Genomic DNA, 72089 nt, shown 5'->3' on the forward strand with positions numbered 1-72089 from the left:
CAAGAGGTTGGTACACAAAATGAGAATGCTTGGTCTGGGGGAAAATGTGTGTAAATGGGTTAGTAACTGGCTTAGTGATAGAAAGCAGAGGGTGGTTATAAATGGTATAGTCTCTAACTGGGTCGCTGTGACCAGTGGGGTACCGCAGGGGTCAGTATTGGGACCTGTTCTCTTCAACATATTCATTAATGATCTGGTAGAAGGTTTACACAGTAAAATATCGATATTTGCAGATGATACAAAACTATGTAAAGCAGTTAATACAAGAGAAGATAGTATTCTGCTACAGATGGATCTGGATAAGTTGGAAACTTGGGCTGAAAGGTGGCAGATGAGGTTTAACAATGATAAATGTAAGGTTATACACATGGGAAGAGGGAATCAATATCACCATTACACACTGAACGGGAAACCACTGGGTAAATCTGACAGGCAGAAGGACTTGGGGATCCTAGTTAATGATAAACTTACCTGGAGCAGCCAGTGCCAGGCAGCAGCTGCCAAGGCAAACAGGATCATGGGGTGCATTAAAAGAGGTCTGGATACACATGATGAGAGCATTATACTGCCTCTGTACAAATCCCTAGTTAGACCGCACATGGAGTACTGTGTCCAGTTTTGGGCACCGGTGCTCAGGAAGGATATAATGGAACTAGAGAGAGTACAAAGGAGGGCAACAAAATTAATAAAGGGGATGGGAGAACTACAATACCCAGATAGATTAGCGAAATTAGGATTATTTAGTCTAGAAAAAAGACGAATGAGGGGCGATCTAATAACCATGTATAAGTATATAAGGGGACAATACAAATATCTCGCTGAGGATCTGTTTATACCAAGGAAGGTGACGGGCACAAGGGGGCATTCTTTGCGTCTGGAGGAGAGAAGGTTTTTCCACCAACATAGAAGAGGATTCTTTACTGTTAGGGCAGTGAGAATCTGGAATTGCTTGCCTGAGGAGGTGGTGATGGCGAACTCAGTCGAGGGGTTCAAGAGAAGCCTGGATGTCTTCCTGGAGCAGAACAATATTGTATCATACAATTATTAGGTTCTGTAGAAGGACGTAGATCTGGGTATTTATTATGATGGAATATAGGCTGAACTGGATGGACAAATGTCTTTTTTCGGCCTTACTAACTATGTATATATATACACATACATACACACACACACAGTACAAACCGAAAGTTTGGACACCTCATTTAAAGAGTTTTCTGAATTTTCGTGACTGTGAAAATTGTACATTCACGCTGAAGGCATCAAAACTATGAATTAACACATGTGGAATTATATACTTAACAAAAAGGTGTGAAACAACTGAAATTAGGTCTTATATTCTAGGTTCTTCAAAGTAGCCACCTTTTGCTTTGATGACTGCTTTGCACACTTTTGGCATTCTCTTGATGAGCTTCAAGAGGTAGTCACTGGGAATGGTTTTCACTTCACAGGTGTGCCCTGTCAGGTTTAATAAGTGGGATTTCTTGCCTTACAAATGGGGTAGGGACCATCAGATGTGTTGTGCAGAAGTCTGGTGGATATACAGCTGATAGTCCTACTGAATAGAGTGTTAGAATTTGTATTATGGCAAGAAAAAAGCAGCTAAGTAAAGAAAAACGAGTGGCCATCATTACTTTAAGAAATGAAGGTCAGTCAGTCCGAAAAATTGGGAAAACTTTGAGAGTGTCCTCAAGTGCAGTGGCAAAAACCATCAAGCGCTACAAAGATGGCTCACATGAGGACCGCCCCAGGAAAGGAAGACCAAGAGTCACCTCGGCTTCCGAGGATAAGTTTATCCAAGTCACCAGCCTCAGAAATCGCAGGTTAACAGCAGCTCAGAGACCAGGTCAATGCCACACAGACTTCTAGCAGCAGACACATCTCTACAACAACTGTTAGGCCTGAGTCACACATGCGAGAAACACGTCCGTGTCTCGCATGTGAACAGCAAGCTCTGGTGCCGGCACTTCGGAGCGGAGCGTGCGGCTCCATGTGTTCCTATGCGGCTGCACGCTCCGCTCCGAAGTGCCGGCGCCAGAGCTTGCTGTTCACATGCGAGACACGGACGTGTTTCTCGCATGTGTGACTCCAGCCTTAAGAGGAGACTTTGTGCAGCAGGCCTTCATGGTAAAATAGCTGCTAGGAAACCACTGCTAAGGACAGGCAACAAGCAGAAGTGACTTCTTTGGGCTAAAGAACACGAGGAATGGACGTTAGACAAGTGGAAATCTGTGCTTTGGTCTGATGAGTTCAAATTTGAGATCTTTGGTTCCCACCACCATGTCTTTGTGCAAAGCAGAAAAGGTGAACGGATGGACTCTACATGCCTGGTTCCCACCGTGAAGCATGGAGGATGAGGTGTGATGTGTTGGGGATTTATTCAAAATTGAACACATACTGAACCAGTATGGCTACCACAGCATCTTGCAGCGGCATGCTTTTCCATCCGGTTTGCGTTTAGTTGGACCATCATTTATTTTTCAACAGGACAATGACCCCAAACACACCTCCAGGCTGTGTATGGGCTATTTGACCAAGAAGGAGAGTGATGGGGTGCTACGCCAGATGACCTGGCCTCCACAGTCACCAGACCTGAACCCAATTGAGATGGTTTGGGGTGAGCTGGACCGCAAAGTGAAGGCAAAAGGGCCAACAAGTGCTAAGCATCTCTGGGAACTCCTTCAAGATTGTTGGAAGACCATTCCCGGTGACTACCTCTTGAAGCCCATCAAGAGAATGCCAAGAGTGTGCAAAGCAGTCATCAAAGCAAAAGGTGGCTACTTTGAAGAACCTAGAATATAAGACATAATTTCAGCTGTTTCACACTTTTTGTCAAGTATATAATTCCACATGTGTTAATTCATAGTTTTGATGCCTTCAGTGTGAATGTACAATTTACATTGTCACAAAAAGATAGAAAAATCTTTAAATGCAAAGTTGTGTCCAAATTTTGGTCTGTACTATAGTGTGTGTGTGTGTGTGTGTGTGTGTGTGTGTGTGTGTGTGTGTGTGTGTGTGTGTGTGTGTGTGTGTGTGTGTGTGTGTGTGTGTGTGTGTGTGTGTGTGTGTGTGTGTGTCTCCCAAATGTGGAAATCCCCTTTAAATGTGACTTTGATTCATTTCTAGTTTGTAGATAAATGATTAAGAGTAGAATACAGAATAAACTCTGGAGATTTGTCATAATTTTATAGGATGTAAGTTCGCCTATCAAGCCTGTTGGTTTATACACTTATCCCTAAATATTAACCAACTGCAAACAATAAGGTGAAATAGGCATACAGAATAGAGTAACCCCATACACAATTAATTTCTTACAAAAATATTACTTCAGTGCAGCATCATTGTTTGTGCCTTTATAAATCGAGCCTTGTTAGCGCCAACTCATTGAATAAACTCTCCGGTAGGCAGAATGGTACCTTTAATTCCAGTAGGTGATGCCTTCCATGTGAAGGTATTAGTCCATGGAGAAATATAGTGAAACATATACAGAGTTACAAATTTACAGAATATAAACAGCAGTATTACAAAGACAATGTCTCAGAAGTCGCAGTTCACAGGAACGCTGTTTAATTACACCTGAGGATTGGAAACAATGCACACCGATGCCACTAGTCCCAGATGATCTTACTGACATAATGAGGCAGGGATTTACAGATGCTCCCCAGAAATACAGATTTCACATCAGATATGACTGGTCCATTGGGCATGTTTGTTAGCCTTCTGTCTCCTCATCGACCTCATCATCCACCTCGTCGTCATCATCATCATCCTGCTTCTTGTCCACTTCTGAAGTATCTGACGATTCGTGTAAAACTACATATTCCCTGCTGCTGAAGCCAAATTTCAGTACATCTTTTTCTTTCAGTTCATAGTACCGCTGTGGCTCAATTCTTTGGTTGTTCAGGTATGTCCCATTTCCAGACCCCAGATCAATAATGTACGGTCTGACCCGTCGACCTGTTGTTCCATCTGCCCGGGTAAACGCCACCATTCTAGAAGAAAAAAAACAAAATGCTGTAAAATTTACACACATCATTCAAGCCCCTATCCATTCACGCCAATGGGACATTATTTAAAAAAAAAAAAAAATCTTATTTGAGTGTTTAGGACACTGCATTTTGAGCCCGAACTTTTATTTTTCCACATATGTAGCTTGCATGGAGGCTGCTTATGTGCAGGAGCAGTTTAAGGGGTTTTGCCCAAAACAAAGTGAATTTTAAGGTTGATTTTAACAAGTTGTAATAATAATAATAATATCCATAATTAGACATGTTTAAGAAGAAAAAAAAAAATGTCCCTGTGCTGAGATCTTATAAATGTGCCCCTGCCGTGTACTGTGTATTAACTGTGTCTTACCGTACAGGAACTCCTGGGCAGGGGAGGAAGCAAAAGAGTATACAGACATTACAGTATAGGGGTCACAGCTGATTCTTTCTGTGAGGCAAAACATTTCCTGCCTGTTTTTAAAAAATGTTTATTATCTCAAAGAAAGAATCAGCTGTAGTCCCTTGCTGTCCTGCCTCTATACTCTTTTGCTTCCAGGAGATGTGGTATGATCAGACCATGTTCCTGCACGGTCAGACACAGCCATTGCAGCCCTAAGACGGGGTTAGTGAATGTGGTGCTCCGATTCTATATTCATAATGCAGACTGCTGACAGGTCACTGATTCGTCACTGACCTGCTCTCTAGTTTGCATAATGAATACCATCACATACTGAATGATTAAAAAAAAAAAAAAAAAAAACACAAAAACAATGCTTCTACAGGCTACAGCATAATAGCATGTGAACCTTGTACTTAATCCCTTTTTTCAGATTTACTTGAGCGAGGGGAAAAAATAAAGTCATTTTGAAAATGGCACCCAGGGCTGCTGTTGCGCCACCATGTTGCTGAAGAAAAAAAAAAAAAAAAAAAAAAAAAAAAAAAAAAATTGTCCTCCACCAAGATGGAGCCGCCCTCGCAGTAGCAGCTCTGAGATCGCCAACAGCTGCTATTGCACATGCGTGGGTGGCACCATCTTAGTGAAGGGTCATTTTTTTCTTTCTTCAGCGAGATGGCGCCACGAGCGCCTACATAACAGCAGCTATCGGATCTCCACAAACCGATAGCTGCTACTGCGCAGGCACCCCGGGCACCATTTTCCTAATGACTTTTTTCCCCCCCTCGCTCAAGTATGTCTGCAAAAGGGATTATTAAGTGCACAGTAACCATGCAATTATGCTGCAGCGCAGATATCATGTCCAGCACCTCCCTACAGAATCGTTTTTTGTTTTTAATTCAGTATGTTACGTATTCATTATGCAAACTAGAGGGCAGGTCAGTGACCTATCACTAGTCTGCATTATGAATATATAATCAGAGCACCACATGCACCAACCCCGCTTTAGGGCACGAGAATCTCATTAACGCAAAACTGAAAATAAAGTTTAACCCCTTAGTGACCGAGCCAAATTTTTGAAATCTGACCAGTGTCACTTTATGTGGTAATAACTCTGCAACGCTTCAACAAATCCCAGTGATTTTGAGATTGTTTTTTCGTGACACATTATACTTTATGATAATGGTAAATTTAGTTCAACATTTTTTGTGTTTATTTATAAAAAATATCGAAATTTGAGAAAAATGTTAAAAAATTAGCAATTTTCTAAATTTGAATGATTATCCCTTTAATCCAGATAGTCATACAACAGCAAACCATTAATAAATAACATTTACCACATGTCTGCTTTACATCAGCACCATTTGTAAAATGTTATTTTATTTTGCTAGCATTTTAGGAGGTTTAAAAATGTAGCAGCAATTTTTCATTTTTTCAAAGAAATTTACAAAATTTATTTTTTTAGGGACTTATCCATGTTTGAAGTGACTTTAGAGGTCCCATATATTGGGAAACCCACAAACGTGATACCATTTTAAAAACAGCACCCCTAAACATATTGAAAACTGCTGTCAGGTAGTGTATTAACCCTTCAGGTGCTTTACAGGAATTAATGCAAAGTGGTATGACAGAAATGAAAATGTGTATTTTTACCACCTAAATGTTGCTAACTTCTAAACAGATTACAACAGCCGTCAGACTCTAAGGCCACTATTTGGTCATGAATTGCCATGGCAAACATCAGGACAACAAAATCATGATCTGAGGGCACCAATTGGGACAAAGAAGAAGCCCCCACACTCTGTTAACCATTTATAATGATGTAGTCACTATTGACAGCAGCATCTAAGGGGTTAAACAGATTTAGATGGTGCAAATACTGATCGTGGCTGGTACAGCAAGTTGTCAGCTATAGTGTACAACCGACAGATGCTGACAACAGATGCTGCGATAAAAACACGCAGTACGGATGCCATACGGATGTCACAAGGATCATTTGATGCGAGAAAAATCGCATCCTCGTACTGCACACGGATCAATGTTTTGGTAACATTTGTGCGATTCTCGTCCGTCAAAAACGGTCCGTTTTTTTATACGTTGTGTGTGTCCCCGGCCTAAAGGAGATCCCCTCTGAGGCGTCTTTTTCTAAACTAAAAGCCCAACTTTTCCAACCTCTCCTCCTATGAGAGGCCTTCCATCCCTTGTAATAACCCAATTACCTGCCTTTGGACTAACTCTAATTTCTGAATGTCATTTTGTAAATGTGGAGCCCAAAACTGGATCCCGTATTCTAGATGTGGCCTCACCAGTGATTTATGAAGGGATAAAAAATACATTGGGATCACAGGATTGTATCTCTCTTTTTATACATCCTGAAATCTTGTTTGCTTTTGCAGCTGCTGCTTGACGTTGAGTACTGCTGCTCAGCTTACTTGTAACGAGAATACCCATGTCCTTTTTCTGTTCCGTTGTCCCGAGTATACTCCCATTTACTGTATATACAGCAATAGGATTACTCCATCTCAGGAGAATTACTCTACATTAAACCTCAGTTGCCAAGTGTTTGCCCATTCAGACATCTTATCCAGATCGTTTTGCAATATTGCAATGTCAAGGTCAGATTTTAATATCCTACATAGTTTGTTGTCATCAGCAAAAACTGACACTCTACTCTTAATCCAAGCAACAAGGTCATTAACAAAAAGGTTAAAGAGAATTTGCCCTTGCACAGATCCCTGCGGTCCCCACTGCTGATTATATCCCACTTACAGAACGTGCCATTTATGATGACTCTTTCTTGTCCTTTAGCCAATTCCTTACCCATCTGCATATAGTTCCCCCATCCAGACTGTGCCTGGAGGATGGCGGTTATATATTACAGCTGTCTTCTGCTGCCTGCCATCCACTGGACTTAGAGGTGCAGACATTAATGGCATAATCTACAGCATAATTGTATGATAGATGCTGGTCAACTCTCCATTCATGGTGGCATGAGATGTTCACTTCTAGGACCCATCTAGTACTGCCATGAATGGAGATGACACACCGATCAATTATGGTGTATTGTTTTAGAGGTGGGAATAGTCCTTCACCCCTTAAAGGGAACATTTCAGATCCTTTTTGTTTTTCTGTTGAGGTAGCCGTATAATAATTGTTTGTTTGCAGGAAGAAATGAAGTTTACACAGGATATATGCTGGGATATGGGAAAAAAAAATCCAAGTGCACTGAATCTGGAAGAAAAATAAACAAACATAGAATCATAGAATGATAGAGTTGGAAGGACCTCCTGGGTCATCTGGTCCAACCCCCTCCTCAAAGCAGGATTCACTAAATCATCCCAGACAGATGTCTGTCCAGCCTCTGTTTGAAGATTTCCCTTGAGGGAGAACTCACCACCTCTCATGGCAGCCTGTTCCACTCATTGATCACCCCATCAAAACGTTTTTTTCCTGATATCTAATCTGTGTCTCCTCCCATTCAGTTTCATCCCATTGCTTCTAGTCTTTCCTTGTGCAAATGAGAATAAAGCTGATCCTTCCACAATGTGACCGCCCTTGAGATAGTTGTAGACAGCTATTAAGTCTCCTCTCAGTCTTCTTTTTTGCAAGCTGAACATTCCCAAATCCTGTAAACGTTCCTCATAGGACATGGTTTGCAGACCGGTCACCATTCTGGTCGCTCTTCTCTGAACTTACTCCAGTTTGTTGATGTCTTTTTTAAAATGTGGTGCCCAAAACTGGACACAGTATTCCAGGTGAGGTCTGACCAAACATATTTGAGTAAAAGTAACTTCTATACAGCACCTCGCTGCATGCAGAAGAACCAGGACTAATTCGGAAAGGCATTTACTTGCTGATACTAATCCAGGTTCAGCAGCTGCAGTCACGCTCCCTAGCAGTGATTAACAGTCCATGTGGAGCTTGAGTCTTCCCAGTTTGCACTCCTCCTGGCACTTCTGTTCTCCTGTCATAGCTCTGAGTGGGCCATTGGCAAAGCTGTGACAGCAGAAGAGAGAGGCAGGGAGGTGTGCAAACTTTGATGACCTAAACAATGCAGGGACCGTCAATCACGTCCAGGGGATATTACTGCAGCTATTGAGCAATTCCTCATCGGACTAGTCTTGGTTCAGTAGCATAGGAAGAGGTGCTATAAATACTCAAATATATGTACCGTATTTTCTAGCGCATAACACGACCTCCAACTTTTCCATTTAAAATATTGAGTTTGGGATATACTGGCCATATAAGTCGGGGGTCATCTTAGATGGCGTGTGCTGAGCTCTGCGGTCGCCGCATATGGTGCGAGGAGCGGTCCAGATGATGGACGAGGTGCCTCACCGGGAAGGTGTAAGTGAATCAAGCCCGCCCTTGTATTACCTCCTTCTCTTTCACCCATCTGCCCCACCCTTCTCTGCCTCTCAAGTCTCGCGGGGATGGAAGTAAAGTGGCTCCTCTTTCACTCATCTGGCCTGCCACCCAGCGTATAAGACGACCACCGAATTTTGAGAAGATTTTCAGGGGCTAAAAAGTCGTCTTATACGCCGGAAAATACAGTAGTTATGCAAGACCGTAAAAGCACTCCTGGAATACATGAATAAGGGACTATCTGGTGATGGGCAGAGTAAAATCTTAGGTGTACCTGATGGCTTCCCTTTCAGTGTAGGTGCAGATGCAGCAATTCAATGGCAAAATGGAAATACAACTACGACCATTTGCGGACAAGGGTTAGTAATGCCAAAATACAAATGCATGCAATTTACTACTATGCAGTGTATAAATCCTGAAGTCTTACAAGCAGCTGTAAACATTAGTGACACTGTGTCCTACTGATATCACATCTATTGCTTAATCACAAAGCTACTAACCCTATAACACAACCAAGAACAATGAAGCTATGTGCACATGTCCGGAATTGCCACAGAAACGTCTGTGGCAATTCAAGAACACGCTGCAGCGGGAAAAATGCATGCGGAATTGGCATGCATTTTCTCGCTAAACACTAGCGTTTTACAAGAGTTTTCAGCTTGCAGAATGCTAGCGTTTTCCAAGAGATCTGTAGCATCGCTTTGGAAAACTGACAGGTTGGTCACACTTGTCAAACATAGTGTTTGACAAGTGTGACCAACTTTTTACTATTGATGCTGCCTTTTTTTTGTTAAAAATAATTAAAAAATCGTGATATTCTCACCTTCCGGCATCCCCCGCAGTCTTCCAGCTCCTCACAAAGCACGCGTTGTCAAAAATGCCTAGCGGCAATGACCCCAGATGACGTAGTGGTCTCAAGACCGCATGTCATCACACGTCGGTGCCGCAAAGCATCTCTGGGAATGGGAGCATCGCGAGGAGCGGGAAGGCTGCCAGGGATGCCGGAAGGTGAGAATATCACGATTATTTATTTATTTTTTAAACAATTATATGGTTCCCATGGCCTGGAGGAGAGTCTCCTCTCCTCCACCCTGGGTACCAACCGCACATGATCCGCTTACTTCCTGCATGGTGGGCATAGCCACATGCGGAAAGTAAGCGGATCAATGCATTCCTATGTGTGCGGAATCCTCGCGATTCCACACAAAGAATGAACATGCTGCGTTTCTTTCCGGAAGGTGATTTCGCCGTAGAAAAAAAATGCAGCATGTGCACAAAAAAAAAAAAAAAAAAAAGGGGAATGCTTTCTAATAATAGGATGCTTAATGTATGTATTTTTTTTTTTTAGGGGAAAAAAAAAAAACGCGAAAATTCCTGAACGTGTGCACATAGCCTGAAACTCAATGAAAAGGTAGCAATTATTATTACCTGTACTGCAAGACTGCATGTTGTTTGGAGCAGGAAGGATGATCTATAGGAATATCAGCAATCCGCCTTTGCCTGCCCAGCAGGTATGCACTCTGTCTGTGGATGTACATGACTGGGAGAGACTCATCATTCTTGAAAGGATATAATCGCCAACGCTTCTTCGGTACGCGAGCTTCAGGCGGCTCACTGTACTTTATTACCACACCTCGGAAGGTATTCGTGTCTTCAAGTAACGCTCCAGAAAGTTCAAAGTTTGGTGCTTCTTTCTTAGTAGTAGTAGTAGTACTGTCAGACTCCATCCCTTGCTCTCCTCCTTCTTGCTCTTCTCTTTGTCTTCTTTCTCTCCTCCTGTCATTATGGAATTCTCTTTCTGCTCTTTGCTCCCGGAAATGGTTTTCCTCCCGCTCCCTTTCTCGGTGTCTGGACATGTTGTTCCGGCTTCTATCAGTTTGGTCTCTATGTCGGTTCCTGTGTGTGGGCTGCCGGTCAGCATGAATTCTGTGCGGGTTCTCGTCTCTTTCCTTTGGAAACATTCATACATATAAGGTACATGATCTGTAATATTTTACAATAAAAGTCTATACTTAAAGGAGAACTTCTTCCATCAAAATGTTTATCCTCTTAATATATAGCAGTCAATATGTCATAACACTGTGTACTTACAATTGCTCATTTTGCCTTTCTACAGTCAATTGGTCTCTTTTCCATAAAAGTTATGATATCAAGCTCTACATAGAAATAGGAAGTCTTTCTTCCCTCCAAATCCCTGGTGGGTGGGTGGGGGGTGAGGGTGTTAGAAGCTGGGCTAGAGGGTTGGTAGTTGAAGAAAGGGATGATTTTTGCAGGGACAAGATACTTCCTGTTTCTAGAGCAGAGAAAAGATGCAAATTTAGTGTGTAGAAGGGTAAAATGAGCAATTGTAAGTACACAGTGTTATATAATATGATGACAGCAATATATTAAGAGGATAAAAACTTTAAGGGAGTGATTTCTTTTTAATAATTGTGAAGTAACATTTTTTCATAAACTGTAAAAGAAAACAAAAGCAAGCATGTGAAACAAAGGGGTTCTCTCACCTAGTCATTTCTGCAGCAATGTAATCTTAATACAGGGGATTCCGAGCAATCTTAATATTACCCGGTACTGAATAGCTGAACATGTATATTGTCTCAATGAGGCTGCCAGACAAGGGGCAACCTCTGCAGCTCACAACCCTGAACAGAGAGATTCTGAGTGGCAACCTAGTAAGGTATATGGACAACCCCTTTATTTCACTGGTTACACAGGAAACGTGAGTGACTTCACTATTTCTAAGCACAATAGTGGTCTGTTCCACAGCGATGCAAGAAATGAGGAGGAAAAAGTACAATCATTGAATTGATCACCTAATTGCTTTCTTCAGGGGGATTCTAACTAATGGTATAAATTTAAGCCTTATGTATGTACAGTGCTGGCCAAAAGTGTGGACAAATCGGTTCATGCAATAGTTTTTCTTGTTCTTATTGGTATGTGCACAGATGTAAGGAAACAACATCACAAAAAGAGCATATATGGAGTTAACAAATCAATTGGAAAACAAACCAAAGTATGAGATAAACCTTAGATCCCTTAACCCCACCCCCCCCTTTTATTGTGATCACGTTACACACCCTCAGCATTCTCTCAAGCAGTTTCACCAGGTAACCACCTGGAATGAGTTTTCAACAGTCTTAAAGGAGTTCCCAGAGGTGCTGAGCTCTTCTTGGCTGCTTTGACTTCACTCTGCGGTCCAATTCATCCTAATCCAGTACAACTGGGTCAAGGTTGGGCGATTGTGGAGGAGATGTCATCTGATGCAGCACTCCGTCCCTCTCCTTGATCACATAGCCCTTAAATAATATGAAGGTGTGTTTTGGGTCACTGTCCTGTTGTAACACAAATCATGGTCTCACTAAGTGAAAGATGGGATGACGATGTTGCAGAGTGCTGTTGTAGCCATGCTGGATAAGTGTGCCTTGAAGTTGGATATCAGTTTAAATTATACACAGACATGAAGTAGTTGACACGTCGCCAACATCAACTGTCCAAAGGAGACTACGAGCAGCAAGTTTTTAGGTTCGAAAAGCTGCAAAAAAAGTCACTACTGAGGACTGCAAAGAAGAGACTTGATTGGGCCAAGGAACATTATAGAAGCACCTAAGAATAACTTATGGTTCTAGAAATGTTCTGGACAGCCGGACTATCATGTCTTAAAGTAATAATGTATTGTCATTTCTGATTATTTAGTTGAGTGGTTCTTGCCATATTCTGGTTTAGAACAGTTGTGGAATCGCATTCAGCACTGTATGGAACAATGTGTACCTACACTTCCTCGACAGAACATACATGATGGTCACAAATGCTTTCGGAAGGCTGATGATTTCACAAAACCTCTTGACATGACATGTCTGTTCATTGGAAGTCATTTTAGGTGACAAACTGGTGAAGCTGCTTGAGAAAATACCAAACGATTGTAAAGAAGTCAGAGTAAAAGGGGAGTAACTGAGGAATCTAAGATTTATTTCACGTTTCCTTTTGACCATGTGTGTTGTGTTTGATGCCTTCAGTTAGAATCTACAATGTCCACATTCTAGTTAGACAAAGGACGACCACTGTACGAATAGGTATGTCCAAACTTAACTGGTACCATAATTCATATCTTGGTTTGATTTTGCCGCAAAAATGGAAACCCTATATGTACCTGTTTTATTTTCACAGGAAAATGAGGAGGACTTTCACTTCTTTGCCTCCTACTCCTTGGAGATCTGCTTCGTTTTATATGTGACCTTTTCCGTTTTCCAGGAGACCTATAGAATAAACAACGAATGTTAAGCATCTAAAAGTAAATCATATTAGTGAAATTTAAAGGAAATGTTAGTAAGATCAACCCCTCAAACCGCATATATTGACATGTAGATCTTTGTTATAAATTGACGGCTTGAAATCGTCACCTGCTGCATATGCCAGTGAAGCATTAAGTGATCTGGAAGTGACAGAGCACGTCACCAGCCTCTGCCTCCTCAGGTTGTTACCTGCCCAGCAGGCAGATTGATCCACAGCTCACCGTCTGTGTGTCATCAAACAAGGCGGGTCAGACAAAGCAATCAAGCTAAAGAGGCAGATGATGTCATCTCTCCTTGCAATGAGACCACATGATAGCAGGGTGGGGATGAACATGCATTCTTTTCTTGCTTTAATTCCTTGGCTGTCCACTGCCAAGTTTACCTTTTGACCAGAGAACAGCTTTAAATTGTACCTATGTTATGCTCACAACTGATCCTCAAATGATCATGAACCCAATGAGTATCATGCTTAGATCCTACTAATTCAAATAAAGGCCATTTTACTGATCATGGTCCAGATGATCCCTCATTCCCAACTATTGACAGTCTAAATGTATCCACCAATCAAATGCTCATTGCTTGCCTGGGCACCTTGCAATATCGCTGATCAGAACTCGTTCTGAGCCAAAGTCTGGGGTTGTAAGAGAACTAGTTCTGTATAACTGCCGTGTGTCATTTTTGCCGTGCCAAGCATGCAGCCGAGTCTAACCATGCCATCAGTGTTTATTGCTATCAGACAAGCATTTAACACTGGAGGGACACCTACAGATGGCTCTAAAAAAAGAGAAGCCGTCAATCGATTCATACTGCCTGCACCGTGGGCAGCAAGAATCAGTCACTGGCTGCCTTACTGCAGCCATATATGTTTTACTCTGAAAAGCACTGGCATTCAGAGAGACATCATGCCAGAAATTTGGAGGGAAACGCCTTCATAAGTCACAACATTTTTGCGCAACTGTGATTGTGTGCAAAAATATTATGACATTTGGTGTTAACACACCAACCTATACCAATATGGGTCCCCTCCCATACAATTCATGAAAAGTTACAGCAAATGTACCCCGATCACTGACTAGATTACATTTTTGAAGGCACTGCACGCTAACTAACACAAAACTCATCAAAGGGGTTTCCTACAAAGTACACTTCAATCAATAGATCTTGGAATAAGTTCCACAATTGGATGTGTTTATATAAAATGCTCCTGTGCTGGGATAATCTTATAAATGTGCCCCTGCTGTGTACTGTGTAATGGCCGTGTCTGATGGTACAAGAACATGGTCTGATCATAACACAGCTCCTGGGCAGGGGAGGACGCAAAAGGGTATACAGACATTACAGCAGCGATCACAGCTTATTCTTTATGTGATAGACACAAAGGTGTTAAAAAGTCAGCTGTGACCCCTGCTGTAATGACTGTACACTCTTTGGCGTCCTCCCCCTCTGCCCAGGAGCTGTGGTATGATCAGACCATGTCCCTGCAGGGTCAGACACAGCCATCAGGGGCACAGTTATACGATTATCTCAGCACAGGAACATTTTATATAAACCCATCCAATTGTGGAGCACCTTATTAATTAAAATGTACTTCGGGCCTGCTAATGAGCGAGGCCGCTGTACGCCAGCTACCCTTCGTTGGTCCAGCTCTCTCCCGGGCGGGCACACAAGCTGCAGCCCCCGCCGCACTCGCTGTGTGGCCCGCAGTGGAACGCACCTGCTCCTTCTCCCGGCCGCCGGGGAGTCCCCACCGCCGCCGTCGGAGCTCGGACTTCGCCGTTTGCGGTGCCGCCTGTTCGGACTCCTTCTCTCCTCCTTTACGGGAACGGCGTCCGGCCTCCTCTTCTTATGCCTCCCCGCTTCCTTCATCGTCCTGGTATCCACTGAGCTTCCCAGAACAGGTGAAGGTAGTTTCGGCTATAACGCCGGAAACTCCAGTGGTTGCTGGGAGTCGAAACTTCCTGTGCACTCGCGTCACTTCCGGTTGGTTGTAAGCATGCGCAGAACACTCGGTGCGCCGCTGCAGTAGATGCCATATATACCAGTGACGTACCGGGACTTCACAAGCCGCACCACGCATGTCTGACCGCAGTGTTCACATGTGCTACTGCGTTTCAATAAAGCTTGATGACAGAGCAGAGTGATGACGTAGAGGGCCGTGCTCTATCCCACCAGTTCTCAGGTACAGCTCCTCGGCTCCGGGCAGTTAGTGACTGTGGGCTGGATCACTGGGGGCAGCCAGTCATGGTGGTCCCTCACCGTGTACAGGGTACACACAGCTGATAACACAATAGGCGACTGCATTCCTGACCCTGCTCCCTTCACAATGACCTATGTACAGACTGGTTACACTTTTCAATACAAGAGCTAGGGAATCTGTCTGTTGTGGCTATATACATGTACTAGATGGTGGCCCGATTCTAACGCATCGGGTATTCTAGAATATGCATGTCCACGTAGTATATTGCCCAGCCATGTAGTATATTGCCCAGTCACGTATTATATTGCCCAGCCACGTAGTATATTGCCCAGTCACGTATTATATTGCCCAGCCACGTAGTATATTGCCCAGTCACGTATTATATTGCCCAGCCACGTATTATATTGCCCAGCCACGTAGTATATTGCCCAGCGACGTAGTGTATTGCTTAGCCACGTAGTATATTGCCCAGTCACGTATTATATTGCCCAGCGACGGAGTACATTGTCCAGCCACATAGTATATAGCAGAGCCACGTAGTATATTGCCCAGCCACGTAGTATATTGCCCAGCCACGTAGTATATTGCCCAGCCACGTAGTATATTGCCCAGTCACGTAGTATATAGCAGAGCCACGTAGTACGGTATATTGCCCAGTCACGTAGTATATTGCCCAGTCACGTAGAATATTGCACAGTCACGTATTGCCCAGTCACATAGTATATAGCAGAGCCACGTAGTACGGTATATTGCCCAGCGACGGAGTACATTGTCCAGCCACATAGTATATAGCAGAGCCACATAGTATATTGCCCAGCCACATAGTATATAGCAGAGCCATGTAGTATATTGCCCAGCCACGTAGTATATTGCCCAGTCACGTATTGCCCAGCCACATAGTATATAGCAGAGCCACGTAGTATATTGCCCAGCCACGTAGTATATTGCCCAGCCACGTAGTATATTGCCCAGCCACGTAGTATGTTGCCCAGCCACGTAGTATGTTGCCCAGCCACGTAGTATATTGCCCAGTCACATAGTATATTGCCCAGCCACGTAGTATGTTGCCCAGCCACGTAGTATGTTGCCCAGCCACGTAGTATATTGCCCAGTCACATAGTATATTGCCCAGCACAGAGCCACGTAGTAGAGACTTAAAAAAAAACAACATATACTCACCTTCCGAAGACCCGTTGGAAGTCCTGCTATACTTACCATCCGCCGCCTTTGCCGCTCCTCGCCACGCTCCCGGGACCGCTCGATTGCCAGCAGCTGCTTCCGGTCCCAGGGCTGGTGTGAGCAGGACCTATGATGACGTCGCGGTCACATGACCGTCACGTCAGGTCCTTGTCACACACCAGCCCTGGGACCGGAAGCTGCCGCTTGCAGTTGGAGCGGTCCCGGGAGCGTGGCGAGGACCAGGAAAGGCGGCGGAGGGTGAGTATAGCAGGTTTTTTTTTTTTATAACATGACCTATTTTTACTATTGATGCTGCATAGGAATAGTTGGGGACACACAGTGTTAATAGCAGCGGTAACGGAGTGCGTTACACCGCGGGCTGTTACCGCTGCCATTAACCCTGTGTGAGCGGTGAGTGGAGGCGATTATGGAGCGGGCGCCGGCCAGTGAGTGCAGGGGAGTAGGGGAGGGACTAATCAGACTGTGGCCGTCGCTGATTGGTCGCGGCAGACATGACAGGCAGCTGCCGAGACCAATCAGCGAACGAATAACCGTGACAGAAGGACAGACAGACGGAAGTGACCCTTAGACAATTATATATAGAGATTGTTTTCTGAAACAACAGGAAGTAGGAGTCGAAAATGGCTCCATTGGCCATTGTGAAAATAGCTAAATTTCTCTTCTTTTTTACTTTTAATACAGAATATGGTATGTAAAAGAAAAACATTGCTAAAAATATGTGAAAAAATACATTGATATTCTATTATTTTCTGGCTGCTGCATTGTAACACAAATAAAGTGATTTGAAGACAGGGTACTCAGCTTATTATAATTGCCTGTAGGAAGTCGTGGGGAGCAGCTTTTCTTCTGAAGAATTATGCTAGCTGCTCCTTTCTCTGCTTGACTGATGCCCCACAGACCAAAATACCTCATCATAAGCCGCGTCCAATAACATCAGCAAGAAAATGGAAGGACATCATTGTCATCCTGTTGCCATCCTGGTGGTCATCCTGTTGCCATCCTGGTGGTCATCCTGTTACCATCCTGGTGGTCATCCTGTTGCCATCCCTGGTGGTCATCCTGTTGCCATCCCTGGTGGTCATCCTGTTACCATCCTGGTGGTCATCATGTTGCCATCCTGGTGGTCATCATGTTGCCATCCTGGTGGTCATCCTGTTCCCATCCTGGTGGTCATCCTGTTCCCATCCTGGTGGTCATCCTGTTACCATCCTGGTGGTCATCCTGTTACCATCCTAGTGGTCATCCTGTTACCATCCTGGTGGTCATCCTGTTACCATCCTGGTGGTCATCATGTTGCCATCCTGGTGGTCATCCTGTTGCCATCCTGGTGGTCATCCTGTTGCCATCCTGGTGGTCATCCTGTTACCATCCTGGTGGTTATCCTGTTGCCATCCTGGTGGTCATCCTGTTGCCATCCTAGTGGTCATCCTGTTATTATCCTGGTGGTCATCATGTTGCCATCCTGGTGGTCATCCTGTTACCATCCTGGTGGTCATCCTGTTGCCATCCTAGTGGTCATCCTGTTACCATCCTGGTGGTCATCCTGTTACCATCCTGGTGGTCATCATGTTACCATCCTGGTGGTCATCATGTTGCCATCCTGGTGGTCATCCTGTTACCATCCTGGTGGTCATCCTGTTACCATCCTGGTGGTCATCATGTTGCCATCCTGGTGGTCATCATGTTGCCATCCTGGTGGTCATCCTGTTACCATCCTGGTGGTCATCCTGTTACCATCCTGGTGGTCATCCTGTTACCATCCTAGTGGTCATCCTGTTACCATCCTAGTGGTCATCCTGTTACCATCCTGGTGGTCATCATGTTGCCATCCTGGTGGTCATCCTGTTGCCATCCTGGTGGTCATCCTGTTACCATCCTGGTGGTTATCCTGTTGCCATCCTAGTGGTCATCCTGTTACCATCCTAGTGGTCATCCTGTTATTATCCTGGTGGTCATCATGTTGCCATCCTGGTGGTCATCCTGTTACCATCCTGGTGGTCATCCTGTTACCATCCTAGTGGTCATCCTGTTACCATCCTGGTGGTCATCATGTTGCCATCCTGGTGGTCATCATGTTGCCATCCTGGTGGTTATCCTGTTACCATCCTGGTGGTTATCCTGTTACCATCCTAGTGGTCATCCTGTTACCATCCTGGTGGTCATCATGCTGCCATCCTGGTGGTCATCCTGTTACCATCTTGGTGGCTTACAGGCTTAAAACCTTTAGGGAGGTTCCAGAATTCTATGTTGCTATGATCTATTGCGGCAGCATTGAACACATCATGTACCAAGAGTAATTGTGGGTGACATGTCATATATACAAAGTCAGGTCCTCTAGAGCTGTTGCTTTTAGCGGGGAAGCCGTCCTCACATGCCGTCATATGTGCTAGCCCTGTGCAATAGTCTGACAGCTCCTGTCCGGCAGATCCGCACACACATACCGGTTGTTTTATTACATAAGAAAGAGCAGTAGGCTGCACCATACTATACAGATTACCATTGCAAAGAAACATGTACCACATGGTTTTCTTTTTTTTTTTTTGTAATGGGTCCATATAGCGGACAGTTGCCTTGGCATTCTTCCTGGCTGTGCACACTGTTTGTAGCATACCTCCTGAGTATACAGTGTGTACCTAGCCTTCATCCCTTAATAAGTATGGCATATGGCATGGGACTTTATCATTAGTAAATGTTATTGGCTCAATGTAACTGTTTGTACGTTATTCGATGAGTTAGATTGTCTTTGTCTACACACGCGTTAGCAGTATAGGTCATTCTACAGTGTTCTCTTATGTTTTTCTTGCAGCCATATGTTTCTATATTATGTAATGGTTTACAACATATACATTTCCATTCTAGAATGCCAGAAGATGCCGCCCTGCTTTCTGTTCAGCAGTCCCTTAGACGGTGCTTCGATGCTGTAGAGCAACAACATAAGGAATGGAACCGTGTGTTATTTGAGTCCGCTCCCTTGGTGAGCTCCTTGAGTAATCTGGCGGAGCAGCTGCAGGCTTGCCAGAAAGTTGTCTTTTCAAAGACTCCCCTCGTTGCCTTTACTGATCTACAAGAACGCCTTCGTTACAAGCTTGAGGCTGCTGTTGACCTAACTCTTGAGAAACTCAATGAGAACATGTAGGTTTTCACTGTGGTTGAAATTGAAGTTTGTATAGTAGATTTTAGATCCCTGTTTATTAATAAACCATCAGTGATACAATTATATGTTAGGAGATTGGCATGCTCCACACAGGTCAGATGCTGGCTGTGCTCCACAGCCATCATCTGCCTTAAACAGCAGTGACCAGAGCTAAGTTCCATCACTGCTGTTATCTCCTTTTCATCCACTTTTCACGTCAGTACATGATAATGTATGGATGTCATTTGAAAATGGAACTCATCCCTCAAAAAAACAATCTCTCGTACTTCTATGATGAAGGCAGATTAAAAAAGTTATGGCCCTTTGAAAAAGGGCAAAAATAAAAACACAAAAACGAAAACTGGCTGTTCAATTGAAGGGCTAGAATAACGATCCCAGACTGTATACTTTGGATGTTCCCGATGGCTTTTTCAGATTTTGATGTCCATTATCAGGGAATGGAAAATGTCATGGAAAACATGGATTGACAGTATTATATTTTCACACATCTGACCTTTTCCCATAAACCTATTGCTAGACTCCTTCATCTACATGTACACTAGTGTTGATGGTGTGGTTGTCTAGTCACATCTGTCTCGTGAACGGCCATGCTCTACTACTAAAATAAGCTCTTTTCTCTTGATTGGCTAAAATTCTGTTATCTTTTTAGTTATAGCCCTTACATCGTCAGGATCTCATGCAGTGTAATCGGAAGATGCACCCAGAATGCTGGCAATCGAGTACCAACAGGAAGTTTGCTCTGTCCTGGTCTTGCTTCAGCTTGGCTATATTCACACTAGGCGTTTTTTCAGCATTGTTTTAAATGCCTATTTTCAGCTGCTTTTTACAGTACCAGCAAAGTCTATGGGATTTCAGAAATCTCATGCACACAGCTTCTTTTTTTGTCTTTTTCTTGTTTATTTGCACAATAGAGCATGTACCTTATTTCAGTGTTTTTTCTACTTTTTTTCAGCCATTGAAAATATTGGGTGGTGAAAAACCGCAGCAAAAATATAGGTATCAGGTTTTGCTGCATTAGTGAAAAAAGCAAGTACAGCAGTATGTGAAACCCATTTATTTTTGTGATGTGATTTTCCCAGGTTTACCATCTTGTCTTGGTCACCTGAGAATAGCAGTTTAAATACATTAGTGATGCTTACAACGTAAACATTGGCTGACCAAGGTGTGAAATTGAACAATACCTGAGTAAGGTACCTTCACACTAAGCGAGGTCGCTAGCGAGATCGCTGCTGAGTCACAAGTTTTGTGACGCAACAGCGACCTCAGTAGCGATCTCGCTATATTTGACACGTACCAGCGATCAGGCCCCTGCTGTGAGATCGCTGGTCGTGTCGGAATGGCCTGGACCTTTTTTGATCGTTGAGGTCCCGCTGGGTAGCACACATCGCTGTGTTTGACACCTTACCAACGACCTTTTTGACGACTCAGACACCGACACATAGGCGTGCATTTGCGTTGCCTTTTCCGCACCCCTCCGCTCCGATTGGTGGTCGCTACTGCATTCTGATTGGCGGTCATGCCTTCAATAGAAGGCGACATAGTAGTGCTTCCATCCTAGGTGTCAGAAGAACCGTTGAAGAATAGATAAATCGAATAGAAGTCGCAGGCCGGAGAACTCTACAACGATCTGCAAACCACCACTCGGTCAGGAACAAAGGACGGAAGGGCTATTGTGTCGCCTCATAAGGCAAGGCCGCCACCAATCAGAACGCAGTAGCGACCACCAATCGGAACTGAATGGGTGCGGAAAAGGCAACGCAAATGCACGCCTGTGTGACTACAACGTCACACAGGACGTCCCTCATCGAGGTCTGAATCATCATAATAGCTGCCATGTGACAGGGTCACAACGACCAACGACATCATTGTACAGGTCGCCGCATCGCTGCTGCGTCGTTGGGAAGATCTCACTGTTTGACATCTCACCAACGACCACATAGCGACGCAGCAACGATCCCTGACAGGTCGTATCGTTGTCGGGATCGCTTTAGCGTCGCTAAGTGTGACGGGGCCTTTAGGTAAATTATTCCAGACCAATTCTCCACCCTACCCCACTGTTACATTTGTATGTGTATTTTTCATGAACATATGTCTTGCATTGTTGACCTGTGTTTATGCTTCTGTGGTGGAAGCAAAGCTGGACTTTGGGATCCTCAAAAAACGCACCAAAAATGCTGCTTCTTTTCTGCAAAGAGTGCAGGTTTTGCTGCAGATAAAAAACCCTAGTGTGAACATAGCCATAGTGTTTCATTATCTACTATTTTCTTTTTTGGGCTTCAGATATTTAAAAACAAAAAAAAACCAGAATGCGCTTTGTCCCTGATTTATAATTGCGTTGGCGCCTGTTTTTCATCTAGTTGTATGTGTGTTGCGCCTTTTTTGTTGTTTGCACTCAATTCAGTATTCAATATTTTGTCATTTTGTAAGTCTATTTTATTTGTTCATGCTTTCTATTTTGTTTCTCACTTTTTGGAAGAGTTTAGTGATTCCAGATGTTTTTGCCTGGTTTATCAACTGCAAAAATTTGGTGCAACTCCATTCCAATTCCCTCCTGGTATATTGTTGAAAGCCCCATCATTTAGGTGCAATTTTGTAGCTTATTTTGCTCAATGTGCAACGTTTGTCATCAAAAAGTCACAAAAACAAGACAGTTAACCCCTTCAAGTCGCGGCCCTTTTTCATTTTTGCGTTTTCGTTTTTCACTTTCCTCCTTCCCTGAGCCATAACTTTTTTATTTTTCCGTCAATATGGTCATGTGAGGGCTTATTTTTTGCGGGACAAGTTGTACTTTTGAACGACACCATTGGTTTTACCATGTCTTTTACTAGAAAACGGGAAAAAAATTCCAAGTGCGGTGAAATTGCAAAAAAAGTGCAATCCCACACTTGTTTTTTATTTGGCTTTTTTGCTAGGTTCACTAAATGCTAAAACTAACCTGCCATTATGATTCTCTAGGTCATTACGAGTTCATAGACACCTAACATGACTAGGTTATTTTTTATCCAAGTGGTGAAAAAAAATTCCAAACTTTGCTTAAAAAAAAAAAAAAAGTGCCATTTTCCGATACCCGTAGCGTCTCCATTTTTCATTATCTGGGGCCGGGTGAGGGCTTATTTTTTGCGTGCCGAGCTGATGTTTTTAATGATACCATTTTTGCGCAGATACGTTATTTTGATCGCCCGTTATTGCATTTTAATGCAATGTCGCGGCGACCTAAAAAACGTAATTCTGGCGTTTTCAGATCGCTGCTATGTAGCTGAAATGCAAGTGTGCTGTGAGCGCCGACCACAGGGGGGCGCTCACAGCAGGCCTGCATCAGTAACCATAGAGGTCTCAAGGACCTCTATGGTTACCTTCCTGATGCATCGCCGACCCCCGATCATGTGACGGGGGTCGGCGATGACGTCATTTCCGGCCGCCCGGCCGGATGCGGTAGTTAAATGCCGCTGTCTGTGTTTGACAGCGGCATTTAACAGGTTAATAGCGGCGGGTGAATAGCGATTTCACCCACCGCTATTGCGCGCACATGTCAGCTGTACAAAACAGCTGACATGTCGCAACTTTGATGTGGGCTCACCGCCGGAGCCCACATCAAAGGGGGATTCACGGCATGCGCAGTACTAGTACGGCGCATGTCGTGAAGGGGTTAAAGGGGTTGTCCATTACATTCAATTAACCCCCTAATGTATCCCCCCGGGGCCCCTAATAAATTGTGTAAATACCTTGCGTTGCCGTTTTTGCCTGTGAGTGGCTCTATTCCGGCAGCTGAGTCCGGGTCACGTGACCCCCCAGGCTGCAGCTGCCGCTTATTTCCGCCGACGTCACGTCAATTTCCAGAGTCTGGAAATTGACGTGACGTCAGGAGCAGGTGTGACCAGCCCCCACAGACAGCAGTCACTCATCAAGAGTGATTGGGCTGTGGGCGGGGCTGGGGGCTGCCTGCGGGGCTGTGCTGGGGGCGGGCGGGGCTAGGCAGGGAATCAGGGATGATTGTGAGGAGTGCGGACTCCGGGGGTCTGAGTGCCGGCGCCGGTATGTGCGTGTCGGCGCCGGGTGTGTGTGTGTGTATGATCCGATGGGACTACAAGTCCCATCGGGCTCTGCCTGCTACACTAACAGTCAGTGACACATTAGCCAATGATGGGACAGTAGTAGTCCCATCATCCGGCTAATGTGTTGAATGTAAAAAAAAAAAAAAAAGCAACATATACACAGTACATACATACAACACACACATGTGACATGTAACATGTAACAACATGCGACGACATGCACCATGCGACGATATGTGACGACATGTGACATACGACATGCACCATGCTACGCCATGCACCATGCGATATGCACCATGCGACGACATGCGACATGTGACATGCACCATGCGACGGCATGTGCCTTGCAACGACATGCACCATGCGACGACATGTACCATGCGACGACATGCAACGACATGCGTCATGCACCATGCGACATGCACCATGCGGCATCATGCACCATGCGACATGCACTATGCTACGCCATGCGACATGCACCATGCGACGACATGTGACATGCACCATGCGACGGCATGCACCTTGCAACGACATGCACCATGCGACGACATGCACCATGCGACGACATGCGTCATGCACCATGCGACAACATGCACCATGCGACACCATGCACCATGCGACGACATGCACCATGCGACGACATGCACCATGCGACGACATGCGACGTGCACCATGCGACGACATGCACCATGTGACATGCACCATGCGACGAAATGCAACCTATGACATGCAACATGCGATGACTTGCGACATGGGACATGCGACATACAGTACATACATACAACAGACATACAGTACATAAAACATAGATTACATACTCACCATCACTTGTCACTTTGTTCCCCGAAGCCATTGTCACCTGTAAAAAATATAAAAATAATAAACAAACACTATACTCCCTGATCCGCAGAAATCCAATTAAAACGATTGTCCCACGACGATCTCCGGTGGAGAGCAGGAGCATCAGCTGATGCGACCTCTCTCCAGGGGCCCCAGGAACACAATGATGGAAGGTATCCTTCCACAATGTATTCCTCACAAAGTATTACTACGCCCCTGTGAGAAAATAGTCCCTAGTCTCACTTTTGGCATTGCTGGGTGAGACATTTTCCCACGCAACAAATGCCATAAAGTGAGACCAGTGAATTAGAGTAACCTCAGTGATGCACTGCAGGAGCCATTGTCTCCTGTCAGTATGTCACTAAGGGTCCTATAGAGCGGTGACATCACCCTATGTCACTGTTCTATAGGGGAGATCGACGTGGGACACTCGTTATTAATGGACAACGGCGGACAGGTAGTATACGGTTTATTATTTTACGTTTTTTTGCAGGCGCTGAAGTATGGTAAGTATGGTTAAATGAAGAATATTAAAGTACTTTATTCCGAATGTATGCGTGTTTTATTAACCCTTTCTTACTGTTGGATCAATAATTAATAGGCGTCTTATTGACGCCACTCCATTATCAACCCGGCTTAATGTCACCTTACAATAGCAAGGTGACATTAACCCCTTATCCCACCGCTACTCGGGAGTGGGAAGAGAGGGGCTAAGTGCAGGAATTGGCGCATCTTACAGATGCGCCATTTCTGGGGCGGCTGTGGACTGGTATTTGTAGCCGGGGGGGGAGGGGGGGAGCAATATCCATGGCCCCTCTCTAGGCTATGAATATCAGCCTGCGGCTGTCTGCGTAGCCTTTCTGGCTATAAAATATAGGGGGACCCCACGACAGATCCGTTGCACGACGGACACGACGTGTGGCCATCCGTTGCTAATACAAGTTTATGGGTACAAAACGCATCCTGCGAGCACAAGAAATCCCACTTATTAAACCTGACAGGGCACCCCTGAGAATTGAAAACCATTCCCGGTGACTACCTCTTGAAGCTCATCAAGAGAATGCCAAGAGTGTGCAAAGCAGTCATCAAAGCAAAAGGTGGCTACTTTGAAGAACCTAGAATATAAGACATATTTACAGTTGTTTCACACTTTTTTGTTAAGTATATAATTCCACATGTGTTAATTCATAGTATTGATGACTTCAGTGTGAATATACAATTTTCATAGTCATGAAACTACAGAAAAATCTTTAAATGCGAAGGTGTGTCCAAACTTTTGCTCTGTACTGTATATATATATATATATATATATATATATATATATATATATATATATATATATATATATATATATATATATATATATATAATTTGCATATAGAACAATACTTTATATGGTAAATGTAGTGTTCCAGTTATGTCAAGAAGGTTAGATACATGCAGTATTACAGGACTGATTTATTATTACAGGTGTATACTCCAAGGAGTAAGGGACTCTGTCAGTCACCAGGTGGGATCGGTCCTCTATGTTTATGAGGTGCACATGGAGAGGCTCAGCCTTGAGGCATCCCTGGAACGCACTTGTCACAGCCCTTCTATAGCTGATATGTTGGAGTGGCTGCAAGACACCGAAAAATATTACAGAAACCAGTATCCTTTCTTTCTAAATACGATTTTCCTTTTTAAAGGAAAGTCACTTCTTTATGCCCAAGATTCGGCCATCTGACATAGGAAGAATATATCTTTGTACCTTGTTAGCCAGTAGATAGAAAAAAATATATATATATAGAGAGAGAGATGGCTACTCTTAGTTTGTACCTGTACACACCAGTTTTCTGTATGGAAGTGATAATCCTGTAAATTGTTTCTTCAGAGAGGAAGAGGACTAGAACTCTAGTGCCACCTTTTGGATCTAGCAATCCTAATGCTATGTGCACACGTCCGGAATTGCCGCAGAAATTTCCGTGGCAATTCAGCAACTGTACCACCGGTAAAATGCATGCGTTCCCGCTAAACACTAGCCTTTTACAAGCATAATTAGCTTTCAGAATGCTAATGTTTTCCAAGCGACCTGTAGCATCGCTTGGAAAACTGATTGACAGGTTGGTCACACTTGTCAAACATAGTGTTTGATAAGTGTGACCAACTTTTTACTAGTAAAAAGATCTAATGCTAAAAATAATTTAAAAAATTTTAAATCGTGATATTCTCACCTTCCGGCGTCCCCCCAGCGTTCCCGCTCCTCGCGATGCTCCCGTTCTCAATAATGCCTAGCGGCAATGACCTCAGATGACGTGCGGTCTCGCGAGATCGCTACGTCATCACAGGTCATTGCCGCAAAGCATCCCTGGGAACGGGAGCATCGCGAGGAGCGGAAACGCTACGAGGGACACCGGAAGGTGAGAATATCATGATTTTTTATTGTTTTAACAATTATATGGTTCCCATGGCCTGGAGGAGAGTCTCTTCTCCTCCACCCTGGGTACCAACCGCACATGATCCGCTTACTTCCCGCATGGTGGGCATAGCCACATGCGGAAAGTAAGCGGAATAATGCATTCCTATGTGTGCGGAATCCCTGCGATTCTGCACAAGGAATGAACATGCTGCATTTTTTTCCAGAATGCGATTCCGCCACGGAAAAAAACGCAACATGTGCGCAAAAATTGCAGATTACTTTCTAATAATAGGATGCTTAATGTATGCTTTTTTTCGCAGTTATATTGCGTTTTTATAGTGAAAAACTGCGGAAAAAAACTTGAAAAATCCTGAACATGTGCACATAGCCTAAAAGTAACTAGCCTAAAAGGCTTTAACGAGCCTTGTCACATGACTTAGGATAAAAGCCAAACCAGAATCTCAATTTGCAGACACTGTGTTTTGGGGTACTGCCGCTCATCGGTGCAAAGTGTGAGTCAGTCTTTTGGTGTTTGTATATTCGCTCTCTATCCGAGCACTCCACCCACCAGCCTGTGGTGGTTTTACTGCCAGCAGGGACCTACCTACCCTACCAGCCTAAGGCTACTTTCACACATCAGGTTTTCGCTGTCAGGCTCAATCTGGCTAAATTTAAAAAAAAACAGATCCAGCGAATGTTGCCGCCAGATCTGTTTTTTTCCCCATAGATTTGTATTAGTGCCGGATAGCATTGTGTTTTGTCCGGTTTTCTCCGGATTCAGCAAATCTGCCTTTCCGGTTTCTGGAAAAAACGTCCATAGCAACATTTTTTGTCTCCGGCGCTTTTGGCTGTTTGCTAGAATGGAAGCCTATAGTTACATAGTTACATAGTTATTAAGGTTGAAGGAAGACTATATGTCCATCTAGTTCAACCCATAGCCTAACCTAACATGCCCTAACATGTTGATCCAGAGGAAGGCAAAAAAACCCCATGTGGCAAAGAGTAAGCTCCACATTGGGGAAAAAAATTCCTTCCCGACTCCACATACGGCAATCAGACTAGTTCCCTGGATCAACGCCCTATCAAGGAATCTAGTGTATATACCCTGTAACATTATACTTTTCCAGAAAGGTATCCAGTCCCCTCTTAAATTTAAGTAATGAATCACTCATTACAACATCATACGGCAGAGAGTTCCATAGTCTCACTGCTCTTACAGTAAAGAATCCGCGTCTGTTATTATGCTTAAACCTTTTTTCCTCCAACCGCAGAGGATGCCCCCTTGTCCCTGTTTCAGGTCTATGATTAAAAAGATCATCAGAAAGGTCTTTGTACTGTCCCCTCATATATTTATACATTAAAATAAGATCACCCCTTAGTCTTCGTTTTTCCAAACTAAATAGCCCCAAGTGTAGTAACCTATCTTGGTATTGCAGACCCCCCAGTCCTCTAATAACCTTGGCCGCTCTTCTCTGCACCCGCTCTAGTTCAGCTATGTCTTTCTTAAACACCGGAGACCAGAACTGTGCACAGTATTCTAAGTGTGGTCGAACTAGTGACTTGTATAGAGGTAAAATTATGTTCTCCTCATTTGCATCTATGCCTCTTTTAATGCATCCCATTATTTTATTTGCCTTTGTAGCCGCTGCCTGACACTGGCCACTGAATATGAGTTTGTCATCCACCCATACACCCAGGTCTTTTTCATTGACGGTTTTGCCTAGAGTTTTAGAATTAAGCACATAATTATACATCTTATTACTTCTACCCAAGTGCATGACCTTACATTTATCCCCATTAAAGCTCATTTGCCATTTATCAGCCCAAGCTTCTAGTTTACATAAATCATCCTGTAATATAAAATTGTCCTCCTCTGTATTGATTACCCTGCAGAGTTTAGTGTCATCTGCAAATATTGAAATTCTACTCTGAATGCCCCCTACAAGGTCATTAATAAATATGTTAAAAAGTAGAGGGCCCAATACTGACCCCTGTGGTACCCCACTGCTAACCGCTACCCAGTCCGAGTGTGCTCCATTAATAACCACCCTTTGTTTCCTATCCCTGAGCCAGCTCTCAACCCACTTGCACATATTTTCCCCTATCCCCATTATTCTCATTTTATGTATCAACCTTTTGTGTGGCACCGTATCAAAAGCTTTTGAAAAGTCCATATACACTACATCCACTGGGTTCCCTTGGTCCAATCCGGAACTTACCTCTTCATAGAAACTGATCATATTAGTCTGACATGAACGGTCCCTAGTAAACCCGTGCTGATACTGGGTCATGAGGTTATTCCTCTTCAGATACTCCAGTATAGCGTCCCTTAGAATGCCCTTCAGGATTTTACCCACAGTAGAGGTTAAGCTTACTGGCCTATAATTTCCGAGTTCAGTTTTTGTTCCCTTTTTGAATATTGGCACCACATGTGCTATACGCCAGTCCTGCGGCACAGACCCTGTTATTATGGAGTCTTTAAAGATTAAAAATAATGGTCTATCAATGACTGTACTTAATTCCTGCAGTACTCGGGGGTGTATTCCATCCGTGCCCGGAGATTTGTCAATTTTAGTGATTTTTAGACGCCGCCGCACTTCCTGCTGGGTTAAGCAGGTGACATTTAATTGGGAATTTTTATCACTAGACATTTTGTCTGCCATGGGATTTTCTTGTGTAAATACTGATGAAAAAAAGTCATTTAGCATATTGGCCTTTTCCTCATCCTCATCCACCATCTCACCCAGACTATTTTTAAGGGGGCCAACACTATCATTTTTTAGTTTCTTACTATTTATGTAGTTAAAGAATATTTTAGGATTATTTTTACTCTCTCTGGCAATGAGTCTCTCTGTCTCAATCTTTGCTGCCTTGATTTGCTACGGGAGTCGGAAGGTGCCGGATCCGGAAAATGATGGATTCCGGCGCCGGATTCCGTTTTTTTTTAAACTGAGCATGCTCCAAATTTTTTTTTATCCAATTATCTGGATATGCTAGTGGGATCCGTCGAAAAAACGGATCCGTCGCATCAGTTTTTCACAATCTGCGCCGAATCCGTTTTTTCCAACATTTGCCGGATTGTGCCTGAGGCAAAAAACCTGATGTGTGAAAGTAGCCTTAGAGAGGATTCACATTGGATAGGTTCCCAGCAACCGGAGATCGCCTTGTCGTTTTCTGCTGGGCTTGCATTAATTGTCCAACTCGCAAGGTAAAATTGTTAAAGTATTAAAACATAACTTTTAATTTTGACAATAAAATACATTGACTCAAAAATATCCCACCAAAAAAAAAAACTCTTGAACAAATATTCAACACCGTGTGGTTTGTGCATCAACAAGCATCTAATCATAAATGCTACAAGCAACCAAACAGTTGCTAATAAGGCTCTCTTTCACAGCATTGTGAGCAGCCCCAAGGGTTAAATCCCACAAAAAACCAACACTACCCAAGGCTTATTGTGTCAACCGCTAAATAACTAATGTTTGAGGTACTACAATACATACAACTCTCATTGCCCTGGTAGTTTAATAAAAGGAACAATCTCACCCATTCCTATTGCTCCTTTTGTTAAGGGATTGCCAGCGTCAGAGGGTATCCATATTCACAGAGGGGGAGCTTCAAGTAGGCCAACCATCGCCCTACTTCCGGATCCCTTCAGAGGCTAAATCTATTCATCCCCACAATTGTAATTGTATATGAATAGATTTAGCCTCTGAAGGGATCCGGAAGTAGGGTGATGGTTGGCCTACTTGAAGCCCCCCCTCTGTGAATATGGATACCCTCTGAATTGTGGTTTTGTTTATGCTTTTTTACTCTCTTTACTGTGCACTACTTGTGATAAGACAACTTTATTTTTCGGGTCAGTACAATTCCAGCGACCTCAGGGTTATAAAGTATTCTCATAATTGGCCCCCTAAACCACTGATTTATAAAAAAAAAAAGTATTTGTTATTGCATTGCCATATTTTGAGAGGTATAACTCTTTTTTGTTTTGTTTTTTGTTTTGCTTCTTTTGCAAACTGAAATATGTTGCCTACAATTTGTTTTTCCATCATCCTATTCTGATAGCCGGAGCTTTATTTTTATTTTTTTATCACCAGAGGTATATAAGGGCTTATTTTTTGGGGGACAAAATTATGCATTTATTGATACCTTTTTTATTCTATATTTTGTATGTTAATATTACAAAAAAAGCTACATTTTTGTTCTGTTTTTTTAATTTTATTTTTTTACAGTGTTCACCAAACGGTTTATATAATATGACAGTTCTATAGATTGGTTCGTTATAGACACGGCATACCAAACGTGTACTTTTTTCCTTTTATTTTTACGGAACAAAAACAGATTTTGTACTTGCAAAACATTTTTCCATTTTTTTAAAATTTCCCTTTTATTTTTTCACATATTTACAAACTTTCTTTAACTTTTTTTTTAATTTTCTATTTAGCCCCATATGGGACTTCAGCTTTTCCCAGTCTAATCACTGATCTAATAGTCTGATATTAGAGCTGCCAATTAGACACAAGGCAGTATCTTACAGGCCACCATACCTGGGTGACCCTGCTGCCATTTTTCAGCCATGGAGACCATCTGAGTGATGCGATTGCCATTGCTTTGTGCCGATCGGAGCAAGGAGAGAGGCATTAGCACCAGTCATGGGCACTTCTGTATGCTGTCAGCTTTGAGATATAGTTGGCACCTGCTGATGATTTTGCGGGCTGTGCTAGGGAGTTGGCCATGATCATCACACCATACATGCATTGCGGTTTGCAGGAACGCATTTCCCACTGCATCGTATATATACGGTGGATGTCATGAAGGGGTTAACAGAGTTGGATAACATCAGCATCTTTCATTAGATGAGCACACAGCTAGCCATGGGAAAGAGACTTCAAGGGTTTAGAAAAGTCTAAGTGCCATCTTGGAAAATGTTCCTTAACTATGTCATAGATACCTACAAAGGAAGCTTCTTCTAAATGTGCAGGGTAACCGATTGTCAGATATCAAAGATTTATCTCATTCTTGGGAACGATTAAATGATAAAGTCACAACAAAGCAACATCTTGTTGAAGGTATTGTATAAATGATTGAAATATATCTTCTGACACAGAAGTTAACACTAGAGCAATCCAAATGTGCTTCTACAGAGCCCGAAAAAATGAATGGATGACCATGTAACTCTTGGTCATGCCCAGCAAGGCAAGATCTGGCATTTGCTCTGGCTAACAGAAGGAGGGCTTGTCCTCATGGGTGGATCCGAGTTCTGTACATTATTGTAGGCATTATGCATGCCTATGGCATCTGTAAGCATGCCTTCCTATGTGACTTTCCATCAGCTCTCTATCTGGACACTTGGATTTCAGGATTAAATCTAACAATATAGTTTGGTGTTTAGGTATATATATTTTCCTCTTATAGTTGGATGATTATTACATAGGGGTTTCTATTATCTGGCCCTGAAATTCATTCCCCATATTTGAAAGCACACATGCTGATAATTAGTCTAATTTTTATTATTTCGAAAATCCTCTCAACTCTCCAAACATCAAATGCATTACTGGAAAAATTGTGCACATAGAAACAATAATGTGCATACAAACAAATTGAACATGGAAAAAAACAAAAAAAAAACACATTAGCTGGACACTGGTCAATGAGAAAACAATAGCAGAAATGTAATATTTTGCAAGTAGTAAGTAGCTGGATATAAAGATATCTAAATGTAGCTACTTTAGTGTTTAACTCCCTAAGAGCTGAAATAGTCACCAACTATGCAACATCATACAAACTGCTAGCATTGGGGTAAGTGGTTCATGCAATTATTAGGTGACTGCTGTAAATGTCTGAATCAGCATACATAGAGTTTAAAGGGAACCTGTCACCCCCAAAATCGATGGTGAGGTAAGCTCACCGGCATCAGGGGCTTATCTACAGCATTCTGTAATTCTGTAGATAAGCCGCCGATGTTACCTGAAAGAGGAGAAAAAGAGGTTATATTATACTCACCCATGGGCGGTCCTGCTCCGATGGGTGTCTCAGGTCCGGAACAGCATCTCCCATCTTCATTCCATGACGTCCTCTTCTGGTCTTCACGCCGCAGCTCCGGCGCAGGCGTACTTTGTCTGCCCTGTTGAGGGCAGAGCAAAGTACTGCAGTGCGCAGGCGCCGGAAAGGTCAGAGAGGCCCGGCGCCTGCGCACTGCAGTACTTTGCTCTGCCCTCAACAGGGCAGACAAAGTACGCCTGCGCCGGAGCTGCGGCGTGAAGACCAGAAGAGGACATCATGGAATGAAGATAGGAGGCGCCGGAGCGGACCTGAGACACCCATTTGACCGGACCGCAGCGGGACCGCCCCTGGGTGAGTATAATTTAACCTCTTTTTCTCCTCTTTCAGGTAACATCGGGGGCTTACCTACAGCATTACAGAATGGTGTAGATAAGCCCCTGATGACGGTGAGCTTACCTCACCATCGATTTTGGGGGTGACAGGTTCCCTTTAAACAACATTGGAAGTGAGAAAAGTGTGTTTTCCTTAGAGCTATATTCACAATTTAATCAACAAGCATGAATATTCAATGGGGGCACTTGAATATTCGAGTGAATAATAATAGGAGAGTCCAGATTTTATTTGGTGCCAATAAGATGGCTGTAGTTCACACTATGCAATCAGTGGAATGATGAATCTCCGCTGTTTACTCACTATCGATGCAGGGAAAATAAATATTAAAACGGGAGTCCTGTCAAGGAAATAATTCAAATCCTGGCTGTGAATTCACAGATCATACCACTTCCTTGGCCCATCATTTCATGTTAAGGTACCGTCACACTGAACGATATCGCTAGCGATCCGTGACGTTGCAACGTCCTGGCTAGCGATATCGTTCAGTTTGACACGCAGCAGCGATCGGGATCCAGCTGTGATGTCGTCGGTCACTGCAGAAAGTCCAGGACTTTATTTCGTCGCTGGATCTCCCGCTGACATCACTGAATCGGCGTGTGTGACGCCGATTCAGCGATTTCCTCACTGGTAACCAGGGTAAACATCGGGTTACTAAGCGCAGGGCCGCGCTTAGTAACCCGATGTTTACCCTGGTTACCAGCGTAAAAGTCAAAAAAACAAACACTACATACTTACCTTCCGCTGTCTGTCCCCGGCGCTGTGCTTCTCTGCACTGGCTGTGAGCGCCGGTCAGCCGGAAAGCAGAGCGGTGACGTTACCACTCTGCTTTCCGGCCGCTGTGCTCAGTCAGTGCAGGAAAGCACAGCGCCGGGGACAGACAGCGGAAGGTAAGTATGTAGTGTTTGTTTTTTTGACTTTTACGATGGTAACCAGGGTAAACATCGGGTTACTAAGCGTGGCCCTGCGCTTAGTAACCCGATGTTTACCCTGGTTACCAGCATCGTTGGTCGCTGGAGAGCTGTCTGTGTGACAGCTCTCCAGCGACCAAACAGCGACGCTGCAGCGATCGACATCGTTGTCGGTATCGCTACAGCGTCGCTGAGTGTGAAGGTACCTTTAGATGAGAGGAGGCTGAGCATTGTAGTCTGACAATTGTGCTGAACGTAAGCAGTCCTTCAGGGAGAGGCCATGCTGGAAAGGTAAACACTATTCAGAGGTCCTCTGACAATGGTGCATGTAATTTGTAGAACATACAGCATAATGGCATCACACCAAGTCTTTCAACCATCCAGACTTTCTCAAGGTACGTGACCTTGAGAAAGTCTGGGTGGGAGAATGGCCTCAGTGTGATGCCATTATGCTGTATGCTCTACTAATTACATGCACCATTGTCAGAGGACCTCTGAATAGTGTTAAGGTACCGTCACACTTAGCGACGCTGCAGCGATACCGACAACGATCCGGATCGCTGCAGGGTCGCTGTTTGGTCGCTGGAGAGCTGTCACACAGACAGCTCTCCAGCGACCAACGATCCCGAGGTCCCCGGTAACCAGGGTAAACATCGGGTAACTAAGCGCAGGGCCGCGCTTAGTAACCCAATGTTTACCCTGGTTACCAGCGTAAAAAAACAAACAGTACATACTTACATTCAGCTGTCTGTCCCTTGCCGTCTGGTTCCTGCACTGACTGCTGGCCGTAAAGTGAAAGTGAAAGCACAGCACAGTGGTGAGTCACACAGCGGTGACTCACCGCTGTGGCTGTGCTCTGCTTTCACTTTACGGCCAGCAGTCAGTGCAGGAACCAGACGGCAAGGGACAGACAGCTGAATGTAAGTATGTACTGTTTGTTTTTTTACGCTGGTAACCAGGGTAAACAGCGGGTTACTAAGCGTGGCCCTGCGCTTAGTTACCCGATGTTTACCCTGGTTACCAGTGAAGACATCGCTGAATCGGTGTCACACACGCCGATTCAGCGATGTCTACGGGGAGTCCAGCGACGAAATAAAGTTCTGGACTTTCTTCCCCGACCAGCGATCTCCCAGCAGGGGCCTGATCGCTGCTGCCTGTCACACTGGACGATATCGCTAGCGAGGACGCTGCAACGTCACGGATCGCTAGCGATATCGTCTAGTGTGACAGTACCTTTAACCTTTGTCAGACTGTACTGCTCATCCGCCTCTTGTCTTACATGAAATGATCGGCTGAGGAATGGTATGACCTGTGAATTCGCAGAAAAGGTGCTTTCACATTGCTTTTAGTTACAGGCTCGGTGGGCTTGACGGGGCTTACATCCAATCCCCAAGCAAAATCGGATTTAGACATATTGGCCGATGTGCCCATAGGCAGAGCGAACCTGTGCTTTGACGTGCATCATTTTCGAGGATGTACACCTACTGCAGGCAGACCCTCAGACATATCGGAAACCAGAACTTACTCCGATCATACCTTTTAAAAATAAATACCTTTCCGACATCCAGGGCTGTGGAGTCTGAGTCCATTTTGGTGGACAGACTCCTAAAATATATAATACATTGGGTTCAGTACCGTAGTTCAGTGCTGTAAATGTTTTCATAACAATTTGGGAAAGTTATGAAATGTCCTATACATGTCTGTTCTGTTCCTGATCTAAGGATCTGGGCTTTTAGTTGAGATGAATCTGTGCTGCACTTTATGCACATGCTCAGTAGTGACTAGTGCCGTGGAGTCGGGAGTCAGGGAAATTGAGGAGTCAGAGGTTTGGGTTACCGACTTCACAGCCCTGCCAACATCTGCCGTACATGTATGGTGCATGTCAGGGAAGGGTGTAGAGAGCGGGTTCATGAGCTGAGCCCACTCCATACATGTCAAGTGTAGGCTCTAGTATACAGCCACAAACTGCCTCTAAGGCCAAATTCACACACTCCACTTCACCAAATTTCAGACATGAAGACGATCACTCACAAACAGCGACCTGTCACCCAGACACCAGAGGCAGGCAGAGTGGCCGGGACAGGAACCGTGGACCCACCATCAGTCCCGCCTCTATGCCCCTAAAGCTAATACCCAAAAACTTTAAATGTGGATTTAAGAACAACCACAACACGGATTTCTTCACTAAAGATTTCGTTTTAATCTATAGCAGCACCATTATGGCCATGCCTTTATTTTACATTGCTAAATCATGCTGACCAGTTCTCTCTAATAGCTCCTGTTTCTCTGTGGCATGAACATTATACACATCCAACTGTGCAGCATTTACTTTATGCACATTTTCTACAGCACATAAATTCACACAACACTACTACATACACAGTACACACACATAAAGCTCTGCTGCATACATGTATACACCAGCAGTAGTGCTGGGTACATTCACACAGACAGGTCTTCTATACACAGGCACATCCAACTTTGCTGCATTCATATATACACACACACAGCTCAGCTGCATACATATGTGAGGGGGTGGTTGAAGATTCCCGCCCCACACATATTTACCTGTGTAAACATAAAAGATGTTATTGGTGTTGTAGCCACTAGATGGCAGCGGTTTGCAGATTCATATGACTGTCACCTGTATGTCAGTTGGCACACAGGGAGATAACCAGTTTGAGCCGCCCCCAGCGGCAGCTGGAAAAACTGAAGGCTGACAGAGTTGCAGGCGGCCATCTTAGAGTGCAGTTAGAGAGAGACAGATGTGACAGGAGAGTTAAGAACGGCTGTGTGAAGTGTGCTAGGAGTACTGAGGAAAGGTGCAACTGTACCCGTGATTCCTGTCAGACAAACCGAATCACGTTGGTGAGGCGACTACGATTGAATACAGAGTTGGGTTCCACCCAAAGCATCGGCTGTGACGTGAATGGCCTCTGCTTAGGCTTTTTTCACACTTCCGTCGGTACGGGGCCGTCGCTAAGCATCGGCGCAACATACCGACGGACGTTGTACAAATTCTGCACAACGTGGGCAGTGGACGCAGTGTTTCAACGTGTCCACTGCCCACTGTAAAGTCCCAGGGAGGAGGGGGCGGAGTATCGGCTGCGCATGCGCGGTAGGAAATGCAGGACACAACGTACGTAAAAACGTTCCCTTGAACTTTTTTCGATACGACGGCCCGCCAAATACCGACGCATCCAGTGCACGACATATGGAACATGTGTCCATACGTCAGTAATACAAGTCTATGTGCAAAAAACGCATCCTGCGGGCAACTTTGCAGGATGCGTTTTTTCCACAGAACAATGCATTGTAACGGCCCCTAAATGACGGAAGTGTGAAAGAAGCCTAACCTGTCAGGCAAACACTGCGCTCCACTGCACAGTCTCCCAGATAAACCGCCGTTCTGCCGATTAGATACCCATTTCTGTGTTCAGTTAACGGCCGGTATTATCTGAGCTCAGGCCCCACCACAGGGATCCCGGTGGGTGCATGCACGAAGATTTTAGAGAGAGTTTGGCGCCAAACCTAAATTCTCATTTAGAGACATTGTTTGCTAAGGCTGGGATCACACACAGTGAGATACGGCCGAGTCTCGCAGGTTAAAACCAAGCTCTGGCACCGGCACTCTGGAGCGGAGCGTGCAGCCGCACAGCAATACATGGAGCCGCACGCTCCGCTCTGGAGTGCTGGTGCCAGAGCTTGGTTTTAACCTGCGAGACTCGGCTGTATCTCGCTGTAGTGTAACTCCGGCCTTAGAGGGCTGTGTGAACCTTAGCTAGATACTCCCCTCAGTGGGTGAGCTTGTGTATAGATAGTAAAACAGAATTGCAATTTTAGAGAATTGTTACATCTGTGAATCTCTGCGCTGCAGGGGTCGCCTCTTACACTCATCTAATTACACACCTCCTCTGGGACTTGTTTCCAAAATTCATCAGGCATGTTTGGATGCTCTTTTGCAAACTTCTGACGTTGAATTTTATGGTGAGGATGCAGGGGAGGTTTTCTTCTGATGACTCTTCCATGAAGGCCATATTTGTGCAGGGGTCTCTGAACAGTAGCAGAATATACCACAACTCCAGAGTCTGCTAAATCTTTCTGAAGGTCTTTTTTAGTCAAATGGGGTTTCTGCTTTGCCTCTATATCAATCGTACGAGCAGCTCTCATTGAAATTTTGCTTGTACCTTGACATTCGCTGTTCCTGTTAACTGCCATTTCTTAATTATATTTTAAACTGAGGAAAGGGCAACTTCAAAACGCTTTGCTGTCCCCTTATAGCCATTTTTTGCTTCGTAGGTTGCCACCATTTTAATTTTCAGAGAGGTAGGCAGCTGCTGTTTTTTGGCACAAGGTTAGAGGGTTTTTAAAAAGCAGGGAAATTTGCATCAGCTAGCCTGTCCGAAAGATAATTTATTAGTGGACAAGTCATAAACCTAACAGGCTAGTTAACATCTGAAACCTTGGTCAAAGCTATCTGAGCACGCAAATCTCCGAGGTTGCCCAATCTTTTGCATTGGCCGATTTTCCTTTATGTAATTTTAAAATGTAAAATATAACCGCATGTATGTATATATGTTTTGCCTAAAATACAAAGGAAATGTGCCATCTTTAACTTTAGGCCTTTTAGAGATAATTTAATCTTCACCTTGCTTAACTGTTCACAATAACAGTAACTTTGACCAGGGGTGCCCAAACTTTTACATGCCACTGTAGAACAACTATTTAATAATTTGTTAATTATGTCACTCCCTCAAGGAGGGCCTGATTGCATTCATGACAGTGGGTTTCACATATTGACACTGTGGATCCCACCAAGGGTGCCAGTTTTAGTAAATGTATCACTCGCTTACCTAGCTGCATGGACATGTCTATATGTACTTTTTATAGTGTACTCAGATTGTAATAACTCCTTTGTCAACCTACAGATATGTTGCTGAATGTATCATTCTTTCGAGAAGCCACCAACTAAAGCCACTGACAAAGACTTCATATCGGCATTGCGAATTGGTTCCAGTGGTTTATTTGCTTGTTCAGTGGGAAGTATGATAACATTGTACAGCCCAGCAGAGAAGCAGATCATTGCTTGTACTTCTGAACCAATACTTGTAGTATTCCTCCAGCTGAATACCATCTGTTTATAGGGGGTTCCTGATATGAACATTTATGAACTATTCACTGGGTAGGAGATAAATACCATATGTGTGTGACACCGAGGACTACTGCAAATCAAGAAAGCAGGTTCCTGAAATAAAGAACATCTGTAAATTTTCAATGTTTCATCTTGGACTATATTTAAACATAAAAGCTTTGCTATTTAAGGACTGGAGTTTTGTACGTCAGCCCTGAACAGGGCGCTGGAGAAGGCACACATTCATGCAGAGCCGTGCATCTCTTAGTGAATTTGGCAAATCTTTCAGCTGCTGCGTCTTATCTTACACCAGTCTTGTAGTGTAAATTATAATCTAGAATTTTGTATAAAGAATTATAAAGTAGTCATTTGTGAATGTTTCAGTGTTTATTGTTACAGGAGTCAAAACCCAGGTTAATATATATGTGCTTTGGGATACAAGTCTGCAGTCTAGTCTGAATGTTGCCATGAGTATACAAATCACATCCTTGACCGCCTGCTGCACGTGCAAGCACCAAAGAATATTCACAGCGTGCATTGCGAGGATTCCCTAAAGGGAACCTGTCAGCTGAAACCTTGGGCAGCATGTACCAACCCCTGGCTGTACGATCACAGGTGCATCTCACAAAATTAGAATATCATCAAAAAGTTAATTTAATTCAGTTCTACAATACACAAAGTGAAATCCATATATTAGATAAAGTCATTACAAACAGAGTGATCTATTTCAAGTGTTTATTTCTGTTAATGTTGATTATTAAGGCTTACAGCCAATGAAAACCCAAAAGTCATTATCTCAGTAAATTAGAATACTTTATAACACCAGCTTAAAAAATAATTTTAACATCTGAAATGTTGGCCTACTGAAATGTTGGTTTTTTTTTTGTCTGTATCCATAATAATCAAAATTAACAGAAATAAACACTTGAAATAGATCACTCTGCTTGTATTGACTCTATATAATATGAGATTCACTTTTTGTATTGAAGAACTGAAATAAATAAACTTTTGTATGATATTTTAATTTTGTGAGATGCGCTTGTATGTTTTTCTCTGAAACTATGCTGAGTTTTAGAGAAAAAACACACTTTTAATCGCCATCGGGGACCAAGCTTCCCCATTGACTAGTTGTACTGGCGGGTCCCCGGCGGCTTCTTCCCGCCTGCCGACGGTGACTGGCAAGCCTTTGGCTATATGCACATGCAGGCAGAGGCATGTCAGTCACTGTCAGTGGGGAGAAGCCAATGGGGAGAAGCCAATGGGGAGCCGTCTGTTTGACTTGGGCACAGTGAGGCTCGGTCTCCGGCGGTGATTAAAAGTGTGTGTATTGTAAAGCTAGTGGCTGGTACATGCTACCCATGGTTTTGTCAGGATGTATCTGCTGACAGGTTCCCTTTAAGTCTGCTGTCATATAGCATGACTGCACACTTGTAGTCTAAGACCTGACAACCCCTTTAATTACTGCATTTGTTCAAATGTAGGCTACCATAAGGCTATATTAACATCTGTGTAAAATGTCTGGGTGCACCCCAGTTTTTTCTTCAAACTGCACAAAAAACTGTAAGCATTCTAATTTATATCCATGTTTCACGTATCCACATACACTTGTATGGTCCATTCTTATCTACAAACATGGATCAGAATCTGTGAAAATCACAGATCGGAGTGTGAAGTTGTGGAGACTCGTACGTGTTATTCTGACCTGCCGCTTTCTAGTACATTACATGGAAAATTGAACAGTGTAATTCAAAAGTACAACTCGTCCTGCACTAAAAACTTCCCTCACGCCTGTATTTAACGGAGAGATAAAAAAAAGTTATGGGTCTTTGACTAAGGGGATGAAAAAATGAAAGAGCCAAAACAAAAAAATCAGCAAGTCCTTAAGGGGTTAAAGCATCTCTTATGTTAGCAACCTCTTGGCTTTTTTTTTGTCCTTAAAGGGGTCTTTATTACATCCAGGACCCCCACTGATAAGCTGTTACCAGTTACAGCCAGAGTAAACAATGTGTGGAGAGGTCATTCCATTTCAAGTGATCCCAATCTAAATATTTTTTACCTGATATTTGTTTTGTTTTTTGTGCTTTTTGATGTGCTTCTTTAGTGAATTAAAAATAATACATTTTGAGTTTTTATCTTCAGAATTTTTTTATACATTTCTAAAATTTTGAAAGCATGAATTTAAGGCTCGTAGGACTTTGCATTTTTTTTTATCATGTCTTAAAATTAAGATACAGAAATGGGGGAGGCACCATTTTGTTCAAAATTATACAGACTTTAATTTGATATGTCACAAGATTAGGTTTGTGTATATCTTGTTTTTGAGGAGTTAAATTCTAAATTTTGATAGGCAATTTCAGAAAAAACTATGTTACAAATAAAAAATAAAAAAATGCAAATGTGTTACTTGTGTTCTTGGTTACATTTTTTCCAGGATTCAAGTTGGGATCTCCTTAGGACCATAATTCGAATCATGATTTCCTAAATTATTATCATAATCTTTGGAGAGTACATTAGCCAGTTACCAGTGCCGATCATATTCAAGGACACATAACCAATTTTGTCATCCATTACCAGTCTTGTGCCACCTTCAACCACTTCATGGACTTCACTGTCGTTGCTGAATGAAAAAAATAATTTCTGTTTCACTACATGGAATGAAAATGTGGCATTGAGGAGTGCCTTTGATGGGCTCTGCTTCCTGTAACCAATGTGTTAACAAACCCTCCTCTTCTTCGCAGTCCTAATTTGTACAGTACATGAATTGTATGTTAGGAATATTTTTCACTCCAGTTGAAACGTTGTATGGTTGTTGATAATTGATGTGAATATGGCCTCTGAAGGCTAGATCAAGCTGCAAGGAGTTTCACCTGGCCTCCTAAACCTAAATTGCCATTCAGCTTCCACTCCAAAATCTTTCTCGTGATGACGTACATTCATAAAGTTTCCCCTGTTTTTACACTGTGCAAAACACCTATCCAAGAAGTAGTAGACCTTGCTCAAACTAACGCTTCTGTTCAGGTCCGCAAACAAAGCAAGGACAGTGTCGTGATGTACCAGGACTCGAAATGATACTTTGTTTTAGTATGGAAAGGGGAATGACAGCAGTTTCTGCCAGCGGATGATGATTGGTTTAATCATCAAACAAATAAAGCAGCACTTTGTAGTACCATAACATGCAAATATGAAAACTGAATTGCATTACTGCCCTAGAAGTATGAAAAATTGAGAAAGCTTAGGCATAAATTGGCCAATTCATGTGTACCTGGAAGCCATGTTTAGGCACTTCTCATTTCCAGGACCTAACTTAATGCTGTACAACGTGTATGGTAGGGAATTTAGCATGACTTAAATTACAATACTTATTAGTTTTTACAGATTACATATATTCAGTACATTCAAAACACATAATATCATATTTATACATGAAAAGAATAACAGCCAAATACAGTGGGTACAGAAAGTATTCAGACCCCTTTAAATTCTTCACTCTTTGCTTCACTGCAGCCATTTGGTAAATTCAACAAAGTTCTTTTTTTTTTTCGCATTAATGTACACTCAGCACCCCATTTTGACTGAAAAAAAACCCAGAAATGTAGAACTTTTTGCAAATTTAATAAAAAAGAAAAACTGAAATATATTGTAGTCACATGCTGTCCATTTTCTTGTGATCCTCCTTGAGATGGTTTCACTCCTTCATTGAAGTCCAGCTGTGTTTAATTCAACTGATAGGACTTGATTTGGAAAGGCACACACATATCTATATAAGACCTCACAGCTCACAGTGTATGTCAGACCAAATGAGAATCATGAGGTCAAAGGAACTGGCAAAGGAGCTCAAAGACAGAAATGTGGCAAGGCACATATCTGGCCAAGGTTACAACAGACTTTATGCATTACTCAACTCTCCTAAGAGCACAGTGGCCTCCATAATCCTTAAATGGAAGAAGTTTGGGACCACCAGAAGTCTTCCTAGACCTGGCAATCCAGCCAAACTGAGCAATCGTGGGAGAAGAGCCTTGGTGAGAGAGGTAAAGAAGAACCCCAAGATCACTGTGGCTGAGCTCCAGAGATGCAGTAGGGAGATGGGAGAAAGTTCCACAAAGTCAACTATCACTGCAGCCCTCCACCAGTCGGGCCTCCATGGCAGAGTGGCCCGAGGAAAAGCCTCTCCTCAGTGCAAGACATATGAAAGCCCGCATAGAGTTTGCTAAAAAAAAAACACATGAAAGACTCCCAGACTTTGAGAAATAAGATTCTCTGGTCTGATGAGATGATGATAATTTTATCGTGTTTAGTAGCAAAAGTTGAGCTAGTATGCCAAATTTCAGCATCATAGCCAGTATAGAACTCTAATGGCTATGTGCCAAAGTTTGCAAAATCCTCTTAGCTGAAGCCGCAGGCTTGGTGGAACCTCCAGTGAAAGGTCAACAGTGCCCAATGTATTTGAGGTCTGGCCCTAAAAATTTACAGAACCTCTTTTCAAACATACATGTACATCCTTATAAATTTTCAGCAAAATCGGAGGTCGAGTGGGGACGATTTTTAAAACTGGTCCACTTGATGTGGAATGACCCTTAAGGAAACTTTAAAGCGGCCAAGTACAGAGATATCATGGATGAAAACCTCTTCCAGACTGACCTGGACCTCAGATTTGGCCGAAGGTTCACCTTCCAGCAGGACAATGAACCTAAGCACACAGCTAAAATAACAAAGGAGTGGCTTTAGAACAACTCTGTGACCATTGTTCACTGGCCCAGCCAGAGCTCTGACCTAAACCCAATTGAGCATCTCTGGAGAGACCTGAAAATGGCTGTCCACCAACGTTCACCATCCAACCTGACAGAACTGGAGAGGATCTGCAAGGAAGAATGGCAGAAGACCCCAAATCCAGGTGTGAAAAACTTGTTGCATCATTCCCAAGAAGACTCATGGCTGTACTAGCTCAAAATGGTGGCTCTACTCAATACTGAGCAAAGGGTCTGAATACTTATGACCATGTGATATTTCAGCTTTTTTAATAAAATTGCAAAAATTACTGTATTTCTGTTTTGTTTTTTTCCAGCCAAGATGGGATGCAGAGTGTACATTAATGAGTAAAAAAAATAACTTTTAATTTACCAAATGGCTGCAATGAAACAGAGTGAAAAATTTAAAGGGTTTTGAATACTTTTCGTAACCACTGTACAAAGTGGCAAGTGCAATCGTTCACAGTCAAAATGTGTGCCTACAGTAACACAGTATAATACATGATTAATCTTTATCTAGATGTTATAAAGTGACAAGTGCATACTATCATAGCAATCCATGATGGTTTAACTGCTTATCCAGTCAAATGCATTTAATGTAACAAGTTTACAGAGACTAGCTGTATCAGCACACCTGTCCTCTTTAGCCCCGTAGCGTGGTGATGTCACCAGTAGCTCCACTCACCCCTTCTGACCGCTACCTCAGCGCTGCATCTGGCCGGGGCACACGAGGTCTCGCGGTCGCGTGGCTCCTGCCGCAATTCTCTCCCTAACCCACCACTCTGCCATAGCGGTAAACATAACGGTGGCTCACATTTCCGGAACCGCTTCCCTCCGCACTCAGCATCACAGTGAGTACAGTCTAATTTTATGCGCACGCAGTATTTGTGACACATCAGCGCTTCAACACACTAGGGGAGTATTTCTCATCTAAGCATATGGGCAATTAACTTTAATCGCAGTAATCCTTGTCAGCCAACACCTGACGGTCATCTGAGGACCTATAACCAAACGGAACCCTGCGCTACTACCACCAGCAGTAAGTTGGTTGTGTATTGAGAAAACCAGACCACATTTACTCAAAATCATACCTACTGTATATAAAAGTTGTATATTTATTTCAGCAGGGGCATCCACTAAAAACCTCTGAAGAATAAGTATCTGTGGTCATCACGATACCAGCATCAATTGCATAGGAATCACGTTTCTTCATTTCACAGTTCCATTCAATACCTGAGTGAGCACATATTATAAATCTATATAGTTTCACTATATTCACCAATACAAGCATTTATGCTCTCTTCTTTCATTCGCTAAAGATCCTAGTAGCACTTTAAGGACCCATCACAACATCCACTGCATAGCCAATGAGAATTAAGTAAGTGCTCTCTTATTACGTTATGGCTAAATTGCACTTACACGTATAAACACAGGTTAAAAAGAGGTCCCCGCACCCCAATGTGTGTTTCGCCCTTTCTTCATCGGGGTGTGTCTTTGGGAAAATGATGGACATTTAAATAGGGTCAGACGCCCAATTGCAACATGTATATATTAACCCCTTCATGACCCAGCCTATTTTGACCTTAAAGACCTTGCCATTTTTTGCAATTCTGACCAGTGTCCTTTTATGAGGTAATAACTCGGGAACGCTTCAACGGATCCTAGCGATTCTGAGAATGTTTTCTCGTGACATATTGGGCTTCATGTTAGTGGTAAATTTAGGTCAATAAATTCTGTGTTTATTTGTGATAAAAACGGAAATTTGGCGAAAATTTTGAAAATTTTGCAATTTTCACATTTTGAATTTTTATTCTGTTAAACCAGAGAGTTATGTGACACAAAATAGTTAATAAATAACATTTCCCACACGTCTACTTTACATCAGCACAATTTTGGAAACAAAATTATTTTTTGCTAGGAAGTTATAAGGGTTAAAATTTGACCAGCGATTTCTCATTTTTACAACGAAATTACAAAACCATTTTTTTTAGGGACCACCTCACATTTGAAGTCAGTTTGAGGGGTCTATATGGCTGAAAATACCCAAAAGTGACACCATTCTAAAAACTGCACCCCTCAAGGTGCACAAAACCACATTCCAGAAGTTTATTAACCCTTCAGGTGCTTCACAGCAGCAGAAGCAACATGGAAGGAAAAAATGAACATTTAACTTTTTAGTCACAAAAATGATCTTTCAGCAACAATTTTTTTATTTTCCCAATGGTAAAAGGAGAAACTGAACCACGAAAGTTGTTGTCCAATTTGTCCTGAGTACGCTGATACCTCATATGTGGGGGTAAACCACTGTTTGGGCGCACGGCAGGGCTTGGAAGGGAAGGAGCGCCATTTGACTTTTTGAATGAAAAATTGGCTGCACTCTTTAGCGGACACCATGTCACATTTGGAGAGCCCCCGTGTGCCTAAAAATTGAAGCTCCCCCACAAGTGATCCCTATTTGGAAACTAGACGCCCCAAGGAACTTATCTAGATGCATAGTGAGCAATTTAAACCCCCAGGTGCTTCACAAATTGATCCGTAAAAATGAAAAAGTACTTTTTATTCACAAAAAAATTCTTTTAGCCTCAATTTTTTCATTTTTACATGGGCAACAGGATAAAATGGATCCTAAAATTTGTTGGGCAATTTTTCCTGAGTACACCGATACCTCACATGTGGGGGTAAACCACTGTTTGGGCACATTGTAAGGCTCGGGAGGGAAGGAGTGCCATTTGACTTTTTGAATGAAAAATTATCTCCATCGTTAGCGGACACCATGTCGCGTTTGGAGAGACCCAGTGTGCCTAAACATTGGAGCTCCCCCACAAGTGACCCCATTTTGGAAACTGGACCCCCCAAGGAACTTATCTAGATGCCTAGTGAGCACTTTAAACCCTCAGGTGCTTCACAAATTGATCCGTAAAAATGAAAAAGTACTTTTTTTTCACAAAAAAATTATTTTCGCCTCAATTTTTTCATTTTCACATGGGCAATAGGATTAAATAGATCCTAAAATTTGTTGGGCAATTTCTCCCGAGTACGCCGATACCTCATATGTGGGGGTAAACCACTGTTTGGGCACACGGCAGGGCTCGGAAGGGAAGGCGCGCCATTTGACTTTTTGAATGGAAAATTAGCTCCAATTGTTAGCGGACACCATGTCGCGTTTGGAGAGCCCCTGTGTGCCTATGCATTGGAGCTCCCCCACAAGTGACCCCATTTTGGAAACTAGACCCCCCAAGGAACTTATCTAGATGCATACTGAGCACTTTAAACCCCCAGGTACTTCACAGAAGTTTATAACGCAGAGCCATGAAAATAAAAAATAATTTTTCTTTCCTCAAAAATGATTTTTTAGCCTGGAATTTCCTATTTTGCCAACGGTAATAGGAGAAATTGGACCACAAATTTTGTTGTCCAGTTTGTCCTGAATACGCAGATACCCCATATGTGGGGGTAAACCACTGTTTGGGCGCACGGCAGGGCTCAGAAGGGAAGGCACGCCATTTGGCTTTTTAAATGGAAAATTAGTTCCAATCATTAGCGGACACCATGTCGCGTTTGGAGAGCCCCTGTGTGCCTAAACATTGGAGATCCCCCCACAAATGACCCCATTTTGGAAACTAGACCCCCAAAGGAACTAATCTAGATGTGTGGTGAGCACTTTGAACCCTCAAGTGCTTCACAGAAGTTTATAACGCAGAGCCATGAAAATAAAAAAAAATTTTTCTTTTCTCAAAAATGATTTTTTAGCCCACAATTTTTTATTTTCCCAAGGGTAACAGGAGAAATTTGACCCCAAAAGTTGTTGTCCAGTTTCTCCTAAGTACGCTGATACCCCATATGTGGGGGTAAACCACTGTTTGGGCACATGATGGGGCTCGGAAGTGAAGTAGTGACGTTTTGAAATGCAGACTTTGATGGAATGCTCTGCGGGCGTCACGTTGCGTTTGCAGAGCCCCTGATGTGGCTGAACAGTAGAAACCCCCCACAAGTGACCCCATTTTTTAAACTAGACCCCGAAAGGAACTTATCTAGATGTGAGGTGAGCACTTTGAACCCCCAAGTGCTTCACAGAAGTTTATAACACAGAGCAGTGAAAATAATAAATACGTTTTCTTTCCTCAAAAATAATTTTTTAGCCCAGAATTTTTTAATTTTCCCAAGGGTAACTGGAGAAATTTGACCCAATATTTGTTGTCCAGTTTCTCCTGAGTACGGTGATACCCCATATGTGGGGGTAAACTACTGTTTGGGCACATGCCGGGGCTCGGAAGTGAAGTAGTGACGTTTTGAAATGCAGACTTTGATGGAATGCTCTACGGGCGTCACGTTGCGTTTGCAGAGCCCCTGATGTGGCTAAACAGTAGAAACCCCCCACAAGTGACCCCATTTTGGAAACTAGACCCCGAAAGGAACTTATCTAGATATGTGGTGAGCACTTTCAACCCCCAAGTGCTTCACAGAAGTTTATAACGCAGAGCCGTGAAAATAATAAATACGTTTTCTTTCCTCAAAAATAATTTTTTAGCCAAGAATTTTTTATTTTCCCAAGGGTTACAGGAGAAATTGGACCCCAAAAGTTGTTGTCCAGTTTCTCCTGAGTACGCTGATACCCCATGTGTGGGGGTAAACCACTGTTTGGGCACACGTCGGGGCTCAGAAGGGAAGTAGTGACTTTTGAAATGCAGACTTTGATGGAATGGTCTGCGGACATCACGTTGCGTTTGCAGAGCCCCTGGTGTGCCTAAACAGTAGAAACCCCCCACAAGTGACCCCATTTTGTAAACTAGACCCCCCAATGAACTTATCTAGATATGTGGTGAGCACTTTGAACCCCCAAGTGCTTCACAGACGTTTACAACGCAGAGCCGTGAAAATAAAAAATCATTTTTCTTTCCTCAAAAATGATGTTTTAGCAAGCAATTTTTTATTTTCTCAAGGGTAACAGGAGAAATTGGACCCCAGTAATTGTTGCGCAGTTTGTCCTGAGTAGGCTGGTACCCCATATGTGGGGGTAAACCACTGTTTGGGCACACGTCGGGGCTCGGAAGTGAGGAAGCACCATTTGACTTTTTGAATACAACATTGGCTAGAATCAATGGTGGCGCCATGTTGCATTTGGAGACCCCCTGATGTGCCTAAACAGTGGAAACCCCTCAATTCTAACTCCAACACTAACCCCAACACACCGCTAACCCTTATCCCAACTGTAGCCGTAACCCTAATCACAACCCTAACCCCAACACACCCCTAACCACAACCCTAACCCCAACACACCCCTAACCCTAACCACAACCCTAATTCCAACCCAACCCTAACCCTAAGGCTATGTGCCCACGTTGCGGATTCGTGTGAGTTTTTTCAGCACCATGTTTGAAAAATCCGCGGGTAAAAGGCACTGCGTTTTACCTGCGGATTTACCACGGATTGCCAGTGCTTTTTGTGCGGATTTCACCTGCGGATTCCTATTGAGGAACAGGTGTAAAACGCTGCGGAATCCGCACAAAGAATTGACTTGCTGCGGAAAATACAACGCTGCGTTTCCGCGTGGTATTTTCCGCACCATGGGCACAGCGGATTTGGTTTTCCATATGTTTACATGGTACTGTAAACCTGATGGAACACTGCTGCGGATCCGCTGCGGCCAATCCGCTGCGGATCCGCAGCCAAATCCGCACCGTGTGCACATAGCCTAATTCTAAAGGTATGTGCACACGCTGCGGAAAACGCTGCGGATCCGCAGCAGTTTCCCATGAGTTTACAGTTCAATGTAAACCTATGGGAAACAAAAATCGCTGTGCACATGCTGCAGAAAAACTGCACGGAAACGCAGGGGTTTACATTCCGCAGCATGTCACTTCTTTCTGCGGATTCCGCAGCGGTTTTACAACTGCTCCAATAGAAAATCGCAGTTGTAAAACCGCAGTGAAATGCGCAGAAAAACCGCGGTAAATCTGCGATAAATCCACAGCGGTTTAGCACTGCGGATTTATGAAATCCGCTGCGGAAAAATCCGCAGAGGACCAGAATACATGTGCACATTCCTAACCCTAACCCTAACCCTAACCCTACCCCTAACCCTATCCCTAACCCTAACCCTAACCCTAACCCTAACCCTACCCCTAACCCTAACCCTAGTTCTAACTCCAACCATAGTGGGGGGAAAAGAAAAAAAAAATTCTTTATTTTATTATTGTCCCTACCTATGGGGGTGACAAAGGGGGGGGGTCATTTACTGTTTTTTTTTTTATTTTGATCACTGTGAGGTTTTATCACAATGATCAAAATTCACTCTGGAACGAATCTGCCGGCCGGCAGATTCGGCGGGCGCACTGCGCATGCGCCCGCCATTTTGGAAGATGGCGGCGCCCAGGAAAGAAGACGGACGGACCCCGGGAGGCTAGGTAAGTATAAGGGGGGGGGGAGATCAGGGCACGGGGGGGGGGGGCGTCGGAGCACGGGGGGTGGATCGGAGCATGGGGGGGGGATCGTAACACGGGGTGGTGGATCGGAGAACGGGGGGTGGATCGCAGTGTGGGGGGGTGGATCGCAGTGCAGGGGGGTGGATCGGAGTGCAGGGGGGTGGGATTGGAGCACGGGGGGTGGGATTGGAGCATGGGGGGAGCGGACAGGAGGACGGGGGAGTGGAGCACAGGACGGAGGGGAGCGGACCACCGATCGGAGGGCTGGGGGGCGATGGGTGGGGTGGGGGCACATTAGTGTTTCCAGCCATGGCCGATGATATTACAGCATCGGCCATGGCTGGATTGTAATATTTCACCAGTTTTTTAGGTGAAATATTACAAATCGCTCTGATTGGCAGTTTCACTTTCAACAGCCAATCAGAGCGATCGTAGCCACGGGGGGGTGAAGCCACCCCCCCTGGGCTAAACTACCACTCCCCCTGTCCCTGCAGGCCAGGTGAAATTACAGTTAACCCTTTCACCCGGCCTGCAGTAACGCGATTCCGCCATGACGCATACGCTGCGTCATGGGTCGGAATGGCACCGACTTTCATGACGCAGCGTATGCGTCAAAGGTCGGGAAGGGGTTAATCACCTGAATACGAAAGATATTTAGAATTGAGAGTCCTCAGTGGTTGATACCTTTTAATGGCTAACTGAAAAGATGGTAACAAATTGCAAGCTTTCAAGACTACACAGGTCTCTTCATCAGGCAAAGACTAAAACAAATTCTGAAGAATCACATATTTATACACAACATAGCATAGAAAGAAAAAAAGGAAAAACCATGGATATGACAGGTGACATGAAGCAGAATTACCATGAGTGATAAACAGTTATGTCCATAAATATTGGGCCAGTTCTTAGATAAGGATTGTTTTATTGTCCTCTGATTAGGGTCTCCGTTGTGATGACCCCACATGGTCTGAGGGGCAAGTTCCTTAGTTGATGTAAAACGACATAAATCCATGCAACACATTCATTCCTGCAGTGAGAGTGTCGAAGGTCGTCATCAGTTTATATTCCCAGACTCTTCTGTCTCTCTGAGATTTGAAGTTACCTTTTAACACAAGTAATTTCATGTCCATAATTTTATGATTTGGGAGACAAAAATGTATTGCCACAGGTAGATCCATTCTTTTTTCTCTTATTGTATGGCGGTGAGAATTCATTCTTGTTCTAAGCTTTTGCCCTGTCTCCCCCACATACAGACCCCCAGTTTTGTGCACATGATGCTTGCAGCGTCCGAGGCGCGCCCGCGGTCCGTTCCCCGCTCTCGCAGATCGGGGATCTGCGAGAACGGGGACGTTACCGCGACCCCGGAATGCGGCCCCGTTAAAAACATTGCGTTAGCGCAATCCGCTAGCGCTAAACGGATTGCACTAACGCAATGTGACCCTAGCCTTAGAGCAGCTGTTAATCCAGGGACCCTATAGACGTAGGGTACTAGATCTGGCCCATTCTCATGTTTTGGGGGGACATCTAGACATAGATATAACCCAAGACCGAGTCCTTCAGAGGTTCTACTGGCCTGTGTGTCACTGTGAAATTGTTAATTTCTGCTGATCCTGCCCTACCTGTCAGCTAACTGCTCCTGTATCCCACTTCCGCAGTCCCCTAGTTCTGTTACCCATTGTAATGGTCCCCTTTGATCGGAATGCCATGGACCTGGTTATACCCCTAGTTAAGTCCTCCCGAGGCCACCAATACACCTTGGTGATGATGGACTATGCGACACGGTACCACTGAGGAACTCCTCAGCCAGTAGTATAGCCCAAGAGCTAGTCCATATTTTCTCCCAGACTGGCCTGTCCAGGGAGATTCTGACGGATGAAGAAACACCGTTCATGTCCAAGGTAATGAGAGTGTTAAGCCCTGGAGATTACCCAACTCAGGACACCTGTGTACTATCCGCAGACAGACAGCTTCATGGAAAGATTCAACAAGACCTTGAAGTCTATGCTGAAGAAGGTCATGGCAAAGGATGGCCGGGACTGGGACTGCCTGCTACCGTACCTACTGTTCTCCATTAGAGAAGTCCCACAGGTCTCTATGGAGTTTTCACTGTTCAAATTGTTAAACGGACGGCACCCTCAGATTAACCTGCTGAAACCATGGCACGACAGGAACCCAGTAGAAGCAACATGCCTAGGGGCCCATCCTGAAGCCAGTGTCAAGGATATCACAGTGGCAGAGACATTATTGCCAGCCCAGAAACAACAGTGCTGTGTGCTGCTTCAGCGGAACTGGGACCTGTTTTCAGAGGTGCCAGTTTGTACGTGTAACCGGGTCTGCCGTGCTGGAGTACCTCTTTCAGTACCACCCCGTGTTTCAGGAGGTCCACTCTGCTTTGGCTGGAGTCGGAATGAAGGACGCTGGATGGAATTCCTTGATTACATGGGCGCATATAAAAGATCACTGTGTCTCCACATATTTCCAGTATGGCCACACTTTACTCCCAGGACACAGAATATATCACACAGATACAGAGGGTGGGCCAATTGAAAAGCGGCAGGCCAGACATATATTACTATAGCCGCAGGTGGCCGGAGCCTGCCGATATTTACTGTGGGAATTACAAAGGTGGGGAAGATCAAAAGGGGCGCAGCCTGTGAGCTGATGCATTAGGGACATGCATCTCACCTGGAACCTATTATACATACATATAACTGCACAACATATTCTTGGTGCGGTGGGGTTCCGTAACACGGCTACACTTTTCAGAGACTCGATCGGCATACACAGTCTGATCCTTAACAGATTGGTTTGGGGATGACCGAAGTTTATGGGGTGGGGTACAAGTTCCGTTTGTCGACTTAGTCCATCGGCGTTACCGTTTTGTTTGCCGGGTCTGTAGTACATGGTGAAGTCCAGAGGTTGTAGGGCTAAACTCCACCGCAGTAATCTGACGTTGTCTCCGGAGACCCGATTAAGCCAGACTAGGGTACTAGGGTCCGTTAGGAGGGAAAACTGTCGTCCATACAAATATGGTTGCAACTTTTTCAGTGCCCATACTTCCGCCAGGCACTCCTTCTCGATGGCTGCATAGCTTCTCGGGGCAGTAGTTTCCGACTCAGATAAGCTACCGGGTGTTCTTGGCCGTCCAGCCCGACTTGGCTCAGTATTGCCCCCAATCCAAACATAGAAGCGTCTGTGTGCACAAGGAAACGTTTAGTTGGATCGGGTGCGGCCAATACAGGGGTATTGGTGAGGGCGTCCTTTAGCTGGCGGAAGGCTTCCTTACGCTCTGGGGTCCAGGTTACCTGGCGGGGTTGGTTCTTACGGGTCAGATCAGTGAGGGGCTTGGCTACGCTGCTGTAATTGGAAACAAATTTCCTGTAGTACCCCGCTGTCCCTAGAAACGCCATGACTTTTGTTTTAGTGCGTGGGGTGGGCCATTTGGCTATGGCCTCAATCTTGGCTGGTTCTGGTCACTGTTTCCCACTTCCCACTCAATGCCCTAAATACTGAACCTCTGCTTTGCCCACGTGACACTTGTTTGGGTTCAGGGTGATTCTGGCCTTGTGGATCCTGTCCAATACTGTCTCTAGGTGATTTAGATGCTCTTCCCATGTCGCGCTGTAGATGGCGATGTCATCCAGGTAGTTACAAGCATAGTCCTGGAGACCATCCAGAAGCCGGTCAGCCAGCCTCTGGAAGGTCGCCGGGGCATTCTTCATGGCATAATTCAAAACTGGAATAAGCCGAACGGGGTGACAAATGTCGACTTGGGAATAGCGTCAGGACTAAGGGGAATCTGCTAGTAGCCTTTGCATAGATCGATGGTGGTCAAATACCTTGCCCCCGCCAGCCGGTCTAACAACTCATCCACATGCGGCATGGGATAGGCATCCGTCACCGTTTTCTCATTGAGCTTACGATAGTCTACACAAAACCGTGTAGTCCCATCCTTCTTGGGCACTAACACTACGGGGGATGCCCAGGGACAATCTGACTCCTCAATGACCCCTAAACGCAACATCTATTGTATCTCTTGTCACATCCCTTCTCGTACAGACTCAGGGACGCGGAAGGGGGGTTGTCGCAGGGGGGTCCGATCCTGGGTCTCCACCTTGTGTTGTGCCAGGCGAGTGTACCCTGGTCTCTCTGAAAACATCCTCTGTCGCTGCCTCAACAACGCCTCCACCTGTTGTCTCTCCCGGGGACCTAGGTCTTCACCCAAGTGTACCTGGTCCCATGTTTTAGACTGAGTCCTTTCCCCTAAGACATCAGGCAAGGGAAGTCTGGCTAAATCCTCTGCTTCAGATGCATAGATGGCCACTACCTCTTCAGGGCGTTCCCGGAGGGCTTCAGCATATTCACGTGAAACATGCGGATAACCCTGGGGTCGTCACAATCGGCGACATTATAGGTGGTGTCGGCTATTTTCCCCACTACCTGGTAGGGCCCCTGCCATGCAGCTTGGAACTTGTTCTGCCTAGTGGGCTCTAACACCAGTACCTTCTGTCCTATTTCCAAGGTGCATTCTCTGGCCCTCCGATTGTACCATACGCGCTGGCGCCGCTGGGCCGCTTGCATGTTCCCACGTACAGCCTGGGTCAACTCCTGTAGGCGGTCCCGGAATTCCAGCACATAGGGTATAATAGGTACCCCTTCTATGATGCCCTCCCCTTCCCAGTGTTCTAGCACTAAGTCTAGGGGTCCCCTTACCCGCCTCCCGTATACCAGTTCGAACGGGGAGAACCCCGTGGATTCTTGGGGCACCTCCCGATAGGCAAACAGGAGGTGTGGCAAGAATTTCTCCCAGTCCCTGTAGGTCCTGGTAAAAGTCCCAATGAGTTGCTTTAACGTCCCGTTAAAGCGTTCACACAACCCATTGGTTTGCGGGTGGTACGGGGCGCTTCTAATGGACTTTCCGCCGCACAGCTTCCACAGTTGGTTGGTCACCTCTGCTGTAAACTGGGTACCCTGGTCCGAGATAATCTCCTGGGGAAATCCAACCAGTGAGAAAACCTGGAGCAGGGCAGCCGCCACAGTCTCTGCCAGTATGTTAGGTAACGCAACCGCCTCTGGATACCGTGTGGCATAATCTACTACTGTCAATATATACCTTTTCCCTGATTGACAGGGTTTGGCTAATGGCCCTATCAGATCGACTGCTACCCGGCTAAATGGTTCCTCCACAATGGGGAGGGGGCGTAATTTTGGCCTTGCATCGATCTCCGCTCTTGCCAATGCGCTGGCAACTGTCACAGGTCTTGCAGTACTGACGAAAATCATAGGTTACCCCCGGCCAAAAGAAGTTTTGTGTCAGACGATGCCTGGTGCGACTGACGCCGAAGTGCCCAGCCATGTCATGAGAGATTCGCAGTAACTCCTGCCTATACTTCTTGGGAACTACCAGCTGTCGTTTTATAGTGGGGCTCGTCCCTGTGTGATGCTGCTCTGTGATCCGGTAGAGGAGTCCCTGCTTCAATACAAACTGTTCCCCTTCCAGTACCCCTCTCCCCTCCTGTGCCTTCCCACGATATCCCTCCATTGAAGGATCCTCAAGTAACTCCCTCTTAAATTCAGCTGGAGTGGCCCAAGAAATGTGTCTGGCTATGGGAATACGTGTAGGGCTGGGATGTCTTACCTGTGCCTCCTCTGAGTGTGATTCCGCCTCCGCAGCTCGAGCTTGTCTCCGGGTGGTCACAGGATATGTCTCAGCCAGAGGGGCAACCGAGAAGGCAGACAACATGGGCCCCAAGTCATTTCCCAGCAAGACGTCTGCAGGAAAATCCTCCATCAAGCCGACCTCAACAAGGCCATCCCACGACTCCCCAGTTCAGGTGAATCCTGGCAGTGGGCAGTCGATGTATGGCTCCCCCTGCTACACGGACTGCCACTGTCCGGTCCATCTTCTCTTGGTCCCAGACGAGATGAGGCTTCACCAGGGTCAAAGTCGCCCCGGAATCTCTTAGTCCCTGCATACGTTTCCCATTAACCCACACGACCTGTCGATGCTGTTGTCGATTATCTGCCCGGGCTGCCTGCACGGGGTCTACTTCATGCAGCACTTCCTCCATCGCTTCCACCCCTTGGCCCCCAATGCCGGGTCAGCTTTGCCTTGGTAGCAGTGTACAGCGGCCCGGCGGAAGGTAGCTGTTCCCGCCTTTGGCCACTGGGTATGCTGAGTCTGGTTGGGACATTGTCTTTGCAGGTGGCCCAGCTGATGACAGGTGTGGCATCGCACCCCAGGGGGACTGTGGTAGGCGGGGTTTTTAGCTGGTCCTCCTACAATCTTCTGTGGTTTGGGGGCCTCCAGGTCCATGGGCGGACCCCTAGTGACCATCTTTGATCCGGACAGCTGAGGCCTCCTGGCATCATGATGTTCATCGGTCAGACGAGCGGCCTCCTCAGTAGTCGTTGGCCGCCTGTCCCAAAGCCATTCCTGTGTCTTGGGGTTAGTCCATTAAAGAATCGTTCTAACAAGAAGAGCTGGAGGACATCCTCCTTAGTGATTGCTTGGCTCCCTTGTACCCACTGTAGAAGTGACCGCCGTAATTTACAGGCCCATTCAGCGTGGGTATCGGTTACTCGTTTTATAAGTCCGCGGAACTTTTGGCGGTATGCCTCTGGTGTCAGCGCATACCGGGCCAAGATCACTTCTTTGATCCGCTCATAGTCCATACAGTCCTCATCAGGTACCGTGCGATAGGCATCAGCTGCCCGGCCTGTCAGCTTGCTGGCCAGAATCTGAACCCGTTCCTCCGGCTTCACTTGATGAAGGGCACACTGCCGCTCAAAGTCCTGCAGAAAGCCATCAATGTCTTCCTCTGCCTCCCCCCAACTTTCGGAAAAGGCATTATACTGGATCTTTTTGTGGCTTACTGTTGAAGGTACCTGGGCGGAGGCCAGAGCTCCCCCTGCTCGCTGACTCTCCACCTTGGCCAGCTCCACTTTGGTCCGCTCTGCCAACTCCATCTTGGCTAGCTCTATCCTGGTCCGCTCGGCCATCTTTTCCTTCAGATCAGTACGCACATCAGCCATCACCTCTCGTATGATCTCTACTTCAGGGTTTGGGCCATAGAACGCCAGTCTGTTCTTTACCTCCCTCTGGAATTCAGTCTCCTCCACGTTCACATTGGGGGGTGCTGCACTGTCGTTTCCATGATGGCTGCTATCAAATCCGCTTTTGTTTTGTTGCTGGCGATTAACCCTCGAGCTTCCACCTCATCTTTTAATGTAGTCCTCTTTAACTTCTGGTAGTTGTTTTCCATCCATTCCTTTCCTCCTGTAGACTGGGTATCACATCCCGCTGTCTGCCACCAGTGTAACGGGGTCTGCCACCCCATGTTTCAGGAGGTCCACTCTGCTTTGGCTGGAGTCGGAATGAAGGACGCTGGCTGGAATTCCTTGATTACATGGGCGCATATAAAAGATCACTGCGTCTCCACATATTTCCAGTATGACCACACTTTACTCACAGGACACAGAATATATATCACACAGATACAGAGGGCGGGCCAATTGAAAAGCGGCAGGCCAGACATATATTACTATAGCCGCAGGTGGCCGGAGCCTGCCGATATTTACTGTGGGAATTACAAAGGTGGGGAAGATCAAAAGGGGAATATCTTGTCCCCTCTGCCCAGGGGTGTAGCCTGTGGGCTGATGCATTAGGGACATGCATCTCACCTGGAACCTATTATACATACATATATCTGCACAACATATTCTTGGTGCGGTGGGGTTCCGTAACAGTACGCATGTTGTGGTGCATGAAATACTGACAGAACTGCATGTGAGGGTAAACCAAAATCTATCAGATTCCCAAAGCCTGCCATGAGGTGATCTCCAAAGAGGTGAGGAGGATGTTGAGCCTGGGCATCATCGAGTAGTCAGGAGGATGTTGAGCCTGGGCATCATCGAGTAGTCAAAGAGTGGCTGGTCCAGCCCTATTGTCCTTGTGTTGAAGCCAGACGGAGAGTGGCGGTTCTGTAATGACTGCAGGAGGCTGAATGAGGTGTCCAAGTTCGATGCGTATCCGATGCCCCGGGTCAATGAGCTCATTGAGAGGCTAGAGTCAGCCAGATATATCACCAACCTGGACTTAACAAAAGGTTACTTGCAAATTCTCCTGTCCCCAAGTGCCAAGGAGAAGGTGGCCTTCTCTACACCTGACTGCTACTTTCTATATACCAGGATGCCGTTCGGTCTGCAGTGAGCTCCAGCTACCTTCCAGAGAGCCATGGACTGGATCCTAGCCCCTCACAAAAAGTACCCTTCACCTTATATTGATGATATTGTGATATTCAGCCTGGACTGGGGAAGTTACCTGCAAAAGGTCCAGGCGGTTCTGGATGTACTGAAGAAGACAGGGTTTACCATAAACCCAAAAAAGTGCGCCATGGGGAAAGAAAAAGCAAAATAATTAGGCTACATCATCGGAAAGGGGCGAGATAAAGCCGCAAGTAGACAAGGTGGAGGCAATCCAAAAGTGGCCACAACCGGTCTCCAAAAAGCAGGTCAGGGCATTTCTGGGAATTGTGTGATACTATCAGCAATTTATCCAGAATTTTGCCTTGATAGCCGCCCGCTAACTGATCTTCTGAAGGGCACAAAGTCGTCGATGGTCAAATGATCCTCTGAAGCTGAGATGGCATTCCAGGAGTTGAAGATTGCTCTGTGCATACAGCCGGTCTTAGTCGCATCGGATTTCCTTAAGGAGTTTGTGCTCCAGACGGACATCTCCGACATTGGGATAGGAGCTGTGTTGTCCCAGGAGATAGATGGGGACAAACATTCAGTCCTATATCTGCGCCCATGAGATGGATGAGGAAAAAGAAGGGGAAGAATGCCCAGTTGACTAGATGATTTTTAGCGCTCCGTGACTTTAATTTTCATGTCGAGCACAGGCCAGGGAAGTTGCATGGGAATGTAAATGCCCTGTCCAGACTCCCCTTTTATCAAGTAAAGGTGCCAAAACCCCTGGCTTTGGGCAGAGGGGGATATGTGACAAAGTCACTGGTAAAGTGCTGGAGGGGAGATATGTTTCACTGTGCTTACTGGCATCAGTGATGTAAAACCCAGAGATTTTCCTCCAGCACACTAAGTACGGTGAGAGGTTACAGATAATTTGTATAATGAGCTAAGTTTTATGTGAACATCCATAGAGCTAGTGGGAGAATGTCCACCTTATCTCGACCCCAGGGTGTGGCCTGGGGATTAAGCAGCTGGCCTTCAGAGGCAGTAGTTGTTCAGTGTCTGGAGAGTTACACTCCAGAGAAATTGTTGTGCCGGAAACAACCTGAACTGTATGTGTTCTACTAGCGGTGAGCGAGAGGACTCCCTCTCTCAGAAGGACTGTGCTTGGTGTTACCATTTTGTTTTATTTTCCTGTTTTGCTCAGAGGGCTGTATTTGTTTTACTACAGCTTTGTTTATGCTGCACCTAATAAACTAAAGGAAGTTCTTAAAGAGACAGTGTTCCCATGCTTATCTCTGTGTACAGCCGAGTGAACTGATCTACCACAATATGGTAGAAATATCAAAAGGTTGATACATAAAATGAGAATAATGGGGATAGGGGAAAATATGTGTAAGTGGGTTAAGAGCTGGCTCAGGGAAAGGAAACAAAGGGTGGTTATTAATGGAGCACACTTGGACTGGGTCGTGGTTAGCAGTGGGGTACCACAGGGGGCAGTATTGGGCCCTCTTCTTTTTAACATATTTATTAATGACCTTGTAGGGGGCATTCAGAGTAGAATTTCAATTTTATATTACAGGATGATTCATGTAAACTAGAAGCTTGGGCTGATAAATGGCAAATGAGCTTTAATGGGGATAAATGTAAGGTCATGCACTTGGGTAGAAGTAATAAAATGTATAACTATGCACTTAATTCTAAAACTCTGGACAAAACCGTCAATGAAAAAGACCTGGGAGTATGGGTGGATGACAAACTCATGTTCAGTGGCCAGTGTCAGGCAGCTGCTACAAAGGCAAATAAAATAATGGGATGCATTAAAAGAGGCATAGATGCACATGAGGAGAACATAATTTTACCTCTATACAAGTCACTAGTTCGACCACACTTAGAATACTGTGCACAGTTCTGGTCTCCGGTGTAAAAGAAAGACATACTGTAGCTGAACTAGAGCGCGTGCAGAGAAGAGCGACCATGGTTATTAGAGGACTGGGGGGTCTGCAATACCAAGATAGGTTATTACACTTGGGACTATTTAGTTTGGAAAAACGAAGACTAAGGGGTGATCTTATTTTAATGTATAAATGTGTGAGGGGACAGTGCTAAGACCTTTCTGATGATCTTTTTAATTATAGACCTGAGACAGGGACAAGGGGGCATCCTCTGCTGTTGGAGGAAAAAAGGTTTAAGCATAATAACAGATGCGGATTCTTTACTGTAAGAGCAGTGAGACTATGGAACTCTCTGCCGTATGATGTTGTAATGAGTGATTCATTATTTAAATTTAAGAGGGGACTGGATACCTTTCTGGAAAAGTATAATGTTACAGGGTATATACACTAGATTGCTTGTTAGGGCGTTGATCCAGGGAACTAGTCTGATTGCCGTATGTGGAGTCGGGAAGGAATTTTTTTCCCCAAAGTGGAGCTTACTGTTTGCCACATGGTTTTTTTTTGCCTTCCTCTGGATCAACATGTTAGGGCATGTTAGGTTAGGCTATGGGTTGAACTAGATAGACTTAGTCTTCCTTCAACCTTAATAACTATGTTACTATGTTACTATGCATACTGAGTGTGTACCAATACCTCCAGCCAGGACACAATTCTTAGGTACTAGGTCAGCACATTTTGAAAATCCTATTTTGGCAGAAGTTGAAGTTAAAAAAAAAATTCAAATTTGGACATGAGTTTTTCTTGCCAAGTATAAATTGTCTCACTTCATCACTATTGTATAAACTTTTCACTGTATGCTCTATAGATTTATCTAATGATTTGCCCGGTTTAAGATCAGGACAAGACATGAAGCCTACAGACCACATGCTGAGCTGATCTGAATTTGAGATTTTCAAATTGACACTGTTCATTTACACATTTTTTGAAGTATGATCTTTTTGAGATCCCAATGTGAATTTTGTAAATTGTTTTTTCAGAGAGGAAGAGGACTAGAACTCTAGTGCCACCTATAGGAAGTAGCAATCCTAACAGTCAATGTTGACCCATTAACGAGCCTTGTCACATGACTTAGGATAATAGCCAAACCAGAATGTCAAGTTGCAGACACTGTGTTTCGAGATACTGCCCATTGTCAGTGCAAAGTGTGAGATCTGGTTTGCCTGTGTGAATTTTGGCACATATGTGGCAAGGAGCATAGGAGGCACATGTGAATTTTTAAAAAATGTTATATCACATAGTTTTTTTTTGGAAATGCTTTTTAAAATTTTGCTTTTGAGTCCACATGACTAAAATATTAACAAATATACTCTTGTGACATATCGGGTGAAAAACTGTACAGTTCTGAGTGTAATGTTTTTTCATTTTCTCTATCTTGGTTCTGGCATAAGTTAGGAGGAGAAAGGTAAAGGCATGCAACACAGAAATCCACATTTTTTCAAAACTTTGAAATTTAATTAAAAAAAAAGTATATAGAATTTTTTTCTTCACATTTTACATTCTCTAACTAACAATTACCAGAGAATAAAATCTGAAAAGAATTAAAAATATAGATGAAAAAAATGCAGGCATTGGTTCACTTGAAATGGAATGACCCGGAGCAGGACGGCTCTGTCACATTATTCAGTGGCCGATCCTGGGCACTGCGCATCAGCTTTTATTCATCTCCTATTAATCAGAATGCCTGATAAATGCATATGAGCGATGACACATGTACTTCTAATAATTGATATAAAAGTAGCAAATATTTAGCAATGCCTGCATTTCACAAACTGGCCAGCAGGTGGTGCTATTGTTTTGTGTTCCCACAATATAGACCTTACCCTGTGCATGTTTTTTAAGAATATACATTTCATTCTTTTCTAATCTTAAAAGTGATTTGTGTGACAAACAACATTACAAGTTTTATATAATGCTAATGAAAATACAATGCTAATTCTGTAATCCTTCAAGGTTAGACCTAAAGTATCACTGCAGCATACTAATATGTCATGGCCATGGCAGTATATACTTATATTGACAATAGCATTTATATTTTTTTTCTACATGAAAATTATTAAAGGTAAAATGTATTCTTATATGAAAGATGTACAGTTTAAATAAAAAGTCAGTATATTGTTACGTTGCCCAGTACATTCTCTTTAAACATCAACCGTCCCAATAATGTTAAATTTATTAATTTTATTAACCCCTTTACCCCCGGGCCATTTTCCGTTCCGCTTATTTTTTTAATTTTCCACTCCCCCTTCTTCCAAGAGCCATACAATTTTTATTTTTCCGTGCACATAACCATACCAGCGCTTGTTTTTTGTGGGACAAGTTGCACTTTTGAATGACACCACTCATTGTATCTTGTGAGGCACTGGAAAGGGGGGAAAATAATTATTTACCGTGTTCACTATACAGTAAAACTGTCATGGCAATATGAGTCTACAGGGTAGTATGATTACGTAGATACCAAACATGAACAGTTTAGGTTTTTTTAAAGTGGTGAGAACATTTTGGGAAATTTGTAAAAAAAAAATAAAACATTTTTGCTTGTGTTACCGTTTTACAAAATGCGTAACTCTTTCATATTTTGGGATATATTGGGCAATGTAAGTGCTTATTTTTTGTGCTCTGAGCTGATGTTTTAGCTGATACCATTTTGGGGTATGTAAACTACGGTTCCAAAGTTTAGGGTCACCCAGACAATTTTGTATTTTCCATGAAAACTCATACTTTTAATAATCAAATGAGTTGTCAAAAGAATTGAAAATCTAGTCCAGACATTGACAAGATTCAAAAAAAAGATTTTTATTTGAAATAATAATTTTCGCTTTCAAACTTTGCTTTCGTCAAAGAATGCTCCCTTTGCAGCAATTACAGCATTGCAAACCTTTGGCATTCTAGCAGTTAATTTGCTGAGGTAATCTGGAGAAATTTCACCCCATGCTTCCAGAAGCCCCTCCCACAAGTTGGTTTGGCTTGATGGGCACTTTTTGCGTACCATACGGTCAAGCTGCTCCCACAGCAGCTCAATGGGGTTGAGATCTGGTGACTGCCCTGGCCACTCCATTATAGATAGAATACCAGCTGCCTCTTTCTTCTCTAAATAGTTCTTGCATAATTTGGAGGTGTGCTTTGGGTCATTGTCCTGTTGTGGGATGAAATTAGCTCCAATCAAGCGCTGTCCACAGGGTAATGCATGGCGTTGCAAAATGGAGTGATAGCCTTCCTTATTCAAAATCCCTTTTACCTTGTACAAATCTCTAACTTTACCAGCACCGAAGCAACCCCAGACCATCACATTACCTCCACCATGCTTGACAGATGGCGTCAGGCTCTCTTACAGCATCTTTTCAGTTGTTCTGCATCTTACAAATGTTCTTCTGTATGATCCAAACACCTCAAATTTGGATTCGTCTGTCCATAACACTTTTTTCCAATCTTCCTCTGTCTAATGTCTGTGTTCTTTTGCCCATATTAATCTTTTCCTTTTATTAGCCAGACTCAGATATGGCTTTTTCTTTGCCACTCTGCCCTGAAGACCAGCATCCTGGAGTCGCCTCTCCACTGTAGACATTGACACTGGCGTTTTGCATGTACTATTTAATGAAGCTGCCAGTTGAGGACCTGTGAGGCGTCGATTTCTCAAACTACAGACTCTAATGTACTTGTCTTGTTGCTCAGTTGTGCAGCGGGGCCTCCCACTTCTCTTTCTACTCTGGTTAGAGCCTGTTTGTGCTCTCCTCTGAAGGAGTAGTACACACTTTTGTAGGAAATCTTCAGTTTCTTGGCAATTTCTCGTATGGAATAGCCTTCATTTCTAAGAACAAGAATAGACTGCCGAGTTTCACATGAAAGTTCTTTTTTTCTGGCCATTTTGAGAGTGGATGGAACCAACAAATGTAATGCTCCAGATTCTCAACTTGCTCAAAGGAAGGTCTATAGGTTCTCTAATCAGCCAAACTGTTTTCAGCTGTGATAACATACTTGCACAAGGGTTTTCAAGGGTATTCTAACCATCCATTTGCCTTCTTACCCAGTTAGCAAACACAAAGTACCACAAGAACATTGGAGTGATGGTTGTTGGAAATGGGCCTCTATACACCTATGAAGATATTTCATTACAAACCAGACATTTGCAGCTAGAATAGTCATTTACCACATTAACAATGTATAGAGTGTATTTCTGAATCATTTAATTGTGTTTTTCTTTAAAAAATAAGGACATTTCTAAGTGACCCCTAACTTTGGAACGGTAGTGTATGATGTTTTGATTGCCTCTGGTTGCAATTTTGCAGCAGCCAAAAAAAAAATTCTGGCATTTCAATTCTTTTCTCATTACGACATTTACCAATTGGATTAATTTATTTTATATTTTAGTAGATCAGACTTTTCCGAATGCCACAATACCAAATATGTGTAATTTTTATTGCTTTATTTTTAATGGAGCAAAAGAGGGGTGATTTGAAATTTTGTGGAGAGGGTAATTTAAAAAAAAAACTTTTTACTGTATTTGTTAGTCACCTTTGGAGTTGAAGCTGAGATGGTCTGATAGCTCGTACTATACATAGCATTGCATCGATGCATTTAAAAAAAAAAAAATTGTTTTTGTGTAAAAGCGCCAAAACATAAAAAATGATATTAATGTGGTATTGCTGTAATTGTACTGACCTGCAGAATAAATCTGTCTTATCACGTTTACCACATGCTATCCACAAAGACAAGCGGTGGACTCCACGTCTTCTCCTGGACACTTTCGCCTAAGAGTACGGATCTCCCTCTACCCGACTAGATGGCCATTTAACTCTGAGCAATCAGACTACGTGGTAATGGATTTATCACTTACCTTCACGAATTTATATCTGCTACGCCAGTACGTAACTGATGAAGGTCTCCTTTGACCGATACGTTTTGTTGGTACTACGAATAAATTTAAGTGCATCATATACTTAAGTTGAGTGCCGGGTTCTTCTTATCCATATGTATGGTGTGGGAACCTACCTGTGCACTCTCCTTAGTAGTGCTCACGTCTTGTCACTTTTAGTGTGTGACAGCAGCCACACATAAAATCCTATATGAACCTGGTATCGCTGTAATCGCACTGACCCGAAGAATAAAGTCATCTAATCACTTATACCACATGAGGAATGGCGTAAAAAATAGAGCCAATTCTCGGCCCGCTCAAGCTGGGCACAATTTATGGGCACTACAATGTACAGGCACTACAATTGAAGATTTGCAATTTTTACTCAGTAACATGAATGGCTGCTTGTTTATGGAAAATGCCCATGGAGTCAAATTTGTCACTATACCTGTAGATAAATTCCCACAGGGGTGTAATCTCTATAATGTGGTAAAGTAGACGTAGCCAATTTGATTTATTAACTATTTTGTTTGATATAACTATCTGGTTTAAGGGTATAAAATTTAAATGTATGACAGTTTTGCAAAATTACAATATTTTCTAACTAAATTTAGTTGGTGCTTCTCACAAATTGAGAATGTTATTAAAAAGTTTATTTATTTCAGTTCTTCAATACAAAAAGTGAAACTCATGTTATGTAGAGTGATTATAAACAGTGATCTATTTCAAATGGTTATTTATGTTAATGTTGATGATTATGGCTTACAGCCAATGAAACCCAAAAGTCTAATTTTGTGAGAAGCACCTGTATATATACACATATGCTGTATCCAAGAGAAGCTGGATTATTGATCATACCAAAGTGCCAAGAGTTCAGAAAAAATAATAATGTTCTCATGAGAATCACCTGAGTCACCTGAGAATGATCTTGTGTGCACAACTGCATACCTAAAGGGGGTTTGATCTCACTCATACTGTATTTAGGGCTCCCCGGAATGTATATCAAGCAACATTATGCCATATGATGATTCATGAAAAGTTCATCTCCGTCATCATCCAATCATATGGCAAAAAGAGGGATGGACTATAGGTGATGTCTTCACCTTCTACCAGTAAACTGGAAGTGCCACGTCATAATGTCACATGAACCCAATCATGTGATGGCACTGAAGCATCACGATTCCACGGTGCACACTGGCACATCAAAGCTATATGCACATGACCGTCACATCATACTGCGTCAGGTGGTCACATGGGAAAAACAACATAAGGTCACATGGTAGGTGATAAAGTTGACCACCATTTGAATATGAGCATGTCACAAAGATAGGCCCCCGATTATTGAATTGTCTATTTTTTTGTCCCAAAGGTATACCCTTTCCCTAATAAGGGAAAACTATATCACTCCCCATACTTTAAAGCAAAAGATGTACCATCAAATATTTATTTGACCGCACATTTCTTTTGTGTTCTTTAAGGTATGAGGAGTGATATAGTTGACATAGAACAGTTGTTGAATAGCGCTCAGCATCACAGGGAACTCGCAGCACGGTGGCGCAGTGGTTAGCACTGCAGCCTTGCAGCACTGGAGTCCTGGGTTCTAATCCCCCCCCCCCGTCGTAAAATCATTACAAATAAATCTGGTTTACTCTTTACTAGCCTAACCTGACGCACTACATACACTTTTAAATAGGAATATATTTAGGAAATAGGAAAGATTTTTTAAGCCTCCACCATGACAAGGTAGACTCTTTTGGCCCAGCTCTCCTCTACTCTAACGTATTAAACATTTCTTAAAATATCCAATACAATTTAGGTATATTTTTATTTTTCAATTTTTAAAATGATCAATAATATCACATACAGGGGTCAAATACCACCGCACCATGACCAAACCATGTATTACCACCACATAGTGACCTGTAATACCACATATAAAGGAACAAATACCACCACACCATGTCCAGACAACATATTAACACCACATAGAGACCTATAAAACCATATACAAGGAACAAATACCACCACATGTCCAGACACCATATTACCACCTCAGTGACCGAATAATACCACATACAAGGAACAAATACCACCACACCATGACCAGACCACATATTACCACTACATGGTGACCTAAAAATACCACATACAAGGGACAACTACCACCACACCATGATCAGACCACATATTACCACCACATACAAGGAACAAATAACGCCACACCATAGTTGGACAACATATTACCACCACATAGTGACTGAATACTACAATACTGATCATTAACAAAAAAAAAACACAATACTAATATCACCTTAAGTGCCATTATACACAGGAGATCTGTACTTAGTATGCAGTGTCTGTGTACAGGTAATAAAGTGATCACCGGTGTCGTACACAGGAGCTCTGTATATAGTGTCAGTGTACAGGTAATATAGTGATCACCAGTGATATTATTCACAGGAGCTGTGTATAAAATGTCAGTGTGCAGTTAATACAGTGATCACCAGTGACATTATACACAGGAGCTCTGTATACAGTGTCAGTGTACAGGTAATACTGTGATCACTGGTGACATTATACACAGGAGCTCTGTATATAATGTATAGGTAATACAGTGATCACCGGTGACATTATACACCGGACCGCTGTATATAGTATACTGTGTGTAGTGTGCGTGTATATGTAATACACTAACTCACCAGTGACATCTCTAGGTGAAGTCCTTCATCTTCGCTTTTAATCTTCATCCAGCACAGAGCGCCATCACGTCTTCCAGCCAGGGCTCATCTCTGCAGGAAATAACAAAAGTTCTCTAGAGCACCGCTTCCAAAACACATTACTTAATTATATCCCAAATTCTAAACTACACCAGAAGAAGAAAAAATGCGACAGTGTTGCTCTGCACATTAACAGGACCGCTTCCTTCATGTAAAACAGTACCCTCAAAAAAGGTGCATATTAAACTTATCCTTTATTCCGTAAAATTGTAAAAAGACAAATTAGTCAAACAAAAACAAAGGGGTACCACAGTGAAGGAAGTGCCCTATAACCAATGAACAGAAAAAGGGGGAAGGGTTGTTACAAAGGTACCACTGGCCTCTCAGATCCTCAATATTAATCTTACCTGATAGCAAAATGACTATAGTTGTTATAGGAAAAGGAAGAACAGAGAGAGAGAAAGAACAGAGAGAAAGAAAGTAGGGAATAAAGAAAGAACAGAGAGAGAAAGGAAGAACAGAGAGAACAAAAGAGGGGAAAGAAAGAACAGAGAGAGAAAGAAAGAGGGGAAAGAAAGAAAGAACAGAGGGAGATAAAACATAGAGAGAAAGAACAGAGAGAGAAAGGAAGAACAGAGAGAAAGAAAGAGGGGAAAGAAAAAGAACAGAGAGAGAGAAAGAGGGGAAAGAAAGAACAGAGAGAGAAAGAAAGAAAGAAAACAGAGAGAGTGAGAAAGAAAGAGTGGAAAGAAAGAAACAACAGAGATAGAAAGAACAGAGAGCGAAAAAAGAAAGGAGAGAGAGAAAGAACAGAGAGAGAAAGAAAGAACAGAGATAGAAAGAAAGAAAGATTCTATAAAGATACTACAGCAGCCCGGCTCCCATTGTAATGCTCACCTGAGCCTCCTGATGCAGGACATATGATCCGCTCACATGGCCGGCATCCCCGAATCCAAGGCGATCCCGCTGTCCGCTCTGTCGGAGGAGGACACGGTGATGGATCTGAATCATTCCCTGAAGTGCCTCCATGGTTCCGTCACAATCTCCTCCCGAAATTACCTAATTTCCGGTCAGCTTCCAGCACGTCACTTCCGGTGGAACGTCACGTGCGAGTTTTAAAGTGCTCCTCGGGGCTCCGCCGTGTACTCCTGTGTCCACAGGAAAAGTAAGCTCCCGGCCAGGACAGTGGGGCAGACTCTCAAAATCGGGACTGTCCTGCTGGATCCAGGACGGTTGGGAGGTATGAAATTTGCTCCTCACCATTCACCAACTTCGTACACGCACGGCTCCACACACCTCATACACACGTTTCCGCTTTGTATGCCTCTTACACACACGGCTCCACTCCGTATACCTCGCGCACACACATGGCTCCACTCAGTGCACATGCGGCTCTGCTCCATACACCTCGTACACATGCGGCTCAGCTCCGCACACCTCGTACACATGCGGCTCTGCTCCGTACATCTCATACACACGCGGCTCCACTCCGTACATCTCGTACACACGCGGCTTCACTCCGTACACCTCGTACACTCATGGCTCCGCTCCATACACCTCGTACACACACGGCTCCGCTCCGGACACCTCGTACACACATGGCTCCGCTCCGTACACCTCGTACACACATGGCTCTGCTCCATACACCTCGTAAACGCGGCTCCGCTCCATACACACGTCGCTCTGCTCCGTACACCTCATACACACGCGGCTCCACTCCGTACATCTCGTATACACGGGGCTCCACTCCGTACACCTCGTACACTCACGGCTCCGCTCCGTACACTTTGTACACACACAGCTCTGCTCCGTACACCTTGTACACACATGGCTCCACTCCGTACACACACGGCTCCGCTCCGTACACCTCGTAAACACACGGCTCCGCTCCCTACACCTTGTACACACGCGGCTCCGCTCCGTACATCTCGTACACGCGGCTCTGCTCCGTACATCTCGTACACACATGGCTCCGCTCCCTACACCTTGTACACACGCGGCTCCGCTCCGTACATCTCGTACACGCGGCTCCACTCCGTACATCTCGTACACACGCGGCTCCGCTTTATACACCTTGGACACACACGGCTCCGCTCCATACACACATGGCTCCACTCCATACACACACGGCTCCGCTCCGTACACCTCGTACACACACGGCTCCGCTCTGTACACCTCGTACACACACGGCTCCGCTTCATACACCTTGGACACACACGGCTCTGCTACATCCACGCTGTAAACCCCTCCTGACCCCACACATAAACTTCACCTCATCCAGCACCAAGACAACCAGCACAGCAGAGTCCTGCATACACGGAGGCACCTGATCATGTGACCCCTGATTCCTCCCCGCCTGTGACATCAACACAGGTTCTGTGTACACAGTACAGCCTTCTATGAGCAGCCCAAACAGATGCAGGAGAGGAGCAACTTCTGCTTCAGGACCTGCGATGATGTCACGATCACGTGACCTGTCACCTGAGGCAGGAAGGGCTGGAAGGAAGGATTCAGGATGCAAATTCAGTTACTACAGCAGCAGAATCTGCCGCCCCCTCTCTCCATTGAAGGCAGTGCCGCTTGAGGCAAAGCACTCAACTTGCCACATGGTAGCAGCGCCCTTGCAAGGTTGTCCAAAGCTGTCATCAGAGTAAATGTGGGATACTTTGAAACCCATTTTACTTGGTTTCACTTTTCTTGATTTCTTGGTAATATATGTGTTTCATCAAGGTTTTGCTGCCTTTAGTCTGGATCTACAGTGTACATTCCAATAAGAAGGGAAACCACTGCATGAACAGATGTGTTCAAACTTTTGACCAATACTTTAGAACTATGTACCTATAGCAAAAGACATACTTACAACGACATATTTAGAGCCACATTTCATGATCTGTAACCAGATCTAGGAAAGAGTGAATGTTTACCTACTTTAAATGGCTTGTTCCAATTGGGTAAGCACTGTTGCGCTGATTTCTACAGGTCTTGGTGTGTGTAACCCTAAGGGATCAGCAGTTATTTATATTAATTTTTAGTAGTCTAAAAATTAAATTCAGTGTCAAGCTGTTGGACTAGATCACAACTCTCAGACCTGCCTTTTACTATGGGTAAAAGCTTCACTTGTTAATGTCCTGTATGAGTCACAAATAAACAGATCACAGAGTAATTGTAAACGTAATTCCAGACACACCGATCTTTATGTTGTGGGCTTCCTTTTATCAGCTGGTTTGTGATGTTTGCTCAAGCAGCAGTTTTATGATGTGATTCTGGAAGAACATTTCATGTGATGAAATGCCTGGGAAATGTAATCTACAGCATGCCGTCTTTTCAAATACATAAATCATCAATCAAACTTCTGTTTTCACCCAATTCCTTAAATCTGGCAGTTAGCACCCATAGAACATTGACCAGACCATGCATTTTGTGTTTCTGCCAGAGACATACAGCAATATTAGTGGTGATAAATGTAGAGAGTGACAGCAGGTGCAGGACATCACGTTACAGAATAGAAGCATCTTACCAGGTGTCGACACACTTTGGCAGTGTCCTTTGTCTCTGGTCACCCATGATTGCTGATATAATGAGGTTTCTATACTAATTTAGTCAGACAGAGACATGGACATGAAAAGACTCCACAGTGTAAGACAAAAACATTGTATACATAGTTATCTATGAAAAGACCTGTAAACTAAACTACTTTCCACATGGCTCAGTATGAGGCAATTAGCTTTACAATGATCACCTGAAGAAGACTCAAGATACCTTGGAAGACAAAGAGGTGCTCGATTGGGGCCTAGGAGAAAATTATGGTGTCCATTTCTAAATCTCTTTACTACACAACCAAGGCATAAAGGGAAAATAAATAAAATAGTTGAAGTAAACCTCACACGTTTAGTTTGTACTG

At 44.0% G+C, this 72089-nt stretch overlaps 2 protein-coding genes across 2 annotated transcripts; one reads left to right on the top strand and one right to left on the bottom strand.

Moving 5' to 3' along the window:
* Positions 1-3398: 3398 nt before the first annotated feature.
* SNIP1 (Smad nuclear interacting protein 1) lies at positions 3399-14994 on the bottom strand. The gene is made up of 4 exons (XM_069756906.1): positions 14746-14994; positions 12890-12995; positions 10171-10691; positions 3399-3989 (listed from the first exon to the last, which is right to left on the bottom strand). The coding sequence occupies exons 1-4, from the start codon at positions 14895-14897 to the stop codon at positions 3710-3712; spliced, it is 1059 nt and encodes a 352-aa protein (XP_069613007.1). The 5' UTR covers positions 14898-14994; the 3' UTR covers positions 3399-3709.
* An 80-nt stretch (positions 14995-15074) lies between these two features.
* Positions 15075-39449, top strand: AIRIM (AFG2 interacting ribosome maturation factor). Its single transcript, XM_069756907.1, has 5 exons — positions 15075-15210; positions 19288-19560; positions 25945-26124; positions 31823-31944; positions 39108-39449. The coding sequence occupies exons 2-5, from the start codon at positions 19289-19291 to the stop codon at positions 39149-39151; spliced, it is 618 nt and encodes a 205-aa protein (XP_069613008.1). The 5' UTR covers positions 15075-15210; position 19288; the 3' UTR covers positions 39152-39449.
* Positions 39450-72089: the final 32640 nt, after the last annotated feature.

The sequence above is a fragment of the Ranitomeya imitator genome, chromosome 3, assembly GCF_032444005.1.
Source record: "Ranitomeya imitator isolate aRanImi1 chromosome 3, aRanImi1.pri, whole genome shotgun sequence".
Taxonomy (NCBI): Eukaryota; Metazoa; Chordata; class Amphibia; order Anura; family Dendrobatidae; genus Ranitomeya; species Ranitomeya imitator.

Bases quoted from the DNA above. Each gene is read 5' to 3' on its own strand.
- SNIP1 (XM_069756906.1), bottom strand. From the start codon at position 14,897: ATGAAGGAAGCGGGGAGGCATAAGAAGAGGAGGCCGGACGCCGTTCCC. The intron at 10,692-12,889 runs GTACATATAGGG...ATGTTTCCAAAG, and splicing joins TTCCTGTGAAAATAAAACAG to GAAAGAGACGAGAACCCGCA. The intron at 3,990-10,170 runs GTAATAATAATT...TTTTTCTTCTAG, and splicing joins CATGCAGTCTTGCAGTACAG to AATGGTGGCGTTTACCCGGG.
- AIRIM (XM_069756907.1), top strand. From the start codon at position 19,289: ATGCCAGAAGATGCCGCCCTGCTTTCTGTTCAGCAGTCCCTTAGACGG. The intron at 19,561-25,944 runs GTAGGTTTTCAC...TTATTATTACAG, and splicing joins GAGAAACTCAATGAGAACAT to GTGTATACTCCAAGGAGTAA. The intron at 26,125-31,822 runs GTATCCTTTCTT...ACTATGTCATAG, and splicing joins GAAAAATATTACAGAAACCA to ATACCTACAAAGGAAGCTTC.